The sequence below is a fragment of a genome, unplaced genomic scaffold, assembly GCF_019419815.1.
Source record: "Pyrus x bretschneideri cultivar Hongxiangsu unplaced genomic scaffold, Pyrus_bretschneideri_v1 Contig26, whole genome shotgun sequence".
NCBI lineage: Eukaryota > Viridiplantae > Streptophyta > Magnoliopsida > Rosales > Rosaceae > Pyrus > Pyrus x bretschneideri.
The window spans coordinates 4,210,797-4,281,630 of record NW_025999568.1 but is presented as its reverse complement, the minus strand read 5'-3'; the positions used below and the strand labels follow the sequence as shown (position 1 = coordinate 4,281,630).

The 70,834-nt window shown below is 36.5% G+C and overlaps 7 protein-coding genes and 2 long non-coding RNA genes across 12 annotated transcripts; 6 read left to right on the top strand and 3 right to left on the bottom strand.

Annotated features, from left to right (window-relative positions):
- The first annotated feature begins 1,974 nt into the window (after positions 1–1,974).
- LOC103936376 (pentatricopeptide repeat-containing protein At1g51965, mitochondrial) lies at positions 1,975–4,535 on the top strand. The gene is made up of 2 exons (XM_009346212.3): positions 1,975–2,819; positions 2,937–4,535. Exons 1-2 carry the CDS (start codon positions 2,043–2,045, stop codon positions 4,140–4,142), a joined length of 1,983 nt encoding a protein of 660 aa, XP_009344487.2. The 5' UTR covers positions 1,975–2,042; the 3' UTR covers positions 4,143–4,535.
- A 247-nt stretch (positions 4,536–4,782) lies between these two features.
- On the bottom strand, positions 4,783–7,257 carry LOC103936375 (30S ribosomal protein S9, mitochondrial). Its single transcript, XM_009346211.3, has 4 exons — positions 6,752–7,257; positions 5,894–6,334; positions 5,190–5,270; positions 4,783–5,066 (listed from the first exon to the last, which is right to left on the bottom strand). Exons 1-4 carry the CDS (start codon positions 7,212–7,214, stop codon positions 4,975–4,977), a joined length of 1,077 nt encoding a protein of 358 aa, XP_009344486.2. The 5' UTR covers positions 7,215–7,257; the 3' UTR covers positions 4,783–4,974.
- A 17,756-nt stretch (positions 7,258–25,013) lies between these two features.
- On the top strand, positions 25,014–27,821 carry LOC103936374 (acid phosphatase 1). The gene is made up of 3 exons (XM_009346210.3): positions 25,014–25,465; positions 26,797–27,006; positions 27,415–27,821. The coding sequence occupies exons 1-3, from the start codon at positions 25,029–25,031 to the stop codon at positions 27,590–27,592; spliced, it is 825 nt and encodes a 274-aa protein (XP_009344485.2). The 5' UTR covers positions 25,014–25,028; the 3' UTR covers positions 27,593–27,821.
- An 8,039-nt stretch (positions 27,822–35,860) lies between these two features.
- On the bottom strand, positions 35,861–38,023 carry LOC125478741. 2 transcript variants are annotated; one of them, XR_007259489.1, is made up of 3 exons: positions 37,767–38,023; positions 37,568–37,662; positions 35,861–37,140 (listed from the first exon to the last, which is right to left on the bottom strand). It is a non-coding gene; the product is annotated as an uncharacterized LOC125478741 (long non-coding RNA). The 2 variants fall into 2 exon arrangements; XR_007259488.1 differs by having other exon boundaries at positions 37,568–38,023.
- A 1,476-nt stretch (positions 38,024–39,499) lies between these two features.
- LOC103936373 (profilin) lies at positions 39,500–42,287 on the top strand. The gene is made up of 3 exons (XM_009346208.3): positions 39,500–39,734; positions 40,092–40,229; positions 41,842–42,287. Exons 1-3 carry the CDS (start codon positions 39,612–39,614, stop codon positions 41,974–41,976), a joined length of 396 nt encoding a protein of 131 aa, XP_009344483.1. The 5' UTR covers positions 39,500–39,611; the 3' UTR covers positions 41,977–42,287.
- Positions 42,288–48,340: 6,053 nt separating this feature from the next.
- LOC103936372 (protein OXIDATIVE STRESS 3 LIKE 2) lies at positions 48,341–50,142 on the top strand. 3 transcript variants are annotated; one of them, XM_048587117.1, is made up of 3 exons: positions 48,341–48,856; positions 49,052–49,345; positions 49,649–50,142. In XM_048587117.1, the coding sequence occupies exons 2-3, from the start codon at positions 49,056–49,058 to the stop codon at positions 49,947–49,949; spliced, it is 591 nt and encodes a 196-aa protein (XP_048443074.1). In that variant the 5' UTR covers positions 48,341–48,856; positions 49,052–49,055; the 3' UTR covers positions 49,950–50,142. The 3 variants fall into 3 exon arrangements, 2 of the variants coding, with proteins under 2 accessions (XP_048443074.1, XP_009344482.3); XM_009346207.3 differs by having other exon boundaries at positions 48,342–48,856; positions 49,066–49,345; XR_007259462.1 differs by lacking the exon at positions 48,341–48,856 and having other exon boundaries at positions 48,879–49,345; positions 49,635–50,142.
- Positions 50,143–53,462: 3,320 nt separating this feature from the next.
- Positions 53,463–55,445, top strand: LOC125478692. Its single transcript, XR_007259460.1, has 2 exons — positions 53,463–53,602; positions 53,893–55,445. It is a non-coding gene; the product is annotated as an uncharacterized LOC125478692 (long non-coding RNA).
- Positions 55,446–57,274: 1,829 nt separating this feature from the next.
- LOC108866334 lies at positions 57,275–59,380 on the top strand. The gene is made up of 2 exons (XM_018644776.2): positions 57,275–57,482; positions 57,724–59,380. The coding sequence occupies exon 2, from the start codon at positions 57,761–57,763 to the stop codon at positions 59,000–59,002; it is 1,242 nt and encodes a 413-aa protein (XP_018500292.2). The 5' UTR covers positions 57,275–57,482; positions 57,724–57,760; the 3' UTR covers positions 59,003–59,380.
- Positions 59,381–59,457: 77 nt separating this feature from the next.
- Positions 59,458–62,981, bottom strand: LOC103936371. The gene is made up of 3 exons (XM_009346206.3): positions 62,401–62,981; positions 59,828–62,259; positions 59,458–59,708 (listed from the first exon to the last, which is right to left on the bottom strand). Exons 1-3 carry the CDS (start codon positions 62,489–62,491, stop codon positions 59,628–59,630), a joined length of 2,604 nt encoding a protein of 867 aa, XP_009344481.3. The 5' UTR covers positions 62,492–62,981; the 3' UTR covers positions 59,458–59,627.
- Positions 62,982–70,834: the final 7,853 nt, after the last annotated feature.

Genomic DNA, 70,834 nt, shown 5'->3' with positions numbered 1-70,834 from the left:
TCTCTCTCATTTATCTTTATTATAACAATAAAGTGCTGAACCAAAAAAAAAAAAAAACAATAAAGTGACTTTTCATTATACCGATAAGGAAATTTTATTTGAACCCACATAACCTCTCTCTACACCCAATTTAAAATTTAAATGTAAATTATCTTTTTTACCTTATTGCATAATTACCATCAAGTACAAAATAAAATTAACAATAAAATTGAAATTTATCAGTCAACCCACTTAATAATCAAACCCCATCATCATATCAAACTTCCATCACACAGTCTTTATCCTACATTCATTCTAGCTAAAATACTAACACGCTTTCATAGAGTAAAACAAGCTCTTTTTGAACGATGGTGGTGATTTTAAAGTTTTGAGTCCTGCAATTAAAAGATGAATCGATATAATCTCAACAATAATCCTCTAATAAGGAGTTGGGCAATTTATAGCTAGCTCTAATTAAAATTAAGCTTGAACTTGACAAATGCAGGAGCAAGTATCGAATATTAGCAACACAAATATTTAAACTTGACTCAATTGTATATCAGAGTGACGAGTACTTCATCATATCCAATGAGTACAAATGGGTCATAGATTGGATTTCGATGGGAAAGACCGAAGAACACGAGGAAATTCATGTTTCCTTTTGATTCAAGCATCTGATTCTGAGGTTAATTATCGATTCAACAAAATTGGGATTAAGGTTAGAATTGATTTTGTATAAACAATGTGTCTTAGGATCACTTTGATTATTGGGTTTTAATTCTTATTTGTGGTGATTTTTGGGTGTGGCTATGAGGTAATTGCAGTGTACTCTTTCTACAATTAAGATTGTTTTTGCAATAGGATACAATGAGTTTGATAGTTATTAAGTTACTCATTTTGCAATTAAGATTGTTTTTGCAAGTAGAAGATATCAGAAGACTTAACAATGTTAAGTTGTGTTACAACATTAGGAAAGCCACAGAGGGGCCATAATCCTTATGAGTGCAAAAGATTTGAACTCCATTAAGCACGAGACAAATATGTGAGACATATTGCTCTATTTACACCTTGAATGAGTTGTAGAACATTGATTTTGAGTTTTTACTTTTGAATGGGTGTAAAAATAGATTTATATATTGAATTGGGTCTCCAAGAGTAATTTATAGCTAGCTCTTTTAAAACTCAAAAACAATTTTGAGTTTCCACATAGGGGCCACAATCTTAATGGCCTGTTTGGTACTCTACTTGAATTCAACTTTTTAAACTCAAGAAAAATTTTCAAGTTGTAGGCCTTAAAAACTTGTTTGATATGACTATTTTAAAAAACTGAACTCAAGACTAACTAAAAAAATATAATTTATTCTCTAAAAACATAAAAAATGAGTTTTTAAACTTAAACTTACTCATTTCTTTTCTCTCCCTCCTACCTGTCACTCCAAATCTATCTCTCTTTTCTTCTTTCTCTCTCCTCTTTTGTTTTTTTTTTTCACCTTTTTCCATCTCTTCTCCAATCCTCTCTCTTCACTCTATAGGTTCTTTCTCTCACTCTTCTTCCTCTCTACCTATCTCTCTTCTCTTTTTTTTTTCAATCATCTCTTAATTTCTTTCATCCTCTCTTCTTTCTCCCTCTCCTGCAACCCTTTTTTTTAGATCTTTTTGTCTAGTTTAAGATTTAAAAATTTTAAATTGCAAACCAATCAAATTTTTGAGTCTTAAAGAAAATTGTTTTCAAGAAATGTTCTTAAGAAACGTTTTGAGAAATGATAAAAAATTTCAAATATGATATCAAACAGGCCCTTAAGTTGTAAATTTAGGTTTAAAAAGATATTGATAGCTTAATTAAAAATAATAAGGTAAATTAAGCGTAAAAAAATATTATAGGAATCTGCACTACAACTTGATTAAAACAATGCTGTGGAATGCAGAAAAACCTCTCTGTGTACGACGTCGTTCGCTTATTTACAAAACACAGTTTAACCAGTACAAACCCAGTCCAAGTCTCTTACTAACGATAATATTCGAATACCAAATTAACAATAACCACCCCCGCCACTGCCGCCACCATGAAACCCCGCCACCACCTGAGACTCCTCCGCCTCACCAAACCCACGCCCTCAACCACCACGTGCCGCCACTATGCCACAAAGTACACCGCCAAAATAACCTCAACCTCCCCAACCGGCCTTTCGGTCTCGGCCGAGGTAACCCCGCCGCCGCCCCTCCCCACCGACATCCGCGGCTACGCTCTCCCGCGGCGCGACCTCGTCTGTAAAGCCACCCAAATCCTCCTCGGCCGCCAATCCCCATCCGCCATGTTATCAGACCCCTTCGCCGACCTCTCCGACTACCTCACCTCCCTCTCCCTCCACATCACCCCGTCCGAAGCCTCCGAAATCCTGAAATCGGTAACCTGCCCCGACCTCGCCGTGAAATTCTTCCGATTTTGCCCCTCGCTCTCATCTAATTTCCACCACGACGCCTTCACCTGCAATCGAATCCTCCTCATCCTCTCCAAGTCTACCTCCCCCGCCCGGTTCGACCTAGTCCGGTCGATCCTCCGCGACATGGACCGCTCCAGCATACGTGGCAACATCTCCACCGTCAACATCCTTGTCGGCCTGTTCGGCAGCACCGAAGACTTGGAAACCTGTATTGGGTTGGTGAAGAAATGGAATCTCAACATGAACAGCTACACTTACAAGTGCTTGCTTCAGGCCTTCCTGCGCTCTCGCGATTCCGGCAAAGCTTTCGATACTTACATCGACATGCGGCGGCGGGGTTACAAGCTCGACATTTTTGCCTACAACATGCTGATGGATGCATTGGCGAAAGACGAAAAGGTTTGAATTTTGATTGAATTGAATGCAATGTTACATTGTGGTTGCGCTCACATGTTCGAATTCGATGTGGGTTTTTGTGGGTTTCTGATTTTCTGATGTGCAGCAGAAATTTGGCAGGTTGAGGATGCACGCAAGGTGTTTGATGATATGAAGAAGAAGCATTGCGAGCCGGATGAGTTTACGTACACGATTATGATCAGAATGGTTGGGAAATTGGGTAAGGGCGATGAGTGTCTCGGGTTGTTTCAGGAGATGGTGAACAAGGGTTGCGCTCCGAATATGATGTTTTATAATACTATGATTCAGGCTCTTGCTCGGAGCAAGATGGTTGACGAGGCCATCATTGTGTTCTCGAAAATGGTACAGAACAATTGCCGGCCTAATGAATTTACGTACAGTGTGGTTTTGAATCTTTTGGTTGCAGAAGGGCAGCTGGGTAGGTTTGATGAGGTGGTGGGGATGTCGAAGAAGTACATGACGAAGTCGATATATGCATATCTTGTGAGGACATTGAGTAAATTGGGTCATGCCGGGGAAGCTCACAGGTTGTTCTGCAACATGTGGAGCTTCCATGACATGGGGGATCGGGATGCATATACTTCAATGTTGGAGAGTTTGTGCAGTGCAGGTAAAACTGCAGAGGCGGTTGACATGCTAAGTAACATTCATGAGAAAGGGATAACTACTGATACTATCATGTACAACACAGTTTTGGCAGCTCTTGGAAAGTTGAAGCAGATACCCCATCTTCACGAACTGTACGAAAAGATGAAACTTGATGGGCCTGAACCGGACATATTTACCTACAACATTATGATTTCGAGCTTTGGTAGAGCTGGGAAGGTTCATGAGGCTGTGACGATATTCGAACATCTCGAGAATAGTGATTGTAAACCGGATATTATCTCTTACAATTCGTTGATCAATTGCCTTGGGAAAAATGGTGATGTGGATGAAGCCCACATGAGGTTTAAGGAGATGCAAGAGAAGGGTTTTAGCCCTGATGTTGTCACCTACAGCACTCTGATCGAGTGCTTTGGCAAGACGGATAGGGTTGAAATGGCATGCAGGCTGTTTGACGACATGCTTGCTCAAGGCTGCTATCCGAATATAGTGACATACAACATCTTGCTTGATTGTCTTGAGAGGTGTGGGAGGACTGCTGAGGCAGTGGACCTATATGCGAAACTTAAGCAGCAAGGGTTGTCACCGGATTGGATTACATACGCAGTGCTTGAACGATTGCAGAGCGGTTCACATAGGAGAGTTAGGGTTCGTAGGCAGAGTCCGATCACAGGTTGGGTTGTGAGCCCTTTAAGGTGATGAATTGTGTAGATATACCAAATTTTGCATTATTGCTTCGTTGGAGCCAGTTTCCAGGTCCTCCCAAGGCCGAAGCATGCGGCTGCTGCTGCGACTACTCAAGAAACTTGCTTACCACGGAGCCATCACGACCAGGACCCGTTTCGTTCGCGGAATGAGTTACTTGGGCATGAAAATTCATGCTCATTCCTGTGAGATAGAAACTGCCTCACTCGAGTTTTCAACGAAAAATGATTCTCACTTGTGGAACATTACAAATTTAGTCACAGATTCACTAGTGTTGTTGAAAAACTCAATAATGATGTGGAAGCATGTCTTGTATTTCAGATTTGATGTCTCACTGTCTTGCAGAATTGAACTTTACGTGAACAATCAACTTGTATCGTTGCCTTCCGTAGTCCTCTTATTTCAGAAGCCGTCTCAATTTTAAATGAACTCTCTGAAATTCAACTCGTGTCTCAATGATGCTTTGGCTGCAAAGAAGAAAACTACAGCGTGTACTACTAAACGCGTTTACGTGCTGAAATGCGTTACTAAGTTGGACGGTAATCACTTCATAAGACAACTCAAATATTACCTAAGTTCGCAAATAAAACCAGTAAAAGTTACTAGTACAAAATGTCGACTGGAAGCAATGAAGGATCAGAAACAAATCAAATAGCTCCGGATGTTTTCTCACACCACAACATCTACAAAATTCTTCTACCACTCATCGTCTATCACAAGCTACACTTGAAATGCCATACGAGTTGATCTCAATAAGTTATTGCAGTAAATCATACTTTTAAGTTCCAAACAAAACTGCGCAGAAAACCAAGCTCGGCGTACTTGATCAACGCTTGACCCACTGGAAGCTCTTCCTTGCTTTGGCTTTTCCGGGTTTTTTCCTTTCCACCACACGCGAGTCCCTTGTCAAGAAACCAGCTGGAAACACAAACAAGTTGCTGGGTTAGCAAGAAAGGGGCAGATAGACATTGCAAGGTTAAGATCTGTTTCTCCTTATAAGCCAGACATAACCAGCGGACAAAGGGGAAGAGAAATATTTACATTCTTTGAGAGCAGGACGCAAGTCGGGTTCCCAATTTTGCAAGGCCCTGCTCACTCCTAATTGAATTGCTCCAACTTGACCTGGAAAAAACACCTTTTTAATTTTCCATATTTAACACAAACAAAAACGTTTGTGCAAAGAATCAACGTACCAAACATATAAAACGTTGTTCTTTAAAAAGGAGTTACTGTTAAGAGTAACAATTTGCACAAACAGTATTTTTGTACTCAACTACTATATAGGAAGAAGAGCCAGCATCAAAAAGCACGAAACAATCTTTAGAAATTACAATCAATTCGTATTTAATTTTGTCGAGATGTTGGCTTCGATTGTCTTCTCTTTTCCTCTGCTCTGTTTCAGTTTAATTATTTGATGTGAAATGAAAATCTAAGCACAATTAATTCACCCTAACAACCTAGGAAGAAATCACTCGCATTCATTTGACTTCATGAGAGCAGGGGAAGAAAAGCTTTACTAACATATGGAACTGGACAGAAATTTGTTTTCCATGAGAGTTTGGCAGTGTAGCTAGTAAGTAGCGAGACAAATTTTGTGGTTTTCTGGCATATAAAGCTATAGAATTGCAAGTTCAAGGATAATGGAGGGAAACAGCAGTTGAATTGAATCTCAAACAAGTCAATATCAAGGAAAACAGTTAACATATAAATCAAAATAAAGTGCGTAGCAACAAACTTAGGCTTACCTGTGGTGCCGCCTCCTTGAACAGTACAAGCGATGTCCCAAAGGCCCAATGTTTTTGTCTCAGAGAAAGGTCGGAGGAGAGCAGCACGATGATCAAGCATTGGAAAATAGGCGTCAAATTGTTTATCATTAATTGTGAATTTACCATTACCAGGTTGAATCCACACACGTGCTACACTGCATTTCCTTCTTCCTGTTCCATAAGCTCTCCCCTTGTCGTCTACTGTTCTCACTCTTGCTTTGGCAACTTCCTCCTGTTTCTGGCGCTCTATTTCAGCTCTTGAGGATTTTCTGGTATTTTTCTCGTAACGAATGTCTTCAATCTCTGATAGAGGGGGCAATCCCTTTATCCCTTGAAAATCCTTCAATGCAATCAAAGTGTCAAGCATTTCATCTGTGATTCCAGATGCAGCAATAAGGTCACCAAAGGCACGATTCGGACCTGCAGTTACCATACTGAATCAGTATAACACCTAAAGAGTCACCTAGCTGATAAATGAATCAGCAACTGCATTCAAAACAAAGTACTATTTGAACTATAAAACTTCGAGAAAGCTGAAGAAATAATCTTATCCCATGTAGAGTGCTTGCAGCTAAACCTAACAAGATATCTCATAATTTTAACTCCTCCTCCATTAATCAATAAGCAGTAGTGTAGTTCCCAAAAGCAAAAGCAGAACAATAGACACACCAATATTTTAATGAACTTGCAGACCTCCCAACAACGAAACATACAATTGGTTGGTGCCCAAATCAACCCAAAAGGATTTAGTACAGTACAAGTTGTTCCACTAAGCTATACACTTTCCTACTCTTAAGCATATCAATGTTATCCAGAAATTTACGAAAACGAAGTAACCTTTGAGAACAGCAGTAAGCTCCCGCTCCTCTTTCTCAAGCCTCTTAGCCTGTTCAGCCTTCTCAATCTCCTCTCTACTTGTCTCACTGTCAATGGCGGTAACAGTCTGTACACCCTCTCCAATATCGAACAAGTCACTCTTCTCCTCCTCTCCCAAGCCCCACAGCTCCTCGCCTGCTCTCCCCTTCAACCAATCGGAATCGGCCTCGCTGGACTCAACTTCTGCAATCCCGGAAACGTCCCCGGAGCTCTCGCCGAATAAAGGGTCGAACTTTCCATCGGTTTCCTGAGAAAGCCTCCAAACATCTGATTGGGAGGGACCCTGACCATCGTCACCGGAGAAGAACCTTGGAGTGAAAGTAGTCAAAAGGGGGTTTTGGGGTTGGGGGAAGGGATGGAACTTTGGGGAGATTAGGGTTAGGCGAGAGAAATGTGAGGGTTTGGGTAGAAGCCGAGAGAGCATGGTGATGAAGCAGAGGCTTGAAAAAGTATTTTAGAATTTTGATATGTAATCAGAACAAGTTGATATATATTATTTGGGCCAAATTTCTTGTCCTGTTTGTTTTTCCTTTTGGGTTAAGCCCGATCAGTTATGGGCTGATCAAGCCACGACACGTACATTTTTTTTCTTCAGTATTATTTATTTATTTATTTACTTTTTTGGTCTTGTGGATAGGTTGATTTTAATACAAGAAGTGATTTCCGTACATTATTTTATTTTGATTTTTCAATCCGAAAAACAGAAATAGACATGAGTGTATAGCAGGAGAAAATGGTGTGAAAGTAACTTTCTTTTATTACTACATCTATCGACTGAAATTGACTCAGCTAAATTATTTCTCCAAATTACCAACTTTACCATTCTACTATTAGTAAATTGCCCTATTGGATAAAACTGTCATCTTCAACTCAGTGCGTCTCATATTCAAATCTACTCCTTCTTTTTAATCCAACTTAGAGTAGTAATATCGATTGTAAAAAAAAAAGGATTAACTCTGCACTTGAGGTCTTGTGTTCAAGCTCGTTCTTTTGAACTAATCTCTAATCTCTAATATTAGAAAGTTAGCAGTCAATTTTGGTGTCTTAAGTTTCACCAAAATTTTAGGACAAAAACACCCCTGAAACAGAAAAATCCAAAACTAATCCAAATTAACACATCAAACACAACATGGGTAATTTTGTAAGAAAAGCATAACAAATAAAAGATTAAAAAAAAAAGGAAAAAAAGAAAATGAAACGTGCAAAACTTTGATGTCGTGGGACTCTAGAGAAAACCACAAACTGATGGAAAAGAAAACTGCCATGAACCACAACTCCACGTTGAACACTGAAGATTATGAGAAGTAGGGAAATCTTTCTTTGCTGTTCCTTCTGCTTAGAGAGGTTTGGAAGAAAAAAAAGTTCATCAATTTCCTTTTCGTTTTCACTTTCTTCCGTTTTCTAAAGGTTCATCGGGCCCTCGATCACTCACTACGACTAGATCTGGACGAAGAGTGGATAACACTTTTGTCCATTCTTTATTTATTTATTCTTTTATAGAGAACTAATCTCTTAGCTAAGGTTACGAGAAAAGCCTATGTAAATTCATTAGTTTGATTCGATTTGTGCGTTCAACATTAAATTCTTATTATTGGTTTGTTCAATTAAATTTTTAGGAGAAAATGGTATGTGAAAATAACTTTCCTTTTATAGAGAACTAATCTCTTAGCTAAGGTTAGGAGAAAAGCCTATGTAAATTCATTAGTTTGATTTGATTTGTGCGTTCAACATTAAATTCTTATTATTGGTTTGTTCAATTTAATTTTTAGGAGAAAATGGTGTGTGAAAATAACTTTCCTTTTATTACTACATCTAATGGCTGAAATTGACTGAGCTAAATATTTTTTCCTTAAATACCAACTTTGCCATTCTACAACTGGTGAACCGCCCTATTGGATAACACTTTTATCCTCAACTCATTGCGTCTCATGTTCAAGCATTCTTCTTCTTCTTCTTCTTAATATAACTTAGAGTAGTAATATCGCTTGTAAAAGAAAAATATATATTTTATCCTTTTAAAATTTAAAAATCAAATATGTAAGCATTCCGTCTATATGAATAAAAAACATGGTAAGATATATGGTAAAAAGAAGGATTAACTATGCACTTGAGGTCTTGTGTTCAAGCTCCTTCTTTCGAACTCATAAATTATTAAGGTTTTATTTATGGGTCATTTTGGTTCCAGTCCCTAATCAACCTTATTGTTAGACTGAAATCTTGTTTGTTTAAATATTTTGATCGAGATTCTTAGCATCAATTAAGAGATATCACTCATGCATTTATGCATTTAATGTTCCACAAATTATGAAATTTAAAAAATTCAAATAATATTTTTAAAATATAATAAATACTTAAAAATCAAATTTAGAGAAACATTGTTCTTCACAAAAATTATAGCAAAAATAATAATGTACCCACATAATTATTAACATATTTGAAAAAATAACTATGGATATATTTTAAAACATAAAATAAATACATATAATTAGCATGGGTACATTTAGCAAAATAAAAAATGGGTACAAATACAAATAAAAGTTTAAAAAATATAGGCACAAAAAGATTTAATATATGGATTCTATTGTAGGCCTGTTTGATAGAACTGTATTTAGGACTAGAGAGGGAAAAAGGCCGGCAACAAGAGAGAGAAGAGAGAGATTTAATTGTGAGATGTGTGTTGTATCACCCCATTATGCCTTTATTTATAGTAATAGGATAGGTTAAATCCTTACCCTTTTAGAATTACAACTCTAATAGGATATTAACTACTAAAGATAATATTCAAATATATCCCTAGATATACTAGGATTTACACAATCACATTCCTACTCTAAATGTGACTGCAACATTTCCCCTTAAGTGTGTAAATACTCAAACAAAACATCGAACCAGATCTTCAGCAGATAAGGTAGAACAGTTGATGAAGTCAGTGGCACAACGGGCGAATGCGAGTCTCAAATTTAAAGAAAGTATGCACTGGTAGTAAAACTCACAAAACCTCGCTATAGTAAAACCTAAGGTAAGTGAAAACCCATAGACTAAGGAGAAAAGTGAGACGTATGCATAATGTCTGAAACAAACATCAAATTGGATGAACGTAGTGAACTTAACGGAGTATGATCATCCCAAGATGGGTGCCTCATCAAAAAGAGTACATTAAGATCAAAGGAGTATGCTTCAGGATACTCCCTCTTGAGTTAGACATAACTTCCAAATAAGAGAACTATAAGCAATTCAACTCAAATAATTTAGGCATACCGATTCCTTGGACGAGCTTCTAAAAAGTAGACTTGGGCAATGACTTGGTAAAGAGATCGGCCAGGTTGTCCTGGGAACGGATTTGCTTGACTTCAATGTTCTGATGCTGTTGTTGTTGGTGAGAATAAAAGAATTTCAACGCTATGTGCTTGGTGTTGTTTCCTTTGATGTCTTCTTTAACTGCTCGATTATGCTTCAAGATACTCCCCCCTGAGTTAGACATAACTTCCAAATAAGAGAACTATAAGCAATTCAACTAAAATAATTTAGGCATACCAATTCCTTGGACAAGCTTCTAGGCAATGACTTGGTAAAGAGGTTGACCAGGTTGTCCTGGGAACGGATTTGCTTGACTTTAATGCTCTAATGCTGTTGTTGCTGGTGAGAATAAAAAAATTTCGGCTATGTGCTTGGTGTTGTTTCCTTTGATGTATTCTTTCTTTAATTGCTCGATACATGTTGCATTTTCGTCAAAGATTGTCGTAGGAAGGTCAAAGACGGTAGTAAGACCACTAGTGCTTCGAATATGTTTCATGAATGCTCTCAACCAAAAGCATTCACACGATGTTTCATGCAGGGCGAAGATCTTAGCATGGTTTGAAGAAGTCGCAACCAGCGTTTTCTTGGTAGACCTCCAAGATATAACGGTGTCTCTAACGGTAAATACATAGCCCGTTTGAGAACATGCCCTATGTGGGTCAGAAATATATCTAGCATGTGCGTAACCAACAATGCGGGAATCAACTTGAGAACCAAAGGGGGCGGCGACTCCTCTCGAGGATTCGTGGGTGTAGAACAAGCCCAAATCCGTCGTACCCTTGAGGTATCGAAAAATGTCTTTAACATCATTCCAGTGTTTGCGTGTGGATGCATTGCTGTATCTGGCCAAAAGTTTAACAACGAAGGATATGTTAGGTTTAGTGCAATGAGCCAAGTACAATAAAGCACCAATTACACTTAGGTATGGAACTTCAGGCTCCAAAATCTCTTCCTCATCTTCCTTAGAACAAAAGGGATCTCGTATAGCATCTAGAGTCTGAATGGCCATAGGATCCCCATTAAAACATCGCAACACCTTTTGGGTGTAGTTCGATTGATGTACTAGGATTCCATCTGAACAATGCTCGATGTTCAGGCTGAGAAAATATCGAGTTTTCCCAAGATCTTTCATCTCAAATTCCAATTTCAAGTGAACATCAATTTCCTCAAGCTTTGCGGGAGATCCGATGAGGTTCATGTCGTCGACATAAACTATAACGATCACAAATCCGGAATGTGACTTCTTTATGAACACATATGGCATCAGGCATAATGCCATACCTTGGCAGGCCTTGATTCTAGCATATGTTGTAAAAATAAACTCGAAATTGGATTATGAGAGAGACATACCCAGAATTAGGTTCGGTAGGTTCTAGCCGAAACTGGAGAGGCTTGTTCGGTAGGCCTTTGCCGAAGTAGAACAATACCGTTCAGTGCATCTTTGCCGAAGTAGAGCATGTTTTTCGATGCATCTCTACCAAAGCAGGGAATCACCATTCGATAGGCTTTAACCGAACTGGGTTGTGCCATTTAGTAGAATGCAGCTAAACTAGGTCTATACCATTCGGTAAACTCCAGCCGAAGCTGGCTTTATACATTTCTCTCTCGTTTGTGATAGTAATCTAATCCGAGAATTTGGTAAACTTCCACTCTCTACACTGCTGCCTCAGGAGCGAGTTTGAAACATGGAAGGACGGGAAAAGTATTCTCCAGTCAAAATTTGATAGGATTTATAAACTTCAGAATTGTACTCATTCATGGACGTAATCATGGTGTACTTCAAGCAATATTTTTCATGATTAGATGGTCCGTTGGAGCGAGCTAAAGAGCCATTGAATCCTCATTTAAGAGGTATTTCCGTTCGTAATGCTTCGAGTATAAGTCTTCGAATGAAGATCATGACGGAGGCTTATTCAGCTATTCCATGCCATTGTTGTCTTCAATGATTACTCAGCTTCTTGATAGTCAAGTGGAGATTCACGTCTTGTACCTACGTAAAGTGGTTTCGGTCAAGAAACGTCCAAATCAGTGAAATCGAACTTGTTACGCTTCAACAATCCACTAAATGGAGGGAACAAGAATATGATTGGTGCTATAGAAAATAAAATATCCATAAGCATCAAAGTTAGAACATTCAGGTTCTAAGACATGGTTTACATGAAAAAATCGGTTTTTCATAGATGTATTGTTTTATGAAAACTTCGGGTTTCAAAGGCACTAAATTCGAAACTACAGGTTTGAGTTTAGTTATGAACTTCCGGTTCATAAAATGAGGTACCTGTAAGAACACAATTTACGATATATAAAACTAAGTGTGGTGGATTTGGGTTGCTTCAGGAACTCAAGTGTGAGTGCTTCGGGACTACGAAGGGGAGTCAGTGGTTCAAAGAAAAGAAATAAAAATGTCCAAAAGTGGACTTCAGGCCAATAATTTTGGATGTCTTGTCAGATTAATGGACTGCTGGTCACTTTAATTAACTCAATAGATTTGGCCACACAGGCTCGATCATAGAAGCAAAAATAATATTTTTCTAGGCTCATTTATTATTTAATGTTGGCTGCAGGCCACACAAGAAGTCAGGCCTAAATTGGGCTCGGGTAGGCTATAATTAGCAGCCCAATAATATGCAAAGCAAGCTCCATGCTAGCTGTAATGTTACGGGTCGAGAAAATGAGTAGCCTAGCAACATTAGGCTGCTGGCTGTGTAACCCATGGCGGACTGGTATGCGGGCCGAAACAAAAGGAAGCCTTAGTGCGTTTGGTCTGTGAAAAAAGAAAAACAAAAAAACATCCCAGCCGTAGCTGGATGTGGACCGAACGAACATTAGGCCCAAAAGAGAAAAAGAAAAGGTCGGCTGGTTGGCCTGTGATAGGGCCCAACTCATGTAGGCCTGTTCTGAAAACAATCCCCGACAAGGCTAGGGGATTTAGCCGGAAAACATGGTAGATATGGCTATGACAGCTGTCAGTGGAGGCCGGTGTCGCAGAGGAAGACAGCTAGCAGCAAAGGTCATAGCGATAGCGCTAAGGGTGTCCAAGAACTCGAAGATTCAAATTGAATCTTCAAAATTTCCAACGAGTTCACATCTGGAATCTCGAGATTTTGTCGTCGAAGGCGACTGACGTCACCGAAGATGACCGCTGCAGGCCGTCGATGGTCTACAAAACGGTGCAGATAGTGGTGTGATTGGACTTTGGGCTTTGCAGACGGCGGCCCAATTTTGTAGTCTTCGTTCTTGAGGCTTGTTGCTAAGCACTGCAGGCTTCGCCCTGCGGCTTGGTTCAAATGGCGCTGCTTCAGGCCGCTGCTCAACAATACCTTTCCCTTTTTTTTCTTTTTCCAGATTTTTATTACTTAGGGTTTTCAAAACCCCAAAAAATAATTAAAAAAATCATGCTTCTATTTTATTTAGATTCTTTGACTCGCAAATTTCACATAATGAATTTATAATTGCGTTATGCATGAACATATGCATATATTGACAAATATGTGAACATATACAATATACATCGGAAGGAAAATATAAATGTAGGGGGTTTCATGCATCAAGGGGAAATTTTTCATGCTTCATGGTTGTTTCAAATATCTTAATTTATTTTAAAAGAACCTGATTGATAGAAAACAAGTAAGCCTTTGAATTTGTAGAAGATCCTTATCGGAAAGCCTGAATTGCATATCCAATGCGTTGTATCACATTCAACAAAAAACAAAAATTAAATTGAATCAATAGTATGTAGATTAATTAAAAATAATAAATTAATCATAAAAGAATGATTAAAGCGTAATACTCACATGATTGAAGAACAAACTCTCTTTAATACAGCGTCAAGAGTGTGCTAATAACATGTTGTAGACCTAATTTACTGAATCATATAAATGACAGAGAGAGGGGTGCGGCAATAGTAGAGAGAAAGAGAGAGGGGGTGCGGAAATAGTAGAGATAAAGAGAGAGTTGTGTAATTGTGAAGTGTTGTTCTATTTCACCCATTGTGCCTTTATTTATAGTAGTAAGGAAGGTTAATTCCTTACCCTAATAGGATTACAACTCTAATATGATAATATCTAATCTAAGAGATATGGTAGAATCCCATAAAGATATATTAGATATGTTAGGATTTACACAATCACATTCATAATCTAATAGGACTGCAACAAAATCACGTTAAAAACAAAAATATCAATAACTTAAAAATACCAAACACATTAAAAAATTATAATAATTAATTTACAAGTGTGAAAAAAATATGCAAATGCTCGTGATTGCATCCTCTATGCTTTGATGATGCATACATCGTTGTTTGAATTTCTAAAACCATACAAACCCTCATGAATAGTATTTTAAGGGAGTTCAAAATAAATAAAATTCATAATCATTAATGCACAAGTTTGAAAAAAGTGAAAGCATATATAAACGTTCATGATTGCATATCCTCTATGCTTAGCCAATAGTTCCATGGTCGTTTAGATTTTTAAAACCCTCCATAAACCTTAGATTTAAATTTAACCATCGATTGTTATTTATACTTTATTCTATTCATCAAATTTTATTTTTTCAATTTTTATTATTTTTATTGATTTAAAATATATTTTCTTTCACGGATAACGGTTAATATTACCTGATAATATTATCGGGGTAGATTTCAGGTCTGATCATATTACCCGTTTACTTTAACGGGTGTTACACAACATGACCTATATTGGCTATGTCACGAAACATGAACACGAAAAACATGACATGAATGCCAGATCTAGCTAACAGTACCATATATATACACTCCCTTTCTATTCCAATAGTAGTTTTTTTTTTTTTTTTTTAAATAAATAATTACAAACAATATTTTATACTAATTTACATTAATAATAAGGTTTGAACCCGATCGGGATACAGTGCGTTGAATAAAATGAAATTGAAGTAAAACACTGGAGTGGATGAATTGTTATGTTTTTTTATTAATAGTTGTACTTATTTGATTGTCATATTTTGTGTTTCATAATATATCAACCTCATATATACCTGTTACTTATGCATGTATAATTACAAACTTAGTGTGTGAGGCTACAATTTGAATATGTCCATATCATATTCTCATTCCAAAAACAACAAAAATAATATATCAAGAAAAACGTGGTTAAAATTGTCGATGTAGATTGCTACTACTGTGTGTGGTTGTTGAAAATCACTGTGTCTTGTTGCAAGATCCAATAATTGACTTGTGTTAATTAAGAAGTCTCTTAAGGTTGTTTTTAAGGAAAACTAATGAAAAAGACTTGAAAATTTTGAGTTTTAAGGAAAATGATAAAAATGTGTTGTAAGTGAATAACATGAAGATTGACATTTTAGAGTAAAAATATGGTTTTTTGTGAAAATAAATCGTACCTAAAGTGTTAGTTTCATTAAAACTCCATTTTTTTAAGGATGATGCTATTTAAACACTCATTTTTATTTATTACATACCTGACAATCTGATCGAATGAAATAAATAAAATAAAATTAACAAAAAAAAGTGTGCGAGATAAAATGAGATTGTAGATAGGATCGCGCTTATTTAATTATAATCTCTTCTTGTTAAAGATGTCCTCATATTTTGTTTTGTTTTTGTGCGTTCTTGCATTTTTTTTGTTTTGTTTTTGTTTTATTTTAATGACACGTGATGTAGTACTCCGTGTACTGGTCATATTGAAAAATCTCTTTATCTGCATGGTGCATTAGGCAGGGTATGAAAAATAAAACAAGGATAAAACAAATTTTAAAAATTTCTGAAACACAATTTGCTTTTATTCATATATATGTTTTAAATTGAAATCTATCATCAACTATGTTGATAATTGATCCTTATTATAACTTATACCACATAGAATAATTTATCATGTGATTTATGTTTTCAGTATCTATAAAAGTTTCTCTGACGTACAATAATGCTAAAACAAATCAGAAAAAGACCGAATACAATGTAACAATCCCCACCGGCCACGTATGGGAGATCCTTGAAATGAATTTTTTTGGGGAAAAATGTCGGCAAATGGATAAATCCAAATACCCTTTGTCCACAGGCATCCAATGTTTGCTGCATAATTAGTTCAATTCAATGTGGCAATTCCTTTATTTTTCATGCAATCATTAAATATTACGGGCACGTTTGAATGATGATTACAGGTTCAACTGTTCAAGCGATCGTAAATATATATGAATTAGCAAGAGATATGCTTAATGTTAATCCTTGAAAGAATTAAGAATTAAGAGAGATACCAATTACTAGAAATATATTCAACTCGATTAATATAAAACTAAATTCGACAAAGAAAAAGGATTAATGTAAGACTAAATATGGGAACGTGATAGGCGTGTCGTGTATATATAATATATACAGATAGAGAACCTTATCTTTTTATATGCGGCTTGTTATGCATGCATGTTATATAATTATGCAGATAATATCATCTCTTTTGACGTCTCTCCCTTCCATTTTAAGCTTTTTAATAGGGGAGATACTTTTTAAACACTTGTTTAGCCTTCCACACAACTTTGTTTAATTTAGACTATTGATTTCGTTTGACTTATACAATTTGATGATCATCAATAAAAAAGTGTATGTGAGAACCTAAAAAAAAAGGTGGGAAAATTACTTTCATTGTGTGATGGAATTCTATTGTTGTGCATCGATACCCTTCATTCTGTGATATAAAAGATGCTTTAATTTTAGGCTTTAATAAGCTCTTATCATTACCTTTCAATTATATAATACATAACTTTTTATGAGAAGTGGGAGAGGGTATTGATGTGATCTATATAAATACAAATGATAGTTTACACTAATTTATACTACGAGGAGGGGAAGATTTTGAACATGAAATGCAATGGATTGAAGAGAAAGATCATAGCCACCATAGTTGTGTTAAGAATATTCCACTTCCAATCTTTCTATTACAATGAAAAGAATTGAAATTAGTAAATTCCTACATCTATATTTATTTGGAAGTAATTCCCTCTTCATTTTTATTTTACTTTAGTTTTTCTTTGTGATGATGTATCTTATTGTATGCCAATTCTTTCTTTGTATTCTGAAAATATATGCAATATTTTTATTAATTTTCTACTAAATCTTTTACAATCATGCAACTCTTGCCACTTTTTTTGGGAGCATTTTTGCTCACCACTATAACTATAGCGTATGATCATTATACATATAATAATTTATCATGTGATATTTTACCTCTCTATAGTTTTCACATTAAATGTTACATTTAAAAGTTTTTTAAAAAAATTTACTAAGGTTAAATGAAAGAACAATTAATAAATAATTAGACGTATGATAAACATACACTAAAGTTTGGGGCGATAGCAAAAATGTAATGGCATTTGGGGAATTAAATAATTTACGAATTATTATTTTCAAAAAAGCATATGCCAACCAATTATTATTTTCCAAAAAGCATATGCCAACCGAGTAGGTCAAATAAAACATAAAACTTATAAGTCCATTGGCCTTTTGGACCTTTCTGTTTGGTTGATTTCAACTTTTCTTGCACGAGTAGGTCAAATAAAACATAAAACTGTATTTATTTTAACAAATAATATTATCTACATTAAAAGCGAAGAGATGAGTTTAGCTTCATAATGGGCTAACAATAATGTGGTTCAAACTCGTCTTTGGCGAAAATCAAACTTAAGACCTCTCACTTACAAGTGAAGAGGAATACCACTAAACCGTTGTACTAAGTAGCAAACAGAAAACGCCGTTAATGTTGTAACATTGATGTGAAAAATGTGAAATGTGGGAACAGTAATGAAAAAAGACTAACAAAAGATAAATTCTAAGAAAACTCTTTCAAAATGAGACTCTCTATGACTCTCTGTCACCTCATAATTTACCATCAAATATCGTGCGAACATTATAAAACATTGTGCAAAAAACATGAGATAGCAAAGAGTTCATAGAGAGTCCTACTTTTGAAAGGGCTCCTTAGCACTTTTTTTAACAAACAATATTATCTACATTAAGGGGGATGGGAGGTGGATTTAGCCTCATAATGGGCTAGCAATAATGTAGTTCAAATTCACCTTTGGCGAGAATCGAATCTAAGATCTCTCACTTACAAGTGAAGAGGAATACCACTAGACTGTAGTACTAAGTGGCAACTAGCTCATTAGCATTTATCTTCACTAATTTGAAAAACATAGGGCCCTACTCTCTAGGACCACGTGCGCCTATAAAGGCCAGCGTCTAGGACCACGAGCACATTTGAAAAATATTAAAAAAAAAAAAGAGCACATCACCCGCACATTTTAAGTTTATGGTAATTATAACAAAATTCCGTCAATTGGCAAGGTGGTGTGCCACACAATTACCATGACGAGGAATATACACTATTGAGCACTTAACAAACTTAGTCATCAACTCCCTAATATCAAAAGTAATAAAACCAAGACTTGAGTAATCTACAATTCCTCATTTGCAAGCTTCAACTACTTTCACCGAGTTCGTTTCAAACTGGACCAAAATACATCTAGCGTGAATAGCAAACTGCAACCTAGCTCTTATCGCCAATAGCTCCACCTATTTCACAAAGCATATCCCTTGGAACCTCCACACAACCGTTGCTCAAAACAAGCCTCCATCACCACGAAGTACTTCTCCTACGCCACCATCCTTGACCTCTAACTTTGCCGCACCATCTACATTTAATTTAAACCACCCTTCACTAAGTGTCATCCACCTATGTGGTTGTAGCTCCTTAACATGGCTAGGGCTGCAATTAGCCTCATAGAACTCCTGAAGCTAACGCAACGCCCGTTGTGTCGTAGCCAAGAGAATGGGAAGCAAGGAGTTAGAATTCGGTTGGGATTCTGTGAGTGAGGGAGTAGAGACAGAATCGAACAAAAAAGATTCATAGTAATGAAAATCGAACTCAAAAGCAACTTATGACATTTTTTTGATAAAATCCTCCTAGAAAGAGGAACTTGGCAGAGGTACCTCCAAAGGCTCAGCAAATTTCCCCTCCCAGACCAACCTATTATGCTCAACCCAAAGCGCCCATATCATCATTAATATTATATCAAGATCTACCCCCTTGATGTAGTATTCATATTTCATAGATGGGTTTTTATCACAAATGGTCCCTGTAATCGACCCTTACTATTAAGATGGTCATTGAAATTGAAAATCAATCAATAAAGTCTCTGAAAATAGGTGTTGTAAATCAATGTGGTCATTTCGTCACAATTCTGTTAAAAAATTCGTTAAGTGTTGATATGGCCTATAAACGGGTCCCATAAGATTTACGGGTTTTATCACAAATGGTTCCTGAAATTGACTCACACCATCAAGATGGTCCCTAGAATTGACCCACACCATCAAGATGGTCCCTAAAATTGAAATCGATGAATGTAATCCTTGAAAATAGGTGTTGCAAATCAATATGATCCTTCCACCACAATTCTGTAAATTTTTTGTTATGTGCTGATGTGAGTATAACAAGTAATTAAAAAAGTTGTCTAAATACTTTTTTACACAATAGATTTTTTTTTTTTTATAATAGGACCTACTCCGAAGAGAAGGCTTAACCAAGGCCTAAGATGGGGTTTGAAAAAGTTTTCAACCAACAATAGACGCACCTCGGTTATAACCTCATTATCTCAATGCAAAAATCCCCGTTCTTTGAGTCATCAGACTATAGGGAAGTGCCGAACAAGCTCTCCAAGATTAAAGTTGTGAGGATGTTGATCCCTTAAATGGTAACGGTCATGTCCAAGAAGTTGTTGCCAATCAGCCAAGTCGTCACCAAAGTTGATCTCTATCCAGGTTCAATTCGGTGGAGGGTGGCAAAGTGTGTAAAGTTAGATGTATTGAGATTTTATTTTAGAGAATAGACATCGAATGAGGTAGAGGAATGTGGACTGTGATTAGAGGTGATTGTAGGATTGAGCTTTTGGGTTTACAATTTTTTATTAACAATTAAGTTATTAAACCTATTTGTAATTTTTTTAATTTAATTAGGCTTGTGTGATCCAATTATGTGTCACATCAGCACATAACAGAATTTTTGACAGAATTGTGACGGAACGACTACATTGATTTGGGACACTTATTTGAGGGACTACATTGATTGATTTTCAAATTCAGGGACCACTTTGATGTCACAGGTCAAATTCAGGGATCATTTTGTTGTTGCGGGTCAATTTCAAGGACTATTTGTGAGAAAATAGGACATATGTGACCCATTTATGAGCCACATCAGCACTTAACATAATTTTTAATAGAATTTTAACGGAAGGGCTACATTGATTTGCGACACCTATTTTCAGGTATTACATTGATTGATTTTCAATTTCAGGGACCATCTTGATGGTGAGGGTCAATTTCAGGGACCATTTGTGATCAAAACCCTTTCATAGATAATACAATTAGTAGTATTCATCTTCACTTGTAAGTAACATATTTAAGTTCAAATTTCATAAATAGTGAGTTTAATACTAATTATTCTCCCATCTTTTAGTGTAAATTTATCTTTATATCATAAAAAAATAATTAAAAAAAAAACCGATCCTTATAATTAATTTCAAAAACAACTTACGGTCTTGTGCATCTGATGTCACATCCCTGCCCGGGCCCCCATCACATCTCGAGCTCGACTCCACCGTAGCATGATATTGTCCGCTTTGGGCCTCGACCACGCCCTCATGGTTTTGTTTCTAGGAACTCACGCAAGCAAAACTTCCCAGTGGGTCACCCATCCTGGGAATGTTCTGGCCCCTTTCTCGCGTAACTTTGGAGTTCTGATGGAACCCGAAGCCAGTGAGTTCCTAAAAGGCCTCGTGCTAGGTAGAGATGGGAATATACATATAAGGCTTACAAGATCCACTCCCCTGGGTGATGTGGGATGTTACATCTTAACCATTGTGATTCCTGAATTTTATTCGAATTGGAGTTTGATCCCAAAACAAGAAATTTATAAGTATTGAATTATAAAGTTGTCACAATCTAAAGCAATATTCCTTTTAGATGACACCAATTAAGTGGAAAAGTTCAAGCACTAATATTAATAGTTTTTGGGAAACTATTAATGACATCATTGTTAGCACATCGGTTGACTTCTCCAGGGGTTCTATCATGCTGAACCATATTAATAAAACACATATTGCCGTTATTCCCAAAGTTCCTAATCCTGAAAATACTAGCCAGTATCGCCCCATTAGCATTTGCAATAACTCTTACAAGATTCTATCTAAGAAACGTTCAAACAGATTGAAAACCATCCTCCTTGATCTTGTGTCTTATCACCAAAATGCCTTTGTCCTTAAGCGTCAAATACAAGATAATTTATTAATAGCCCATGAGGTTTTTCACTACCTGAAGTTAAAGAGGAAGGGAGGAAAGCATGAACTGGGCTTTAAACTTGATATCTACAAAGCGTATGACTAGGTGGAGCGGGATTTTTTGGAGGAAACAATGGTGAGGATAGGTTTTAATGGGGCATGGATTCGGTTAATCATGGGTTGTGTGACTACTATCTTTTTCTTGGTGGTGATCAATGGGAAACCAAGGAATTATTTTGTTCCTACAAGAGGTCTTAGGCAAGAAGACCCTTTATCACCCTACCTATTCCTCCTTATGAATGAAGTATTGTCCCAAAACATTGTTTGTGCTACTAATTGTGGTTTATTGCAGGGAGTCAAGATTAGTTGTAGCGGACCAATTATTTCCCACTTCTTGTTTGCCGAGGACTTTCTCTTTTTCATCTGAGCAAATGAGCTGAACTGCAGGATTCTTATGAACGTTTTAGAGAATTATTGTCATGCATCGGGGCAAAGAATTAATTACACAAAATCTTCCATCTTCCTCAGCCAAAATTGCTCTTTCGAAGTTACCTCATTGGTCTGCTCTTTGTTCAAAATTGCTTATTTCGAGGATCCTGGGCGTTACCTTGGCATCCCATCAATATGGGGGAGGTCTAAACGCGGTGCACTAATCTATGTCCAGGATAGGGTCTTTAGCAAAATACAAGGGTGGAAAGCTAAGACTCTAACAATGGCACGAAGATAAGTCATACTAAAATCTGTAGCACTAGTGATTCCTACGTATCCTATGTCATGTTTTAAGTTCCCTGTGGCCATTTGCAACTTTTTGAATGGAGCTTTGAGCAACTTTTGGTGGGGTGAATCCGAAACAGGGAATAAAATGCATCGAAAAGCTTGGAAGGATCTTTGTGTGGCCAAGGATTGGGGCATGTGTTTTAGAGATTTGGAACATTTCAACAATGCTCTTCTTGCCAAGCAATGCTGGAGGTTGTGGGAAAATCCTAATGCTTTCTGGGTTCGGGTTTTGAAAGCCCATTATTTTCCTAATGGGGATTTTCTTTTGGCTATTAGAGGAGCACGACCCTTATGGGCGTGGATCAGCTTGTTACATGGTCGGGAGATATAGCATGGTGGCTCCAAATGGCAGGTGGGTGATGGCACTAAGATAAGAATATGGCAAAACAACTGGCTAACTCGTTTGGAGCAATCATGCCCTACTCCCTCCATGATTGTCCCTGGACTATTCCAACCATGGTGGAGTCGTTGATTAACAAAGAGAAGAGAAAGGAGATTGTGCATATTCTATCAGCTCGTGATATTGAACTTATTTTGACCATACCCTTGCATAATATTAGTGAACCTGGCAGGTTGGTATGGCCTTGGAATTGAAATGGGCAATATTCGGTTTGAAGTGGTTATCATTGGGCAATGTCGAAGCATGCTAGCGACCCTCCTTGTATTAATATTCACCAATCCCACCACGTGGATCCGAAACTATGAAAGTTAATATGGAGTATGAAGGCAAAACCGAAAATCAACAACTTTCTATGGAGAGCTATTTCAAATGCCATTCTTACAAAACACAACCTCTTCTCTTGACACATTGGCATGGATCCTAGATGCTCATTTTGTGGTACGGAGGATGAAACCTTAGAACATATTGTTCTCAAGTGCTCGTGGGTGCACTATATGTGGTACGGCTCTCGCTTAAGTTATCACCCTAATAATCAAGCAATTACCTCTTTTGATATCTGGCTTCTATGCATGGCTACGATGGGATCTGCGTCTTTAAGGGATACTATCTGGTTATATATTGGGGTGATATACTGGGAGATATGGAAAGAACAATGTCATGCAGTTTTCATAAAGGTCGCTCCCAAACCCATCTTTGTCTTAGCAAGATGTAACAGTATGTACAATGACATAACAAATATACACACCAGGCTCCCATTAATTGTTAGTCAAGAGGATCATTCTATTCATAGGTGGATCCTTCTAGTGGACCCGAATGTAAAGGTTTGGAACTCTTCCACAATGGAAGCTGGAGTGGAGTTGTTATTCGAAATTCTAGCAGTGAACTCATTTGCGGTGAGTCCAATTTCTTGAAGAGAGCTTCGGTTGAAGAGTTTGAAGCTGAAGAAGTATTAACAGGGATGAAACTAGCTTCAACAAAAAAACTTCCAGCATGTTATGATTGAGAATGATTCTATGGTGGTCATAGAAGCCTTTAATTGTCCTTCTCACACCAAAATATGGAGATTTTACCCCATTATCGCTGAGATTCGACGATTGGCTTCTCATTTTTCATTAGTAACTTAGACTTGGATGGCAAGGTCCTCCAATTGAGTAGCTCATTTGGCGGTTGCACTTGCCAACTCTGATGTGGTAAAAACTAACACACAAATTAAACCCTATAAATTATGCAATCGTAGTACAAGTAAGTAGGGATTGTTCTATTCCGGTGATTAGAAGGGATGCTAATCAACAAAAATTAAACTTATAAAACTGAAAACTAAGTTAAAGTAACAACAAAACAATGACTGGGGAGATTTTGGACGAATTTAATTAGAACAAAAGTAAATGGCAGCAAGTAAATTAAGTTGTGAATGAAATATGGATGAAATGATAGCTAAAGGATTATTCTCCACACATGAAACATATGCATACATATCGATTTCCAGTTATTCTTCCTGTAAACCATGAATGACAATGCTCCAAATTAACTGTGAACAAAACTAATTAATTCTCAGATTTGCCTAAGTTCATTGAATTAGACTCAGCGACGCAACCAAATTATTCTTCTCAAGTTCCCTAACTATAAAAAGCATGATAGAGATACATCTCAAAGATCATTAAGTTATGTGAAAATCATAAGCATTGACAAAGCAAAGCATTCGTAACTATTGAAAGCATGATACTCCTACCAAGAATTTACTTAACTCAATCATGACTAGTGACTTTTACTACTTACAAATATAAGTTCATAACGATTAGGTGAAATTCCCTTATATTCTAGCATCAAATCCTTGCATGCAAACTAAGTATGCATCCTTAATAAACATACAAGAATAGGTTCTCTATAAAGCATATAAGTAAATCGCATTCATGTCTTACGAAACAATAACTGGATGTAATGAATTTATATAAAACATATGATCATGGCTTCAAATTCACCTCTAGCTAAAAATAAACTTAGCTACACATGTTCATCATAACTGGAAAACAATCTAAAATAAATATTGAAACTTAAAACAAAGATAGAAAGAACTTTGAAAATTCCAGCAACTTCAATGGATGAATGGTAGGGCATGGCACACTCTAAAAAATGCAGGAATTATATATATATATATATAGGGAGGGAATGGCTGAATCTAAGAAGGAAAATGTTATGGTGTTTTGAATTATTTTAGGACTCTAAGAATCAGGTAGAGAGTGTTGAATTGTGATTAGGATTCCTCCTTGCAGCTGGAGATAAGATAAGATAAGGTTGGATAAGATAGGATAAGAGAACAAGTACAAGTGGAGTCATAGAAGACTCTGTATTGTACACCAGCATAACTAAGGGGCACCCACGTAATTATCCCAAAACCAAAGGTCAATGTCTTGATTAAACCCTATTTAAAGAAGGAAACTTATCAATCTAATGCAACGAAGTCTCCACTCACTAAAACCCGCACGTACCATGGAAAGATTGCCAGGAGTATTACTCTTCTTTCTTGCCATATTTTTCTCAACAACTCAAGCTTATGAGCCACTTAGAAACCACCATATCCATCTCCTCAGGCCGAAATCTGGGGCGGGTGGCAGCAGCGTTCCCGGTGTGTCTTGCCTGAGTTGGCGTTTGGGGGTGGAAGTTAGGAACATTATCAACTGGAAGACTGTTCCGGCACAATGTGAAAGCTACGTTGGGCACTACATGCTTGGGCACCAGTACAGGAAGGACTCAAAAGCGGTCACTGATGTGGCTTGGCTCTATGCTAAGAGCCTCAATCTTACAAAGGATGGCAAGAACGTTTGGGTCTTTGATATAGATGAGACTACACTCTCTAATCTACCGTATTATGCTCGTCATGGATTCGGGTAAGTTGCTAATTGAGTAAATATTACCAAAATCGTGATATTAATTTTCTTTCACGCAAGCAATTTCTTTAACGTTATATAATAATTCATCAAAATTTTTCTTAAGAAAATGTTAATTATGTTCAATAATTGTAATATTTGTGGATAAATTGGTCGGACTCATTGGCCGGCTTGACTTCTTTGTCCTTAACATATTCATTTGGATTATTCGCACCGTTCAAATATGAGGGAATGAAAGAGAAGGAAAAAACAAAAAAGAGAGAATTCTACTTTTTTTATTTTTAGATCGGGGATTAATATACGAAAACCCACGAGTGTACGCTGCTTAACATTGTAAATTAATTATGGAGTTCTTTATTTCTATTTTTTGGTTCGTTTATCATTTTTATACTGCATACATTCAAATTGTCAAATATTAAATTATAATACAAAATTTCAACAAAAACTTGTAGTAACCAATGATATATTATATTTATCGCCTTCATGACATTTTTCACTATTTTATTAATGTTGAAATAAACAATAATAAGGACCCTTCACGGGTTTTGCATTTTTATTTTCTATAAGGGGTACCCCAGGATTGCAAAATGCTTGTTTGACAGATAAACGAATAATGAAGTTTATATAACGCAAATCGTTTGATTAATAAAAGAATAATAGTGTATGAAACTCAGCGGAAAACAATCATACTTATATATCTTAGTACGGATTTGACTACCACTCATTTTCTCATTTCTCATAACAATTAACTGCTTAACTCACTAACGCTAGAACTTTATTAAAAAATACTGTATAAAACTCACTTATATGTTAATAATGTGACCAATAATGTGGTACCTAAGCTCTTAGTTAGTCTAACTAACGAATTTTTTTTTATTGTGACAGGAACACGAGTGGTACACCATGTGTTTTTATATAAGTAGTGGAAAATTTTATTTTTTAAGTTATTAACTTTTTAACACACATATTCCACCATTTGTATAGTAATACGTGATGTACCACCTCGTGTGCTGGTCACACTGAAAAATCTCTTCTAACTAACAAATATATTTAAAAGATTTTATTAAATATAAAGCATGAGGATGCACATGACCCAACGCATAATAGAAAATTAAAGTAGCAATAAATCAAAGAAGTTGATCATCCAAATGGAAATTTTGCTAAAAAGCAAAACAATAATTGAGAAATCTTAGAAATACAATCTTTTTAGATAATGTAGATTATTGGCAAATCGCATTAAGAATTAATTAATGAAGAAGTTTGTTGTTGTTTGGTAGGGTTTAATAAGCACTCATAGTTTAAACAGCATTTTTGGGAATTAATATTTTCAGGACGGAGGTATACAATTCCACTTCATTCGATGAATGGGTGTTGGAAGGCACAGCCCCAGCTTTGCCCGAGAGTCTTCAGCTGTACAAGAAATTGTTGAAACTTGGAGTCAAGGTCGTGTTCATAACAGGTAGAGGAGAAGATCAGAGAAGTGTCACAACCACCAATCTCAAAAATGTCGGATATCGCACTTGGGAGAAGCTTGTCTTAAAGTAAGCATCTACCAACGACTCAACTTAATACTTGAGAATAGTGGTTCAACCCTAATTTTTTCTATTTCCGCGTTTATACATCTTGACCTACTTTAACCCTATATCAGTATATCTTGCCTATTTTTTAACTTTTCTTGGAAAAAATCAACCTAAATGTATTTGTCGTCCTCCAAATGGTCCCTAGCAAACATACATTTTTGTTGCTTTATTGCAGTTTCGAGAAGGGCTAGTGTTAGAAATCAAGCGCTCTTCTGACCCTCCTTATCCGGATTCGAGGATTCCCTACCTCATATTCTAATTCCTCCATCATAACCCTACCTATCTATTGACAAATGGTTAATAGCAAAACTACATTTTATTGTAGTGTTTTTATTGCTGTCTAAATTGAAGTAACATTTTTGGTTGCAGGGGATCAGCTTATTCTGGGAAGACATCGTACGTGTATAAATCGGCAGAGAGGGAGAAGCTTGAGAAGAGTGGATTCAGAATAATTGGGAACATAGGCGATCAATGGAGCGATATATTGGGGACAAGTGTCGGCAACCGGACCTTCAAGTTGCCTGATCCACTCTACTACATCAGTTGATCACTGGTTTTTTGCTTTTCTGCAAGTGTTGAATAACTGATTGAGGTTTAAATTGAGAAAATAAAGGGGAAAAATGTCAATGTGCTGGATAAATGGTACTATAAGTGAAATTTGACCAAATGTAAGCACTTTTTTTTTTTTCCTTTGAAGAGAAAATGTAAGCGCTTTTGGTTTACTTGATGTAAGTGAGATTGATTATATTGTTAGAAACGCATTTAATTGTCATGAAGCGCACTTAATTTTCTAGAAGTAATCTCAAATGGAACTTTAAAATGAACAACTGGAAAGCAAATCATGCTAAAACTAAAAAATTAGCCTACATTGAAGGATGTAAAAGAGACAAAAAAAAAAAAAAAAAAAAAAAAAAGACAAATCACCAATTAATTAAACAGTTGCAATTAACCTTTACTATCCTTAGTACAAAGAAAAGTTAATTACAAAATATACCTATGAAGTAAATACAATCTTTCAATTTTTATACATTAGTGCCTAAAGTATTAAAATGTTAACATTATAAGTGACCGATGCATCTCATCGTTGACACGAATAAATTATTAATGTGCAGAGCCCATTTCTAGAATATAAACCCAATCATACCACAATGCAACTCAATTTTGGTTTGACACAAGTCGCACTCCTAAAGTAAGACCCGCTCTGATTTAAGAGCAATTCCACCCCTAAAGACTTTGCACTAGCACCCAGCTCTTTTATCCACTCAAGTAAACAGTAATAGACCCTAGTAATAGGCTAAAGCATCTCCACCCCTAACAAAAAATAGCCTAGTCAATTTTATTAAAATATTATTAATTTTTATTATAAAATAATAATTTGGTTTTTTAATTTCTGACTTCTTTTCTCTGACTCCCCTACTCCCGTCTTCTTCTTCTTATTCTTCCCACTTTTCCCACTTTTTTTCTTATCTCTGTACACCATCTTCTTCTTCTTCTTGTTCTTCCTTTTTTTCTCTTTTCTGTACACCATGCCGTCGAATCTACCCTATTCTGAACATGGACACCCACCATCCTAGACCTGCGCACACCGTAAACCCCCAAAAATCAACACCTACATATTCAAAAATTCATCGAAAATATACAAAACGGAAAAAAAATTCCAGTTGCAGGAAGATCCGAGTTAATCTATTGATCGACGACGATCTGAGTTGCAGGAAGATCACGATTTGGAAGGGGGACATGGTGTTGAATATATGGATTTATCAGGGGAAAGGGGTTGATGGGGTTCCAGGGATCAGGATGAGGTTCCAGGAGTCGGATGTGGTTCCAGATGAGAGAGACTGTAGCCATGACATTAGTAAGGCGTCAGATGAGCCGTCTCCTTCCTCTGTCAATTTTAGGTCGGCCTGTGGACTAGCTTGGGCTGGGTACCAGTCTATTCCATGGGCTGGAGTGGATTGGCTGAGTCTTAGCTTGTTTTTTCCACTAGGTGCCGGCCTCTTTTGCTTCCGGTGGAAGTGCTCTAAGGTTAAACACAGTTTAAGACTTGAGCTTCTTGTTGGACCTAAATTGAGCAAGCAAACATATTCAACCTTCTCTTCTATTGAGAGTCTCTCTCCAATTGAGAGCTATTCTCACCGCCTATGTGAGTTTACAGATTCGAAAAATCAGTCAGCTGCCAGCCCTTGCTTTGGCAAAGGTTGGTGGCAACCCCAGTTTCCTTTCGATTTCCTTTCTTAGTGTGTTTATCAGCCTAATTTTCCTCCTATTCTTCTACCAAATTTTCTCCGACTCCAAACCTCAATTCCTTCGTCATAGATCGGAAAGCCCCCAATTCCGACTTTCCTTCTACTATTCTCCGCACTATTTGTTCAATTACATGTCTCCAAACAATTCATTTTCTTCCCTTCCATTATGGCTTTCCCATCCCCTTGTTTCCTCTATCCTACATCCTTTCCCCTAATTCCATTGGATCCATCACCTTTTGACCCACATGCACTGTGTTTTGTCGAAGATCTATAGGAGGGTGTGTAGAGCTTTGGGGATCCTGGTGATGGATTGGAAGTTTTCCTTGTAATGTTTTGGAGGTCCATATTTTGCTTTGTACTTCCTTTGTGATTGGGCATTCGTTTTGTATATGTGTTAGTAAGCAATGAATGTTGCCTTTGACCAACAAAAATAAATATAAAAATTGAGCAAGAAAACAAAAACAAGGATACAAGTGTGGTTTGATATTTTTTCTAAAAGTGGATTGTACACCTACCATGTATGCAAATAACAAAGGCCTATATGGTAAATAAAAGAGGGATAAATTACACAAAACTACCTTAACTATAAGTCGAACCACAATTTCATACCTCATGTTTTAAAAATTACAATGTCATACCTCATCTTACGAATTTGTTGCAATGTTAGACCTCCGTTAGTTTTTCTGTTAATTTTTCTGTTCAATGCTGACGTGGCTTGAGATGGAGCCCACTTCTTGGCCCAATTGAATTAAAAAGTTTAAAATAAAATCATTTAAATATTTTTATAAAAAAATGTAACCCACCCCACAAACTCATCAACCTCGTCCTTCTTCCCTAGTCCACCGATCTTCGCCCAACCCTCCTTCCTTCACCACCAAAACCAAAACCCACTCCCCCACCGCCGCCCTCACCCGCCAATCACCACCCTCTCTCTTTGCTGCTCTTCAACCCAAATTATTCACTACTTATTATTTTACCATTTCATTCCCCAATTTTGTAATTTAGTCAAACAAATCAAATCCCGAAATTTCACAAACTGGGTGTACTCTGTTGCTACGCCCTTTTGACACCTCTGCCACCGCCACCAGCAAATCCCCGTGCATCTATCTTTTTCTTTCCCTTCTGTTTCGAACATTTGGTGGCGTGTTCGTCAATCTTTGCTCATATAATCAGGCCAACATTGTCTTGGGCAACGACACTGGGGACATCTTGGGCAACGGCAACAATCTTCCTAATCTTCCTAGACTACCAACGCCAACAACACTTAATTTATTAAATTATATATATATATATATATATATATATATATATATATTGAATTGGTTGAATAAAAATTTTCAGTAAAATCAACGAGAAACAAACTTGTTTGTCGGATTCGGGTTTAGATTCGAATTCAGAGCTACATCTTTGGCAACGACACTAGGGATTGATCGTTGTTGTAGGGCTTTGGAGATCTTGAAATCGACAGAGGTGGCTGTGCTGGAGCTAGGGTCGAAGGGACATCGGGTTCAATCGGGTTTCTGGGGTCGGGTTTTGGGTCCAGAAGAGGAGGCGGGGACTATTTGGGATTGGAGGTAAGAGAGGAGTTCGTTTTGGGTGGTGCATTGAGACTCCATTCGAGCTGGGTGGTCCAGGGAGAGAGGGTGGTGATTGGCGGGTGAAGGCGGCAGTTGGGGAGGGGCTCTGGTTTTGTTTGTGAAGGAAGGAAAGTTGGGGGAGACGGGTGGACTGGGGGAAGAAAGGTGAGAGTGGGTCCCACAGTTTTTTAGAAAATATTTTAATGATTTAATTTTTTTTTTAATATTAATTAACTTTTTAATCCAATTGGCCAAGGGAGTGGGCCCCACCTCAACCCAATTTAACAAAGAAATTAATAGAAAAAAATAAAGGAGATCTGACATTACAACAAATTCGTAAGATGAGGTATGATATTTGAATTTTTTTTTTTTTGAATAAACGATATTGTTGCAATGTGCTAGCAATAATGTGATTCAAATTCATCTTCGACGAGAATCAAATCTAAGACCTCTCATTTGCAAGTGAAGAGAAATATCACTAGACCATAATACTAAGTGGCTGTAATTTTAAAACATGAGATATAAGATTGTGGTTCGACCTATAATTAAAATAGTTTTGTGTAATTACCATAAAACAGTGATTTCAATTGTTAAAGATTTGAAAATTGTAAATGACTCGATCTCTTTTTGAAAATTACATAAAGTCTTGACAAGTTAAATCACGTGGGTCTCACATGACCATGAATATAGGCCGGGCATTGTTCCGGTTGGATTGGTTTCACACAAAAATTGCGATCAAACCAATGACATTATACTAGTTTGGTTCCGTCCGTATTTAACAAAAATCCATTTAGAAATCAAATTAAGGTTCAGCCGTTTGATTCGAATGGTGTGGGCGTAAATCCATTAATTTTTCTTTTGCCTTTTTTTACAATATTGTTAGCCAAAATCCAACATGTCGTCAATCTTCAAAATTTCACTAACATTAAATTCAACATTCTTATCTGGTTATCAACCAATAAAAAGACTACACACTTCTTCAACATTTTTATTTGGTTGTTAACCAGTAAGAGGATACATCTAAAATAAAAACTCAAAAATTTATTATACGATTCCATTCGATTTTCAACCATTTGATTATTCTTAAGAAACACTTAATTGTACCAATGGCTTCTGAATGTTACTTCTAGTTTAATTTTGGTCTCTAAACTCTCATATTAGTTTTTTTAGTTTTCAAACTCTACAATGTGTTGTACTATTGGTCATTTTCATTAACGCCATCTTTTTTCTCTTTTTTTATTTAAATTTAGGAGTATATTAGGAACTTTATCCCACATCACTAAAAATGAAAAAAAAAATCTAATAAACCAGAATTTATTAGATTTTATTTTTTTGTGTAAGAAAATTGAATACATAACCATTTTCTCCGTAGCTTAATATGATTTGTTAGTTATTTAAGTTCAACCATAGTTCGATCTCCTTTGAAATTGCATTGCCTAATATTTACATGTTAAAGTCCAACCATTTTCATTTTGTATTTTTATAGTTCAAATTTCATTTGTTTGAAGTTTTAGATATTAACTAGATAGTGATATCCGTGCGTTGTTGCGGGATTATAAATTAGATGGATAATTATATTTTTAACATTGCAGTATATAAATTTTAATTAATAACTGTGTGCAAAGAAGCAACTTGTCATGATATAGTGAATATTTGCTAAACTATGCCATGAGATCGTCTTACGGGGGATGAAAAGAAATTTATGCAAACAATTAGAAATCATATAGCTGTAAATGCCAAGTCATGTGATGGTTAAAAATTATGTAAATTGTTTTATGTATCAAGAAATGAAAAGCATATGTAAAGTGAATAGTTACTTGAGCTGAGAGTTTAGATAATGATTTTAAGAGTGGCAAAAGTTTTGTTGGATTGTGCTGGTTGCAAAACATGTCTTCTTTTTGCACACAGAGAAGTTTCAAATGTATGTTAAGATTATTAGGCTAATTCAAATTTATAACATTTGAGGCAGAAAATTAGAAATTGAAATAGATATTCACTTGTTAACACTCGAAAAACTGCAAGCCAGTGGCTCCAAGATAAAAAAAAACTACATAAACCCAAATCAACTAAGTTCCAAAACAACTAAATATGCAAACAACATAATAGTTTGTGTAGTGATCTAGTTTTTTATTTTGTAATTAAATTTAATCTCAAATTTTGGCCCAACAATGGAACCATCAGAGATTGTGCAACAATAGTTTAGTAAACACCATAAGAGAATGGGGATAAATTGAATACTAATACATACACATCTATCTGTATAGTAAAACTAAAAGAAACTAAATGTGACGACTCGTCCCAAAGTATTATATATATTTCCTCCCTTAAGGTGTAAAGTGACAATATTGCCCTCGTTGGCTTAGTGACGTGGATGTACATATACAGTTTTAAATCAATTTTCTCGCTAACGTAATTAAATCGTACTTGACATCACGAGCGCGTTGACGCGAGTTAGGGCTGAATAATGGGTAGGATTATATTTTAGGGTTGACTATACTTTGTCCACTAATCACCTTAACTCCTACTTTATGGGGCCCAATCAGACTTTGGGTTTGTTTTATTTTTCTTTTGGGCCAACTGAAACCTAACTCTCTCCTTCTTTCTCATGGCAACCCAATCAGAGCTTATTATCATTTTCTTCGGGCCAATCCCGTACACACACACACACACATGTACGTATACCCTTACCCTCTCACCTCTTCTCGATCATTCTTATTTGTCTGTACACCCAAGAGCACACCCACACTCAAACTATACCAAAACTTCACGGATCGAACTTGAGATTTCCACTTTCACACTTATCTCGAGCTTTAGAATCTCATGATACCATTCGTTAGATGAGTTGACATGTTTTAACTCGAGGAGCCATAACCTCCGTCGAGGTGTCTTTTTGCTCCGACGTGATCGTGACCTTTTCCCAAGATTTTAAGGCTCAAGGAGGTTCCTAATCGACTCTATAGGGACCTTAGGCTAGTTTTGGAGTAGTTGGATGTCGGGACACGCAAGTTCAAAGGATTCCAGTTGTGGTCGGTTTTTCCGACCTTTTTTCGTTGGGTTTTGGACTCTTAATAGGTACGATCGTGTTCTACTCTTCAAGACCTTCAAATCCATATAAATTTCATAGATTTTGGTTGAGAATTGAAATAGATATTAAGTTTTAAATTTTTTCCAAAAACCGGCAAGTACAGACAGTGATGCATGGTGGTTCCGGTGAAGTCCACAAGAGAAGAATGAGAATATTCCGTTAACTGTAACGGAATATTCTAACGGCGTCAAGTAACACCGTTAGTCTTTAACGGAATATTCTGCTATTTTAACAAATATTCCTTAACGCTATTAGGGATTCCTTCAGTGTGCCAGGTATGTGCTTGCGTGTGGCCGTGCCTTGGTCGGGGCGTGAGGTGCTTGTGACTTCAAAAAAATTTCTAAAAATATGGGGGTGTTCGTGTTGTCGAGTAGATCATGTTGGTATATTCAAACACCCCATTTGAGTAACGTATGAGGAATGAATCCTAGGTTTTGTTCATGTGCTATCGAATTAAAGTTAATTAGTTATTTTGCATATAGGTGAGACGTACCTTGAAGACGAGCGTGGACAAGCAAAGCTAGGGGGCTATGATCCTGCTACCTATCAGTGAGTGGGCATTTGCTTTATATATATATGTTATGGTTTCCAGAACGTTTTTCTTAAATGATGTATGCCTTGAATGCCATGTCGTAAATGAGTTGCATTTTGAGTATTGCATTGTTATACCTGCGAATTAAATTGTGTGATGCTACATAGACTCATGTAAGCTTCAGGTGAGTATGATGTGATTGAATGGATTGTATTACATTGGTATGCATATATTTATTTAGAGCTCATCAGGGCTGTACCCGGGTATATGCTCCCTCTTGGGCTAGGGCCAACCTTCACATGATCGTTCACCTCCCACACCGCATGCTCACCTTGGATTCAAGTTTGGTGCCAACATGTCGTACATACCACAATAAGTGGTTCCGACTTGTAGATGACCCGCAATTTATCGCACAGCCTTCACGTGATCGTAGCACTTAAGCGTACATATTTATACCCAGCCTGTTGTACAGGTCACATAGGTAATCTCCAACTCATGTGCTAGCCTTGGCTAATGAGCTATAGTTCCAGTTATGCAGGTCACATTAGGTGACTCTAGCTGGCATGTTATTTTATATTGATTCTACACATGGCTTACATGATTTAGAGCTGAAATGTTATGACATGGCGTATTTTGGGTTTCACTGCCCTTGTGCATTGTTATATATATATATATATTCAGTATTATTCTCTGGAAACTATACGGGTTTTACAGTGATGGGTTACTATGTTCAGAAAAGATAAATGCGTTTCAAACGCTTTGTTTTTGCCCACTCATCCTTCTGTTTTGCACCCCTCCAGGTTCTAGGTAGTTGATCATCTTTGGTGGCTCATGAGGACTTCCCGGCGGTTCTAACATTTCCATAAATAACTGTGGGGATTTTCTCCCTGGTTTGTATAATTAGTACTTGTTCAGTTTGACTGCACTTGTGATACCTATACTCTAAAATGTTTGTAGCTTGACTGGGTTACTTCCTCACACTTAGTATTATCTTTAGTATAGCTAAGTTTTAGTTGGTTTTTATTTATTCGCATTTTCTTATTATCGTATGCACTTCTCTTGCACACTTGGCTATATCACCCTTACATGACGGCCAACACGTCTCAACTTTGGTCGGGGTGTGTCACTAAACATGTAACATAATTTCTTACATACGTAAAGAAATTAAACCCTAATATCTTAGTAGAAAACAATTTCTTACGTGTTTCAATATATCCAGAAAATGGTTCTTACATGTTTCAATATATCTAGAAAAATGATTTTTTTTCCTTACAAATATGACATGGACACCTGCAACTCCCCTATAGAAATAAAAAAACAACTTGAAAAATTAAAGGGAAATGATTAGACCCAATACTCTCTGATGAATTCCAGCAAATTGAATTGGGGTTCAGATAAATTGGCAGGAATAAAAATAATACCTTCAAATACATGAACAAAAGATATTAGAACAACAAAAAAATCATGAGAATTCAACTTCGCATTAAACTTTGGATCCCAAAACAAAATGAATTATCCCTTCTCTATTTCATTAGCTAGCCACCACTCTCAAAATTCCTCAATCCCTTATATCTCACAAAGATGAACACATGCATGTCCATTTCAGCTCTTAAAACCGAAAGTGATGTTAGGGTTTCTTAGTTTCTTAACCAAATCCACCAATTTGAATCAAATCTCTGCAACACATATGTGCAGCTATCAATGGTTCTTCTTTCGCGTCTTCTTTAGAAGAATAAAACCAACTGTACAAAGGGTAAAATTGCTCCTCAATACCATTTGGCATTTGCATCCAAAATATTGAAGAAACGAACTTAATGATTATGCAATGCAAGTGTGATATGGTTGACTGGTGCTTGATGTGAAGGACATTCAACCATGTTTTAAGATGCAATTTGGACCAAGAAATGAGAATGACGAATAGATGCTATGATGAGCGAGATTATATAACTGCTGAAATTTTGGATTGAAGGAAATATAGTACTTACATAGAGAAAAAGGTTCACCTTGAACACTCCATGTGCAGTGAATGAGAAACTCACTAAGAAAGTTCCAAAGAAAAGATTAAATGGCATGAACTCAATGCTTTTTGTTTTGATAACCAAATTCTAAAAAAAAAAAAAAATGGCATGAGTGAGAACAAATTCAACCATCTAAGAACAATCTAAATGAGGATCATTCGACACGAAGTTATGATGACAATCAATGGCAAACATACATGAAAATTAGTGAAGCAGTACTCAAGTATCCAACGAATAATTACCTCCCATGGTAGTCCAAAAACTTAGGCTGACAATGACAATGGACACCAATAGAACAAAAACTGCAATTAATTAACAATGTCAACATCCTTATCTGCAATAAACATTTTAAAGAACAACAAATAGTCAATAATGCAGAGTTGTAAAAGGTACCTTAATAAGAAGAGATGCATGTAGATTACCTTAAGAGCTCTTTTAGAGTAAGAAATGAAAATGCTCAAGTAGGCTAATTGGAAAGCAGTCCAACTGAATTGATTGTAGTCCTAGTATAATGCTACTCTTCACTATAGGCATTCCATACTAGCAACATATCAAGCAATTCAAAAGTCCATATATGCAAGGCATTCAACAAAATTATTTTGTTGACTTGTCCATGACAAATTTGTTAAATGTTCACCTGGAATTAGAACATCAAAGATTCAACAATCAGCATGGAAGTGAAAAATATTGAATATTAATTCAGTCCAGGAACTAAAAATTTCATAAATGGCTCTTAAATATTGAACCCTAAAAATTCAAACATCAAAGATAACATATCTGAACAATGAAAGATCAAGTCAATTACGCACTCGAGGTTACTACAACATGACGCACAACCACTTTGCATCACTCATAGAGAAATACAAAATTTTAACAAAACCCCATTAGTCAAAATTGAAAATTTCATAAAAATCAAGAAAGAAACACAAATTTACTGATAAAATTCAAGAATTTTAGTCAATTACAAAACACAAAAATCCAAATTTCATAAGAAATCAAGAAAAAAATAATTAAAATTACTGGTAGAAATCAATAATTGTTTTTTTTTTCTTTTCTAAATATACCTTGTGAGAATTGCAGCACAACTTTGTGAGATAAAAAGGAGGCAACTTCGGAATCAGAAGTATCAACTTTGGCCATGACGAACTAATCCTTAGAACTTCAGAAACCCAAATAAAAAAAAATCAAATTTTCATTCTAGAGAAGTAAAATTATAGCAGAAATCAATTATATGTATCTACATAACTGTATACATAGATATACCTGTAGAAGAAACAAAGCAGATGATCGACTAAGAGGAGAAAGGTTGGTTTGAAGCTGCTATGAAAAAATTCATCAATGGGATCAAACTACCTTTCTAAAAATGAAACAGTCCTTACAAAATTCAAGGCTCGAAAATAAAATAAAATACAAATTCAAAAGAACTAAAAAATCCAACATTTCTTAAAAAAACTATTCAGTAAAGGACCCAAAAATCATGCCGTCAAACAAATATGAGAAAAAAAAAGAAGAAATAAGTTAAAGCTAAAAATTACTTACCCACAAACCCAAACCACATCCCTAAACATTACGCATCGCAAAACCCTAGAAATCACCAAAATTGAAAACCTGCGCCACTGGGATCGTTCACACGGTGAGGAACTCCAATCACTCTCACCGATATTCACACCAATCATGACTTTTATCTTTCATTGGAAAAAAAGATCAATATCATTAGTGTATTGTGTTATAGATATCCTCTACAGTTAAAAGTGCATAAACTATAACTAACTAATCATCAGATAAAACTGATTGAAATATGATTTTGAAGGAAGATAATAGGCATATTTTGGAGAACAAAGAGCTCCTAATTGGCAAACTAAATTATTTTATTATGATATTTTTGGTTGGTTAAATGCTAACATGTATGTAGTAGAATTAGCTACTTCAGCATTCTAGACCATATAGATTGAACGGAAGAAAGAGAGAAATAGAGAATTGCAAATAAAATTCTAGAGAGGGTGAAAGGACTCACTCTGAATTCAAAGCCGTTTGAAGAATTTTCTTCAAATCGGGACAGGATTTGTGTCAGGTCGTCATCGCTGACAAAGAGAGTACGAAATCTTCGATATTGAGACCTTACAAAATCTTGGCGTCGGGGACGTCATTGACAGAGTGCATCTCGACCTCGAATTGGAGCTAGTGACCACTAGAGAGTTCGATGTTCTATTTGGCCAAGAATTTGGAGCTTCAGAGAGAAAGATATGCAGGAAAGTTAAAGTAGATGGAGTTGACGAAGGGTAGCTAAATTAGAGTTGAACGATAATAGCAAATGGAGAACGAGGGGTTTCTAGGAGAGAGATTTCTAGTGATCGTGCTTTCTGGAAGCGACTGGAGATCGAAGAGCCTTTTCGTCCCCCTTCCCTCTCCAAGATGGCCAACACGTGCACAATAGGCGAATACTGCTTTGTTGGTTTACTCTTAATGAACAATGTTTTTGTGTTGGGGTTTAGTATAGGTATAATTTATAAATTTTCATTTGTTAGCGTCTTCTATTGTTTTTTTGAAGATATAAGTTGAAGTTCCTATTATACCTCTAGATTTAATGGGAAAAAGATAGCGTTAGAGAAAAAGACCAATGATGCAATGCAACACATTATTAAGTTTAAGGGCTAAAAAAACTAATTTGAGAGTCTAGAAACTAAAATTAAACTCGAAGTAAAATTTATGACTATTGTTACAATTAAGCTCCTAAAAAAATAATAATAAACCAGTCAGCGTGATTCGGTTCAGCCGGGTTGGTCCATACCAAATTGATGGACGGCCCCACTCTATGCAGTGGCAGGACGTTTAAGGCACTCAACCGATCACGTTCTTATCCAACGCCTGAAAAGAGATCACCGACCCAACACCAACGTGGTTATGTTTATACCAAGATTTAGTGGGCCCCACCAAAGTTCCCCCTCCTCATCTCTTTCAAGTTTCAAGTTTCAGGCCAACTCCGTGTGTGTTATGTTATATATACCTCCCTCCTTCAAACCAGGAGTAGGAGCGCAGAAGAAAATTCGCAAAATTTTACAAGATCAAAGTTAATTCGAGGAATTTCGACGATCACGATTGAATCAGAAAATGTCGTGGCAGGCGTACGTCGACGATCACTTGATGTGCGACATCGACGGCCACCATCTGACAGCCGCGGCCATCCTCGGCCACGACGGTAGTGTGTGGGCCCAGAGCTCCACCTTCCCCAAGGTTCTCTCTCATTCTTCAACTTTCTCTCTTTCCGATTACTCTTCATTGTCATTTTATTATTTGATCTGTGCTCTGTTTGTTTCCTCGGAAAACTTCAATTTTCTCGGAAATTGAAGTAATTGGATTGCAGATGCGGGACTTGTGAACCTAATGGATACTGATTTCAACATTTCAATTCAGATTCTGATAGGAATCGATTTTTGTTTTTTTTTTTTTGTTTTCTTAGTGATGATCGGTAGGGTTTGTGAATTGTGATTGATATTTTCTGTTTGGTTGCTGAGAAAATGTTATCCGTTGTGGTAGTTAGTGAGTGACGGAGACTAATATTGGTTTGCTTATTTTATTATTTATGTGCAGTTTAAGCCGGAAGAGATTACGGCGATAATGAAAGATTTTGATGAGCCAGGGTCTCTTGCCCCAACTGGATTACACCTTGGTGGGACAAAGTACATGGTTATTCAGGGCGAGGGTGGAGCTGTGATTCGTGGCAAGAAGGTTTGTTATTTTGCTCTTCTCCTTCATCATGCACTAATTGGTCATTGATGTCATTGCTTTGAATTCTTTTGGTGTAATTCGGGTTAGGTGTGTGTGTTTCGAATGAAAACAATGTTTTCGAGAAAATTCCTTTTCGAAAGTGTTTTTCTTGATTAGGGTTTCAGTCCATGACTAACACAATGTCTGCAAAAGGTTTTAGGTCTTTGTTTCCTAATAGTAATAATGATAATGAACAAGTAAACAATTTTGGGCAGAAATGAAATGACTAAGAAAATGCTCGTGTGTATATTATCCAATATAACTTCTTAAAAATATGACATCCTTGATCAATCAAGGCCTTAGAAGATAGCAATTGTGCATGAGACGAGAGTATATTGTTCGGTTTCTAATGGAACATTTACTAAATTATTCGCGATATAAGTAGAAGAATTTACATGAAAAACCCTACATTTTCAAGAATTCGCTTCTTTAGATTAGGCTTGCATTTCTCAAATGACAAGTGAAAAAGAAATGGGGTCATTTTATGTTCATGTGATGGATCTGGCGGTGAATTGTAAAGGAATTAATTCACTCATGAACAGCTTACTGTTGTTTTGCTCAATCCCATGGCTTCTTAATCTTCACATGTGAGCTTTTAGGCAGAGTAAAAAAAAAAAAAAAAAAAAAAAAAAAAAAAAAAAAAAAAACCCCAAACTCTAGCGTCATGGGTCTCAATTTGTGTATTTTAGATTATACAATTACATATCAAAAATCATGTTATAGATACTCGATGATATTTTTATATTATAATTGTTCCCCAAATGAGCCTAATTCTCAGGCTGGTTTGAGTTTGGATCTAGACTCCTGTAAAAGTAGTGGCTGAGCTTGAGTTTGCTAGCAGGCAAGACTCAATTTATGTTCTAATAATAGCCATTTGTAATTGAAGATGTGGACGGTTTATTTGATAGTTTATGAAAGAAAGGTTTTTTCTGGTCATTATTTGAGAATAGAGGATTATTAGCCTAAATTGCTCATAAGGGTTTGCAATGAAAGCTGTAAAGCAGTATACGTGCGCCCGTGTCATAAGTAGTGGTCCTCATGGTTGTTTCAGCTTTTTGACTTATAAAATTGTTCACCACCGATTCCATCTGTTGAAGTTTCTTCATGTTGCAGTCAATATTCTGCCTTCTCATCTGTTGCTAATTTTAGAGCTTTAGATAATGGTATGTCCTTAAAAGAATAATAATAGAGCTTCAAGAGTCCCACAGGTGGACCGCTTAAATATTCCTCTTTTGTGTATTCAGATTTCCTTTTGGGTTCTTTGTTATAAATTTTAATTAGTCCCTCTCGATAATAGTCTCACATAGCTAAAGTACGCAACCACATGGTTGTCTAATTGCATATGATTTATCTGCTGTAAAGTTTAGTACCAAACTCTTCCCAACAAGAGGATGCCCCTCATGATTATGGGGTCCATAACTTTGCGGAAGGAGCTACGTACACTTGCAACCACCGAAGCTAATTTAAACCGAATTGCCTTTTTCATGTGCCTTTATGATGTATTTCTTGCTGTCTATGCAAATTGTGTCTGGTCTATGTGTTAATGACATGCTGGATTTGATTTCCTCTGCAGGGCTCTGGTGGCGTAACTGTGAAGAAAACCGGCCAAGCTCTGGTTTTCGGTATATACGAGGAGCCCTTGACTCCAGGACAATGTAATATGATTGTGGAGAGGTTGGGAGACTACCTGATTGATCAAGGCCTATAACTCATATCACCGTCATGATTTTCATACACTGAAGTTGTCTTTTTCGACTTGCATATACTTGCTGGTTATATGGTTTGAACTGGCACTGTTGGTGGTGTTACTGAAAATAACCGTGCGCAGACGGATGCATTGCCTTTTGGTGTTCAAGGATTTGTTCATTTCCCCGATTTTTCGTGTGTTTCTGAATGTGTGTATTTATTCGCTCAGCTCATTGTTTGCTCCTAAGTTCTGAGTATCCTTGGATTTCACCTTATTACGATGTGGTAAAAATTATTTGTTCAATTCCGAAGAAGAAATGTTGTTGTATAATATATCGATGGCTGAAAATCTAGTGTATTACAACACTGTAAACCGTAACCAACTATTGGGTGGAAGTTGGACAAAAACGAGCCTTCCATGGCTGGAGAATAACTTGTCAATGCCGAACTCCTCTTGGCAGGCCCAGTGCTCCAAGTGCTCGACAAACGGCCGCAATGAATTTATACGGTAGTTGATCTATATGTTTGATCTATGTCATGCATTGCCGAGTCTAATAGGGTAAGTTTGTAACTAAACACGGTTTTAAAGTGATTGGTTGTATGAACGGTTGAGTTTGGTCCTGAACTCACAGGGCGCACCTTATCCACCATGGGAAGGTAGCAAATAACAAATAAGAGAAAAGAAAAAAAAAATTAAAGCTAGTTTATGGTAAAACTACTACTTTCATTATGATTCGGATTGGTCGTAAATAACAATCAGTATAGCTTATCCAATTAAGATTTTGATGAATTTTAAAAGATTTTAGAAATATAGGAGTATTGAAATAAGATTTTAAATGAATCTGCCAAACTCTAGTGGTATTCAATCTTGATTTCAAAAAGCATGTCCAAATCTGGTGGTATTCAATCTCGAATTTTTTAAAATGTTTCAGAATCTGGTTGTATTCAAAATTCAATGAATTTGTAGGAATTTAGGAGTTGAAGGGTTCTGGTGGATTCTAGAGTGGAAAATATAAATACCAAAAGCCCTCACAAATCATGCCTTTACCCTTAAGATTTCTTCGTGATTCCTCCCTCTACAGAATATGAGCATACCTGGATATGAACGAAATCTTCTTCTAAGCAAACATGTAAAGGTAACACGCCAAGAAATTTACAAAATTCTTTTTCAATTTTTTTGTCTTCTCTATATGGCCAAATCTTTATCTCATTTCTCTTTAAGAAAGACAACCAGTAATCAACAATTTTCTTGTCTTCTCATGGTCAATTTTGTTTATTATTTGTTTTAGGGAACCTTGAAATCTCGATTCAACTTAATTGAATTCTAAGCATCAATTTCTTTGGGTGTTCTTTTTTTTTTTTTTTTTTTTGTTCAATTTCCTTTCTTGATCTTGATATCTCATAATCACCCCATATATGTTGTACTTGCCAACACCACTCCCCTTCATCACCGTAGAAATCTTCTTTTTTTGGTATCCTCGTTGTGACTTTTGGCATCTTCTGTGAATGCTATAAAGCATAACAAAATTCATATAAAATTCCTTTTAAATCCACGTGATGTCTATGTGAATCCAATAAAATTCATGAGTCTATATGAATCTATTAAAATTCATAGACTCCATACGAGTCATAATTTCATTAGAATTCATCAAATTCTCAATTGAATACTATCACCTCTAAAGTTGACTACTTCTCCCAAGTTCTTAAAATATGATATTGATGGGACGTTGAAGGTACAAAATATGGGTAAAGGGGGAGGGAGGTAATGGTTGGGTAGGCCACGGCTGCAAGGAAGTACTAATTGTGAATTGATGTGAGAAGGTTCGTTTGCCCATCAAGTCGAATCTATAATTCTTCTATACTATATATCAAAATAAAAATGGCTTTTGGCATCATAGAATGTTACTCATTGTCTTCATACGGAAATCTTACAAGGATTTAATTTCTCACGTGCACACACAACACACGAATGTGAACTCATCATTAGTACAAATATAAACTTGTTGAGGGCAGCTGTAGGAAATTGTCGAGTAGTGTTGAAGACTATCAAATATAGGGATCAAATACAAATATACATAGAGATCTAAAGCTGTTGAGATCATCAGCAACTCATGATCTCATGCTGGCTACACCACTAAACACACCCCATGTTAATGTGAGATAACCATACACCCCAATAATCATTTTCTTCAAGCTCTCAATATTACACTACTCTCACCCTCCATTGTAAAATAATCTAAACCATAACCACTAAATGTAAACAATGCCACCCCAACTATAATTTTCAGAGAAAACAAGAAGGGGGTTATACTTAGGGTATAACAATATTAAATTATTTTATTACGTGTTATAACATGAATGAATTTTACATATTAACTTAAAATTAAGGGAGACTTTGGATATGGTCCCTAGCCACTAACATTCTTTGACTAAAACCTTAATTGTATTCAATTTTTTTTTTTTTATCAAAGTCCCTTGACTTTGTACACCTCATTATTGCTATTGATATGTATCTCATATGTTTGATATTAATTACTTGACATATTATGGGATTTAAAATCACATATTATATGGCATATAAATTAAAAACAATTACTCAAAAATTTTGATTGAATAAATAGATAAAAAAAAAAGGTAACAGTATAACTTTGAAATAATAAATGTCCACTGAATGTACTCATAGTGTTCAAAAAAATTAAAAAAAGGGGTACATTTTATTATAGAATATGTATACATTATAAATAAAAAATAAATTGATTTTACATTAAAAAATGGATATATTTTACATAAAAAAAAATGGTACATTTACAACAAAAAAAAGGGTGTATTTTACATATAAAAAGTGGTACATTTATAAAGATAAATGGGTGCATTATAAATTAAATTATGAGTATAAATAAAAATTTTTAAAATATGGGCACAAAATGAAATTAATATATGGGTACAAACTAAAACTAAAAAGTCGACAAAAAAAAAAAAACTAAAACTAAAAAGAAAATTGGTACAAGTTAAAAAATGGTTGCAAATTAAAAATGGTAAAAACAAAAATAGAAATATATGATACAAAGTTTAAACATAAATATAAATATACCAAATATAATGTGTGACATCCCGTCCCGGGATTATTAAAACGCACGTGTGAAATTACATTATTGCCCCTAGTTCGTTTTTGTCACGTTTTTGGTTGTTTTGTGTGGTGTGGCTTGTGTTGGACCACACACACACACTATCACACTCTCCCTCTCCCTCTGTCTCTGTCCCGTGTCTCTCTCTCTCTCTCCCTTCCCGTTCACCTTAATACGTACGGACAAACCCACAACCCACCAAATCCTCACAGATCGAAGAAACTAAGGACATCTTCGAACTCGTGAAGCTCGTGCGAGTGCAACCATACCATTTTCAGGTAGGAACTCTAACGTTTTCACGTCGATTCGACAATGGCAGTTTTGAGCACTATTCATGCAAACTTAATCTAGCATGTTTTTGGATTTTTGAAGCTCACAGGTGTCTTAGTGAGGTCCCAAGGAGCCTCGGAGTGCTTCGTTGGACGAATTTGGACGTCGGGATCGTCCTGCTCGAAGTTGGCCGGTTTTGATTGTTTGCACAGGTAAGATCGCGTAAGTTTTAGCCCTTGAAACTTGTTGGGACATGTTCTACTAGTTTAGGGCTTCATTTTGGCGTTAAAATCATGAAAAACGGTTGAGAAATGTGCGAGAAAACTCTAGTTGCAGGTTTTCCCAGTTTCCGGCGCCGGCGACGTCGTCGGAGTTTGAATGAAGAAGGTGACGGAATATTCCGTCAATTCTGACGGAATATTCCTGACGCCGTTAACGGAATATTCCTAACGGCGTTAGTTGACGCCGTCAGTGTGCGCCGCATGTGCCTGCGCGTGGGGGCGCGTGCGGCGGAGGAAAATTTTTCTAAAAATATGGTTGTGATCCTGAGGTTGTGTAGAGCACGTTGGTATATTCATTTGTCCATTTTGAGCAATGTATGAGAAGTTATTACGAGAAATTGGTTATGTGCTTTAAAGTTAACGTTTTTATAGCTATTTCGCATATAGGTGACACGTACCCCGAGGACGAGCGTGCACACGCGAGGCAGGGGGTCTACGACCCTTCCACATACCAGTGAGTGGGCTTTTGTTTTCCGTATATACCTATATACATTTATATTCCCAGAAATTGTTTGAAAAGGGGTTATTTACGTTATGCCATGCACTTTATTATTATCGTTTATGCATAACGGCATGCATTAGTAGAGGCTTACATATACATATGCATATTGGGTGCAGTGGACGCACAGGTAAGTGCCAGGTAAGCGTTATTCACGTTTATGTTTCAGTAGTGGTTTGAGATAGTTAGAGAGCTCATAACCTGCACCCCCGGTGTTAGTGCTCCCGCCCGTGGCCAGGGCACAGTCCTTCACGTGATGTTCACCTCCCGCACCTTATGCTCACCTTGGACTCAAGGTAGGTGCACATGCCTGTCGTACAGACCACTTTAGGTGGTTCCGACTCGTAGGTGACCCACGATTATTCGCCCAGTCTTCACGTGATCGTAGCACTTATTTACACCCAGGCCTGTCGTACAGACCACTTTAGGTGGTTCCGACTCGTGGGCAGGTTTAGATATTGAGATTGAGATTTGAGCTCTAGATGCAGCCGTACAGGTCACGTTAGGTGACTCCGGCTGCCAGATTACATGATATTGATTTGATTTATACCTGGGCACTTGCATATCATTATGAGATTTCGGCATGGCATATTATTTGAGCATGTTTGGCATATGTATTATGTGTTTATATTTTCTGGGAAGTATACAGGTTTTACGGTGAGGGGTTAGAAAGTATTTTATAAATGGTTTTCGAAAGCTTTGTTTTTGCCCACTCACACTTTTGTTTTGCGCCCCTCCAGGTTCTAGTTGAGTAGCAGTTCCGATGGTTTCCCAGAGGGCTTGTTCGGCACTTCTGACAGACACCTATCATTGTAGGGTCACCTTCGGGTGAACTATTGTCGCAATTTCTTTTGGACTGCTGTAGACCTGCTCTGAATTGTGTTTCACTTACGCTAGCACTTATTTAGTACTTTATATGCTAGTTTTTAATTTATTCGTACTTTTATATTACTACTTTATTGGCTTCCGCACGTGCACATGGCTACGTCACCTTCGTGTGACGGCCAGCACGCTCCGATCACGGTCGGGGTGTGTCATAATGTTTCTAACACTAAATGAATATGTATTAAAAATAAAATTTAATTATGTTGGTATGTAAATAATTTATAACTGAAATAATGACATTCATTAAAAACTAGGGACCTTGATCAAAAAGTAAAAAGAAATATGATTTTAATCAATGCAATAGAAGAAATAGGAATGAGAACCTAATTAATTTCTCCTAAATTTAAACTAGTAAAAGAAAACAAATTAACAAAGAATTGTCAACGAATTTATATGAGAACCCTCTAATTATTAACTATATATTTGGGTGTCTCTATGATCATGAACAACAACAAAATCTCATTTGTTATAAATATGTAAAAGTTAGAGAGATAATATTTACTAGTGACTGGAGCAAAGTAGGTGTAAAATATCACACTATAACTATAACACAAGGGAATGAGTAATAAAAGTAGGAGGAATAGATACTGATGTTATTTATCTTTCATTTCTTTCTCTCTTCTATATCTGTTGTGCTCTATTTATAGAGCAACTCCGTACTATTACATGTTGAAAATTTACAACACACCTTTTGAAAAATGATCTCCTTCATTTCCAAGTCCACATATCAACACTGCCAATGTTTTCATTCATCTGCCAATGTTGCAAATCCAATCTATGTGGGTATTGAAAAAATCTACCAAAGTTTTCAATATTACCGTGGACATTCATTAACCCACTAGCATATTCAACATCATTAGGTTTTTGACTCCATTATGATTTTTTTTTTTTTTGGTAAAAACTCCATTATGATTCTTGATAAGGAAGTAGGTTAAGGTCATATGTTGGAGCAAGTCCATCCCTATCCAAACTATATACGTGTCGTAATGTTGGTACATCTAGAACAACCTTCATTTTTGACCCACCCTTAGAAGTTAGAACCAATGAGAAAATTAGACACTCTGGTCCAATGCATGGTGACTCAGTAACGTACGTGGGTGGGTGGGTAGCTTAAAGGATGTAGAGCTTATCCTCTTTTGTTCGTACCATATAACATAAGTCAAAAATTTCAAACCATGTGTGAGAAGATAAGAATCTTTGGATAAGGCAACGTATGAAAAGGAAACAACCAAGGCAATGCATAACTTCAATAAGCAAGTTTTTTAATTTTATTAAAAAAAAAAATTTGGGAGACAGGTGGAGTGCATGGATTCTTGGATGGTGTCTAGATTAGCTAGTGGTCAATATTTGTACCCATAATTAAAAATAAGAAAAATTATCAATTGCATCTTCCATTTATTTTTGAACAATATTTGCATTCATGTCTCATACATTGCGAATAACGTATTTTCATCGTATAAATTTTTGTATAATCAAAATAGTTCAATTTTTTAATCTTCATTTAATTATTTTCTGCAAAATTTAAATTAGAGATCGTTTAGTTATTTGAATGTTTCAAATAAATATATAGACTAGGGTTCATGAATATATTATTTGGTACTCACACTGCCTATTTGTTCCACATATCTGGATGCATAAACAATATTTGATCTGAAATTTTTTTTGTAGAAATAATTTTCAAATGTAGAATAAGAATTTTGATTATAAAATATATATGGTGAAGATATGTTAATTGCAAGGGTTTGAAGTATTATCCTTTCTAGTTTTTAGAATTTAAAGCCAGTGTATGTGTTGCCTCCTTACCTAAAACTCATAGAATTTCCATGTAATCACCTGTCATAGGTATGCACTTTTATAGGAAGCAAGCAATCTAATCCACTCTTTATGAAAATGTGTTATATATTCTTTTGTATGCATATATATGCGTGCCAATCAGCTCAAACTTAATAATTACATTTACATGAAACTTCCTTGAAAATATTATCCACAACTTTCTTTTGTTGTTCTTCTTCTTCTCCTTCTCTTTTCTTCCTCAAGATCTATGGTTGCAGGTGGTGAAGAACAAATGCTTCAAGGTCCATGCTCGATCACAAAATATGACAACTACAGAAAAAGGGAAGATAGCTGGATGATCGTGAATGAAGATGATGGTCATGATGATATGTACGACACCACATCCTCGACGTCGATTTCGAATAGATCATCGACGTCTTCATCGGACTTAGTAGATTATGCAGCATCATCATCAACATCATCATCGTGTTCTTCTTCCTTGCATTCGCATGGATCGTTGTTCGACTTGTCAGATCTCATGTCTCACCTACCCATCAAGTAAGAATAAAGAAAAAGAAAACCCATTTCATCAATATAATATATTTCTAATTTCTTTTCCATTAATTTATAACCACGATATGTGGAATTAGGTTTTGGATGTTGGATAGTTTTTCCATTTTCCACACAATACATGAAAGAATAAATATCTAACTAAGAAGCATAAATAATATATAGCTTAGACTAGTCGATCATGGAAGTGTGCTGGTTTTGTTACGCCCAAACTCAAATCCTGTGTCTCATAAATAAAAATAGTTTAGAATATCGTATTGATAGAAATTTTAATTAGCATGATATGTGCAGGAAAGGACTTTCAAAGTACTTTGAAGGCAAGTGCCAATCCTTTACATCTTTCTCAAAGGTCAAGAGCGTTGAAGATCTTGTAAAGAAAGAGTTACCATATAATCAAAGAAAGGCACTAAAAGCAAGCAAGAGCTATGGCGGTGGCTTGGGTTCTTATCGACCGTACACACTTCCGAAGGCCGCCATTTCTAAGAGTAACAAGGCATCGACTACCTCATCTTTTCCGAGCAGATCAAGAAGCAACTCTTTTGGTAATAATAATGCTACAATCCCCCCAATTCCAATAAGAAAGAAGTTTTAACGTATCGTACGTGCGCCGGTCTGCATGTAAAGTTGTAAACTACACAATGTAATGTATACTTGTTAATATTTCTTTTTTTTTTTTTTTTTTTACCTTGGGTGGAAGTATATACTAGTTAATATTTTGAACCTCCTGAAGTTGATCTAGCTACTGGCTTTTACACAGACAAAACGGATATTATATTTGTTCTTCAGATGCGTATATTTCTGCAACTTTTAATTAACATCTAGAATTTAGAAATATAGGCATAGATTCCATGCCTGATTTGAAAAAGAGGAAAGAAGGTTGGGTTAAATCTTAGAAAACTCGACTTGTATAAATAGACATGACAATGGAGCGGTGCGGATTGAGTTTGCTTGCCCTCCTATCTAGGACATCCCCTATATATTTGCCCCAAAAACTTTTTTTGGTGTGTTCCATTAGTTGATAATTTAACAGGATATTATTAATTGTCAGTGGTACTACAGTTTAATTATATATTTCTTCATTTATAAGTGAGAGTCTCAAGTTTAGTTTAAATTTATATCAAGTTCAACACCTAATTATTATGACTGACCGTTGTGTAACTTAGTACATATAATTTCTCTCATAAAACTAGTACATAGTTGTATAATAACCAACTTATTGGTAAGTGGATCCTTTAAAGACATCAAATATACTCATCAATATTTGATTACCATGACCCCTTTGAAGAAGGATAATATATACTTCCCAACGAGAGAACGTACATATCTCACATCTTACAATTTGTATTTGGAGATTGCAAACTCTAAATGGAGTTGGTCTAAACGGCTAACTACCGTTCAATATTAATCCAACGTTGGATGAGAATAAGTGTTTATTTAAATTTCGTTGTTCTACTTTCTCCATTGTTACGAAATTAGATAACAAAATTAGCCTCATTGAGTCTCAAATTTTAGTGCTAGCAAGTATACGAATCGGATGATAGTATAGCTTGAAAGCACAAATATCGTCCCACAAAGATCAAATTTATTCTAAAGTCTTACTAATTAAATTGAAACAAATTGTAATTGAGAAGCTTTAACGGAAAAGAGAGAAAAGTTGAATTAAACTAAAAATGAAGTACGACTTGAAAATAAAATGCATGAAATAATGAAATTAAAAACATAAGAAAAATGAGACATAGGGCATCCAAATTCACTGTAACTCTAAGATCCCACATCGCCCAGGGGAGTGATCCTTATATGTATATTCCCATCCCAACCTAGCACGAGGTCTTTTGGGAGCTCACCGGCTTCGGGTTCCATTGGAACTCCGAAGTTAAGTGAGTGGCGCACGAGAGTACTCCCATGATGGGTGACCCACTGGGAAGTTCTCATGTGAGTTTCCAAAAACAAAACCGTGAGGGCGCGGTCAAGGCCCAAAGCAGTATCGTGCTACGGTGGGGTCGAGCTCGGGATGTGGTGGGGGCCCGGGGCGGGATGTGACAGTAACCATTTCTATTGAATTCCCTTAATAGTTATGCTCAAGTAGTTCTCCAATATTGATGATTGATTTTCCCCAAATTATTCAACGGCCATGGTTGCATCAAAAGTATCCTTACATGTTAACCCTCTATGGCATCTAGATGGATTTAAACAAGTGAGAACTCATTAAACTCTATGGAAATTATTGGAAAATTACATAAACCCTAATTGCATGGCATCTACAAATAGCTGTTTATGGCACCAATTGCAAGAAGCTAAACCCAAGTTAAGTCTGACATCTACTCTAACTTGCATCAAATCAACTTAACTTAAACCTAGATGGTGATCAAGCATCTAAATGAAAATCATGCGCATTACAAATAGCAAAAGATACTCAATATGGAATAAAAGCTTGATAATAACAATGCCACAAGGCAATTAAGTATTCATGATTAGAATACATCTTAGCCCTAGCAAAGAAAAAACTCCAATGTAACTCTTCCGCTTTGCCCTTCCTTGCCGCAGCCCCTATGTAGACTTGTGCGTTTTTTCTAGTTGTTGGCTGACTCACTCAAGAGGAGAATGAATCTCCTTATATTAACACCCACGGCAAGCATTGGAAATACCAAGAAGAAATGGTCAAAAAAATGACCACTAATCCTTGCTCTAATGGACCCTTAAGTCCTTATCAAACAAAATGAAAAATAAACAAAAATAATAAAAACTAATAATTATGTTTCTCCTAAAAGTCATTGAATAGCATCCTATGTCCATTTGATCTCCAAAACTGCTATGTTTCCGCTTCTTATTGTAATGCATATGTCTTGACACAGTTATTTAGGCTCTTGCTCCATTGGAATTACTTTAAGACACCCGAAAAGCTCGTTTTCCACTTCTTTTTCATGTAACTTCGGTATTGAATGCCTATAAAATAAATAGATTTTAGTGCATTTAACCCATTCATATAAACAAAACCCAAAGGAAATATATGATAATAATATATGAAAATACGACCACATCATCTTTCACAGTTGAATTAAGATTAAACAATCAGATGACCACAATTTTTTATTTTTAATTTTTTATTTTTCCAAAAAGGGAGACAAGTGGTGGCAAGTCACGATTATTCACCCATTCCAAGAGTCGGAAAGACCACAATTTTTTTTTTGAATTCTAGGGTCTAGGAGAACAATACAATTACTTCTTATTATAATCCTTTGATAATTTTAATTGGGAGCAACTCCCAAAAAATCAGTATGAACTTCTCCCCAGTCTTATTTATCTCCTAAATTTCTTCATGAAAGAGAGCGCAAAATCAATATTTTGCAGTGTCAATAATATTATTATTTTAATCTTCTAATTATGCTAATATAAACAAATAAATAAATAAAGGCAAAAGCCAAGATTTGCCTTCTTAAGTTTAATCTCTCATTTTTCGAATTCGATACCAAATTAGGTTGCTTATTGTGTGGCTTAGCCGAACTCCCTCTTCCCTTAGTGTAAAAATATCGATGTACTAAAAAAAAGTTTAATCTCTCATTTTCTTTTATTCAAGCGATATGAAAATTATTAACCAAATCTAAAATACAGGAGAGGAACCACTTAATACTACGGTCTAATGATATTCCTCTTCACTTGTAAGTGAGATGTCAAAATTTGAAGCACATTATTGCTAGCCCATTGTGACGCTAAACCCACTCCATTCCCCATAGTGTAAATAATATCATTTCTTAAAAATAAAAATAAAAAAGTTTTAACGAAACACTCCAGATACTATTCACTTTTAATGAAAATGACATTTTTACTCTAAAAAGTCACTCATGGAACACTTACAACATCTTTTTTTGTCTTTTTTATTAAAACTCAAAGTTTTAAAGTTTTTTAATTAGTTTTCCTATAAAAAAAACACACAATAGAAGAATATAAATTTGGGTGTAGAGTAGAGCGGGAATCATTCTGCTTTAGCCTAAATCCATGTGTCATTCCTATATTGGGCCTCTTTAACTATTAGCCCACACATGGCCCAAAAGCCCAAAACATGACAGGCACTTCTAGACGATTTATTACTTGAGTTGGTTGGGTTACGAGCCTCCACACTTCAGTCCCTAAATCACAGAGAAAACAATTCGGCATGGAGTGATTCCAATTTCCACCATTTTCCTTATTTTTCCTGCGATTTCTGTTTGGGTGCTTAGCAAGATCATCCTGTACACTCTTCTTCACCAGGTAAAACACTAAATTTCCAGCTTTTTCCATTCATATTTTTAGTATACTTTCCAGAACCCTAAATAGCAAACCTTAAACCCTAATTCTTCTCTGAAAAAACCCCATTTTCCGCTTTTAGGGTTCGGAAATTCATCGAGTCAATGTAGTTTCTTATATATTCTGATTTAGTTTCATGTTTTATTTTCTGATTCAGTTTTAGTTTAGTTTCTATAAATACACACACGCACACACACACACACGCTTATTGTATGTGTTGGAATTTGAAACCCTAATTGTATATTGATATATAGTGAGAGGAAGCAGTCGATTATTATACACAAAGCGAAATGGCATTGATGAAAATTGGCATCAACGATCTCCCTAACTTCGCATTGGTTGAAATACTTTGTTGACTTCCTAGTGGTAAATTTCTTTCTCAATGCAAGTTTGTGTGCAAGCGTTGGTTCACTCTCATGTCCACCCCTAATTTAATGGACCGCCTTTTGCTTCTCCGAACTGGAAATGGAAAGAAAATGCTGGTGGTACGCACTTTGATAGACTGCAATGGGGAGGAATTCCTAACAGAGTTCAGTCTCCGTCATCTGAAGGGTTAACTCCTATGTTGAAAAGGCTCCAGAATTTCTACGTGCTGAAAAAAGGGCCAGTTGTGGTAGTTACTTACGATGATTTAATTTTGTGCACTGATGGCTGGTATTATCACAATGATTACTACATATGCAATCCGTGCACCATGGAATGGGTTGCTCTTTCTCCACCCCCTACTCACTGCTTCAACATCATGCCAGTGCGAATCATCTGCGACAGGCCACCTAACCATAAGGAAGATGTTTCAAAAAAAAAAAAACTATAAGGAAGACAATCGGAATGGGCATTTTATGCAGCTTAATGATCAGTATAGGTGCAGGGTTGTGAGAATTCTTCCTCCTAATGATGAATTTAACTTTCACCCCGATGGATATTCCAACGATTTCAACGTGGAGATTTTCTCTTCGGAGACTGGAAAATGGAGAGAGTTAGTTGTCTCTTCCCCACAAGGAATTTATTATGATACGCTCGACAATATGGGCTTTGCGTACAATGGAGTGTTATATTGGTCAGGTCACCGTGATGGCTGTTTTCTGGTTCTTGGGTTGTATCCCTTCACTGATTTATGAATGTAGTTTCACTGTATTTGATGTGCCTGTACATGAGAAATTTGTAGTTGAGTGCCCAACAGTGAGTGGAGGGTTGGTGCGGATGAGTGACTATGACAGAGTTACTAGAACCTTGTTTGTTTGGAATTTGAAAGAACAAGATGTTGATTCTATAGTCGAGGGAGATAGCAAATTGTGTTTAAGTAAACAGGAGGTTTATTCCCTAGACCGAAAAATGTGTCCGGATGATGCTGAAGTTGTTCAGAGGCTACCTTTCGACCCAAACAATGAGGATATTTTTTATCTACTGGTGGATGGTGATATTATCTTGTGCAAGATTCGTACAAGAAAGTGGTCAAAGATAGTTGAAAAGATTGCACTCAATGCCCCATTTTACTTCTACCCGTTCGTGCTCCCATGGTGGCCAACACCAGTTCCCAGATTACCACTCCATGCCCCGCCGTGGTGGAGGAGCTAGCAGCTCACCAGCATATGGGACGCATCAAAAGTACTAAACTCTTCTTTATTAAAGTTGGACTATTTAGCTTTGATATATTTTCAGCTAGCAGTAGCTGTGGACTAGTCTTAGTTTGCTGCAGTGACGTGTTTCTTTTTATTACATTTACTTGATCTACTGTGGCTTCCATCTTACGTTTCCGGGTTTGCTGTGAATTTCAATTTATTCTATATTATATGCGCCGGTTATTTACTAAAGCGGAAGTTTCCCATCTATATCAATGTATTAAAAGGCGGAGGCGTAGGCAAGGCGTTCCATGGATCGCAACGTTTAGGTGTAAGGCGAAGATTAATGGGACCTTAAATAATAGGTGTTTGCTGAGAAAAACAGGAGAAACAGGGGACTCTTGTGGGCTTTAAAAATAAAAGAAAAACAGACTTGGCCAAAACACGTCATTTTGGGCCGTCTTTAAAAAAAAAAATTTCCTCTTCGTCTTCCTGATCGTCTTCCTCATGAGGACGCCGCACACCCTACAACCCTAAACCTAGATGACATAGCCTTCAACTTCGATTTACCTAGACAACAGAGCCATTCGACTTTGATTTCGGATCGCAGATGGATCTAGAAATGCTCGCCAACCGCCTTTAAGCGTGCCTCAGCCACCTAGGCTCGCCTTGACCACGCGTAGGCGAGTTTTCATCCACTCCCACTGGGCAGAGGTGTTATCACTCCTGCCCCACCTCAAAGACGCCTAGGTGCACGTCGAGGCGTGTCTTTTAAAACGCTGATCTATATGCACTATGTTTGGTGGGATAGGACTTGCTATATTGGTCATGATGTGTTTTGTACTATGCTTGGTTGGATTGGACTTGCTATTGGTTGTGTTCTGTTTTGGCTTCGATTTTGTTTCCGATTTCTGGTTTCTGGTGCTTATTGAGCTGTAGAGCAGCTCATGGTTTCCTTTGGTTTTTGGTTTGTTTAGCTGCTCTGGTTATGGCCCTCTTGTGGCCCTTGCAATTCATTTTTTTGTCTTCATGATCTTCTAGAAATCAGAGTGCAATTGAGGCTTTCGTAGTTAAGCGCCCGTGTCGTATTTTGTTTTAATTTTTTTTTTTAGCCGAAGGTATAGAATATCATAGGTAGTCAATGGAAGGAAAGAGTGGAGGAGGAAGGATGGAGAAATGGAGAATCCATGAAACCAAATTTTGAAAGAAAAAGCATTTCAACTAGGTTTCGGTTTTTAATTTTGGCTCCACTTACATTTTCTTCCACCTCCATCCCTTCTCTCATTCTTCTCCAATACACCCGTCTTTCTAAAATGATAGAAACAAGATGGTTACCAAACGACCCTTAAGGCGTTAATTGCCGATCCATTTCTTTTATATTCTTTTTAGGTTGGAACTTATCTACTAATTTGGTTGGGTGTGGTTAGCTTCTGCAAAAACTGTCTATAAACTTTGAAAAATATTCAACTTGCGCTCGCATTTATTGCTCTCCTCTTCCCTCTCCGTACACGACACCAACAAGCCTAAATAATGCTCCTTTTCCCGTCGGTCCTTGGACGTCGATTAGGATTGTCGACGACTGGCGTGTGAAAGCGATCGCAAAGTTTGTAGTTTCCAAGTATAACAAGACGGTTCATAATACTAATTATAACTGGGTTTGGAACGGGAAGTAAGTTTTTGAGGTTGTTTTCGACGGTAACGATGTTTGAGCAAACACAGTAGTGGGAGTATTTTTGGGGGATGACAAGACTTACTAAAGATGGGGGTGACATTTTAAATCCTAACAAATTTTGAATTCATGCCGGGTACTATTTTAATTAAGGAACGTGTTATTTATGATCCGGTTTCATCCTAACTCATTATGCTTGATTTGTTTTCAACCGTTCAACTTTGATCCAACGGCTCACATCCCGTTCACATGCACAGTCCGCACTTTAGAAACCACGATGTTTTAAGTAATCTAATCTAAACAACGTAGACAAGAGTATCTGGATTGGAATGCATAGGGAAACAAAGCCTTCTATTAAACTATGAGCCCACATTCCCAAGTAATTATCCAATCAATTCACATAAGGCCCAACAACCCAAATCAAGACACGCAGACGCAGTTACCTGTTGACGGTTTATTTACTTTTGAGTGTCGGTAACATTTTACCCTTCCCGAACTCCACTCTCAGAATCCGTAGCGAAAACAATTTGGCGATCGTGGGACTTTATAATCCTCTTTCTTTATATTTCTTGCGATTTTGCTCAACAAAATCATCCTGTTCAATCTTACTGACCAGGTAAAACCCTAAATTTACAGCTTTCTGTTTAATCCCAGTAGAAATTCTCCACCTTAAATCCCAATTTCTAAATTTACGGTTCATAAATCCATCGAGTTACAGCAGTTTCCTACATATTTTGATTTAATTACATGTTTTATTTTCTGATTCTGCGTATGGTTAATTTATTGCTCAATTTATTGTATTGAAATTTGAAACCCTAATTGTATAACTCTGATTGTATGTATATGTTGTTGTATAGTGAGGGAAGCAGTAGATCGTTATCAGCAAGAGAAAATATGTCGACATTGATGAACATTAGTATTAATAATCTCCCTGAGTCCGTATTGGTTGAAATTCTTTGTCGACTTCCTTGCGCTAATTTCATTTTTCAATGCAAGTGCGTGTGCAAGCGTTGGTTCACTCTCATCTCCAGCCGTTATTTTGTTAACCGCTTTTTGCGTCTGCAAATTGATAACAAAATGCCGGTGGTATGCACTTTGATAAACCACAATGGGGAGGAATTCCTTAACAGAATTCAGCCCTCGTCGGAAGTGATACCTCATATGTTGAAAAGGCTCCAGAGTTTGCACGGTTTGAGTAAAGAGCCAGTTGTGGTAGCCACTTACAATGACTTGATTTTGTGCTCTAATGGCTTGTTTGATCAAACTGAATACTACATATGCAATCCATACACCACGCAATGGGTTGCTCTTCCTCGCCCCCGTTGGGGACGCGACACCATAGGCACCATGCCAGTGGGACTCATCTGCGACAGTCCTTACTATAAGGAGGACGATCAGAATGACATTGTGGAGCTTAACGATAACTATAGGTACAAGGTTGTGAGAATTCTTCACCCTAATGATGAATTTAACTTTGATCCTGATGGATATTTCTACAACTTCAAGGTGGAGATTTTCTCTTCAGAGACAGGCAAATGGAGAGAGTTAGTTGTATCATCCCCACAAGGAATTATATATGACACTCTCGATTATATGGCCTTTGTGTACAATGGAGTTTGTTACTGGTCGGGTCACCGTGATGGCTGTTTTCTGGTTCTTGGTTTGGATCCGTTTGCTGACCAGGAATGTAGTTTCACTGTATTTGATTACCCTGAAGACGAGAATTTTGTAGTGGAGTGCCCAAGCGTATCTCGAGGGGTTGTGCGGATGAGTGACTTTCACAGAGATACCAGAACTTTGTATGTTTGGGATTTGAAAGAAAAAGATGATGATTCTGTGGCTGAGGGCGGTAGCAAATTGTGTTTGAGTAAACAGGAGGTTTATTCCTTAGATCAAGAAATGTGTCCGGATGATGCACAAGTCGTTCAGAGGTTAAATTTCGACCCTAATGACAAGGACATTTTTTATCTAGAGGTGGATGGAGATATCATCATGTGCAACATTCGTACAAGAAAGTGGTCAAAGATTGTGGAAAACACTACACTCGATCGACCTTTGTGGTTCTACTTGTTCGCCCTCCCATGGTGGCCAACACCAATTCCTAGCCTACCACGGCCGGCCTCAGCTAGAGAATAGCGGAGGAACTATGAGGACTATTAAAGTACTAGACTCTTACTTTCAGCTAGCAGTGCACTCGTAGTAGTTTTCCGCGAGGCAACTTGTTTCTTTCAAGAAGTGATGTGTGACCGGCTCACTGTGAATTTCAGTTATTCCATATTATCCGCACTGGTTATTGTTTGCAGGAATGTGAACATCAGTTAAATCTGTGAATCTTGTTGCTTTGTGCTTGTAGAAATTTAGTTTTAGTGCTGCTATTGGTCATGTTCTTCTGCTTTGGCTTTGCTTTTTATTAGTTTGTTATGAATTTGTGGAGCCTTTTTTGGCTTTGCAGTACTTGTGGGGTTCTATACGCTCTTGAAGCGTTTTTGTATAAAACTTATAGTTGTCGGTGTCTTTTAAATGATTTTTATAATTTTGTGGCGTTTAGGAGGAGATATGCTGAAATATTGATGCAAATAAAAACATAGAAATGCAAATGAAGAAGAACCAAATGCTAAAAGAACATATCAGATTCTCTCTCTATACCAACTAGCATCACACAGCTCAAATGCTCCAGACACTCTTCAGTGGAAGAATACTGAACTACAAAACAACCTAGCTGCTGCGTGTTGGGTCAGAAAATGGATTTCCGCCCGGAAATTCATGGAGACGTGACCGTTCGGTTACGAAGTCTGCTTGATCGCCTCAGCGGAGTTGTAACTTCTCCGTCTTTACCACCCGCCTAAATCGACACAGAAAAAGAACAAGAAGAAATAATTAATTTTCATGATGCGAATAAATTAGTTTCAAACACACATCTTTAATTTAAGCAAAAATTTTCTGCAACCGAAAAGTTCTCACCTTTTTCTTCATGGCCATCTGAGGCGTACTAAAGCTTCCGTAGGAATGGGAATCCATGGACGAAAACTCTGACTCCGACGGCTGCACTTGAAAAGAAATTGACTGAGCTCTGCTCCCCAACTTTTTTGAAGAAACAGAATAGTTGTTTTCTTCACTTTCTGTCATCTTATTTTTCATATCACAGGTCCTTAGAGAGCTGCTGACCTCTCCGACCACAAGCTCGCTGAGCAATTCAACTGTCGGTGCCTTGCTATGGAAATACTCCCCGGAAGCTGCCCCGGTTGAGTGCTTGGAAGACAGAGACATCCTTCTGAAAGATGAGTAAACATGCTCAATGCTGTCGTCTCCCCTACTAGGTAATGCCAAGTTGTATCTCTCTGCTGTCACAGGCTCATAATATGGCTTTGAGGGCGGAGAAGAACTGTTCCCGTTGATTTTCTTCTGCTCTATTACCAGAGGTTTAGCAGAAGGACTTGCCATCACACGAGAATCCCTTTTAGTAGCATTCCTTCGCTTAAAGCGAAACACCGACACCAAAGAGGCAACAGAGGCAACAGTCACAGAAAATACGGAAACCCCAATAGCAGCTGCGTAAAATGTTTTCGATTTCATGAAATTGATCAGCTCCTCCCTCCAGTTCCCTTCTGCTTTTAAATCGGAAGCCTCATCAAAGCTTATATCATCGTTATCCATGGTCTCTGGTATAACAGGTTCAGCTGCCATGTTGGTTGAAGACTCTTCTGCTCCCTCCATTATTTTCTCAACTATTCCATCATTTTGCTCCGCTGCAACCTCTCCTTTTTCGAAAGCATTTGAAACATCAGACACTAAATTCTGATGATCAAAATCATCAGACACGGATGGTCCAACACCCTGAAACTCAGAATTCTCAACTATGTCACCAGAAATATCTTCAATATCTTCAGGTTGTGGCATCACCACTACTTCACCCAAGCCATGAATTCCTCCTTCCTTTTCTTCTTCAATTTCTTCAGCTTGTGGCTTCACCACTTCTCTCATCTCATCAGCAAGTTCAACATCTCCCAAGTTCTCATCTTCAACCTTCGCTTCATCCTCAATATCTTCATCAATTTGCATCTCTTCTCCTTGAACGATAACCTCCTCGGTCCCCATTTCAATAGCTCCTTTAATTACTTCCACAAAGCCCGTATGTCTTTCTTCTTTTTGATCCCAAAGATTACCTCTACTTTCAAGTTTCTTCAACAAAGCAGCTTCAATTGTAGAGTTCTGAATGCTGCAATACGCATCTTCCATGCCTTCAAAGTGTGTTTGATGGTTCATTGGAGACATATATGAGGCAAAGAGAACTATAGCCAACAAAAGAAGCAAACTTTTTAATACCCCCTTCAATTTCCCGATCTTCTCTTCCTCAACCTCCTCATATTCCTCCTCATCACTCCCCTCAACTTCTGCATCACCTGCTTCAATGTCTTCATCACTCAACTCAATTCCCTCATCTTCTTGCTTAAGAGTCCCATCCGGATGAGGCAAAGCCAAAGAACCAGGACTTGTAACAGCACCAACTTCCTCATCAGTGGCTTTCTGGTAATCAAAAGAACGACTATCATTCAACTCAATTTCTTCATCTTCTTGCTTAAGAGAGCCATCCGGATGAGGCAAGGCCAAAGAACCAGGACTTGTAAAAGCACCAACTTCCTCATCAGTAGCTTTCTGGTGATCAAAAGAACCACTATCACTCAACTCAACTTCTTCATCTTCTTGCTTAAGAGACCCATCTGGACGAGGTGAAGCCAAAGAACTAGGACTTGTGACAGCGCCAACTTCCTCACCAGTGGCTTTCTGGTAATCAAAAGAACCACTTGTACTGGTGCTGAACCCAACGCCATTTTCTAGGCCAAGAAACAACTCTTGCCGCCTGTTGGGCTTGTAGCGGAGGAACTGAGGCCTCGGAGAAAGGTAATTGGTTACCGGGTCATATGGCCTTGAAACCAAATCATCGGAAAGAGCCTCATCAGCATCATGGGATTGAAAACTTGGAGGGGATTTTGGCAAGGCTTGAGACAAAGAATGATTAACATTATCAATAGCTATATGGGATTTTTCAACATGGGTATTCGAAAAATCTGGTTCGGAGGCCTCCTTTCTTTCCCCTAAGATGTTCTTTCTTGAAGCAAGGGCCCTGCTTTTGGAAGCTGCAGATATGGATATGGTTGGTGACATGTTGTTCTTTGTCGTTGGTTTCTTGGGGCTCTGCGATTTTTCAACATGGATATTTGAAAAATCGGGTTGGGAGGCGTCGTTTCTTTCCCTTAAGATGTTCTTTCTTGAAGCAGTGGCATTAGATTTGGAAGCTGCAGATATGGTTGGTGACATGTAGTTCTTTGTCAGAGGTTTCTTGGGGCTCTGCTGATTGGAGTTGCCCACTTGCTGATAATATTGATCGTTTTCGTCTGCATATTCATGAAAAACACAAGTCTTGATAATGAAAAAAAACTAAAACATCTAAACAATCAGAAGACTTCAAATGCTTCGTTTCGGATTCGGAGAAAACAGGAATTAGATATGGAGAGAGAGAGGGAGAGAGAGAGTACCAGATGCAGAGGGCTTTGGGGTTAGAGGACGCTTTGGGGGTGTCGATGAAGGAATCCTCCTCCATTCCTTATCAGAAGATTTTACCTCCATTTCTTGCACTTTGTTTTTCTGGGTAAAAACTTTGAATTGATTGAGAATATGTGCATAATTTCTGGGGCTCGAAAGATGATATCCACAATGTACCAAAGTAGAGCGTTGGAGATGCGATATGACCGTTGGATGAAAGGTAGAGCGCTGGAGATGCGGCGATATGGCCGTTAGAGATTATAATATATAAATACAGAATCCACATTTTGAATTTTTGACCGGTGGAATGCCTGCTTTGCAACGGTACCAAAGTACTGTATATCGTATCTGACGTGGATGATAAAAAATCTTACCTATTTCTTTTTTCCTTTTTTAGATCGTTTACTTATTTCTTTTTCTTTTCGTTTTAACACTTATTATTAACTGTATTTTTTTCATTGTCGATTGTACACAAGTACCACTTGAACTTGCAAGCATATGCGCCAATATCACTTAATTTTTCAAACTATTATCAAGGGAATTATCGGACTGGGACTATACGAACCACCAATTTTGGCGCCATATTGACTTATGCAGTGTTATTTTGGAGCCAATTTGATTCTAGCCAATCCATGACGTTAATTGACAAAAAATTCATTATAGGTGACATGTTTTAACAACAAAATTAAGGGAGATTTCATGAAAAGAGTTTGGGCTAATTTTATCTTAACAAAAAACTATGCTATAACTTTATTTAATGAAAAAAAACTTAAATTTTAATAAAGAGGACAAAGGAACTTAAATTTTAATGAAAATGACACAATTTTAATATAAAAATTAAAAAAAAAAAAAACTGACGCACTGGATCTGCACGTCCATTACAGACACTGTTTATGGAACTGAACATTACTACACTATTTATCAAACTTAACGGTACCACACTATTTATGAAACTGAACGGTACTATACTATTTATGAAATTGAACACTACTTATGAAACTGAATGGTACTATATTATTTATGAAACAGAACAGTACTACACTATTTATTGGTCCAGATTCATAAATAGTGCATTGTTCTTGGTTCACTTTTATAAATGGTGCCTAGTTATTGGGTCTAGTTTTATAAATAGTGTATAGTAATTAATATATTTTCATAAATAGTGTCTCATTCTTGGTCCAGTTTCATAAATAGTGTCTAGTTCTTGGTCCACTTTCAAATATAGTGCCTAGTTCTTGGTCATATGTCATAAATGGTGTTTAGTTCTTGGTCCAGTTTCATAAATAGTGTATAATAGTTGGTACAATTTCATACACAGTGTCTCTTTCTTGGTCAATTTCATAATTAGTGTCTATTTCCTTATCCAGTTTCATAAATGGTGTTTCTTGTTTGCTCCATTTTTTCGTTCAATTTTAAAAATAGTGTCTTATCCGGTTTCGCTGCATGCCTTGAGTAACAACCACCTTCATGGTGGTGATGATGGTGGTGATGCCCATACCCATGCCCATGGTTTTCTTCATATCCCAAATAAAATCCATTAGACCATATAACCTGCGAACAGAAACAACCACAAGCAACACCTCACTCGGCATAACTTGCATACCGATTCACCCAAAGAAAAATAGCACCATGGTTTTTTGTGTGAATATAATAGAAACTTGAAACGAAAACAAAGAACCCAGATATGCAATCATCAAGGAGAAAGAAGAATCATACATTCGCTTCTTTCTTAAGAAACTTTTGTTTGTATAAAATCCCGTAAGGCATGCACTCTGGAAAAGTATTGTGCAACACACTCAAAATCCACGTCTACAGTCTATGGAACACGATAAATTTAGTTAAAGATAAAATTATTTGTACCAATGGTTCTCACATATCTTGGAACCATTCATTCACTCATCCGTCCCGTGCTTCCACAGTAATGGTAGTGAATATTCTTCCACAGCCAAAGCAACAATTATTCCAACAAATTTCACTGTTCATCAATAGTGAAAGCCAGTCATCATTCAAAGCCATCATTCATCAATAGTGAAAGCAAGTCTTCCAAGGCCTTTTCCAAAGTCTTTGAGAAGTAGACTACGGAGGAAAAGAGAAAAAGTTTGGATTTTCCACAATTTCTCAATCAAAAGTTTCTTTGAGTTCACATTGTGCCCAAAGAAATCAAAAATTGTAAACACTTTTCATTTTTAGAATGTCAATGATGCCTGCGTGCACCAACATCCTTTTCATTAGTCATTTTCTTATTTGCTGACTCAATCGTCAGTACATCAATTGTAAGTTCCAATGTAAGTTTTGCAATAAAACTTATTTTCAAATTATATTTGAATCATTATTTTTAATTCATTATTTTCATTATGAAGAATATTTTCATAACAACTGATTTTGAATGACATAAAATTCTTATTCACAGTCAATTCGTTGAATACCTCAAGTTCAAGGTAAGCACTGATCAATCATTTGTTCAATTATTTTTATTCATCTATAACAGTTGGTTCCAAACTGAAAGATGAACAAATGTGTTGATTATAAAGATGATAACTCAATTACCACTCACTTGGCTCTGATACCAGATGGGGCGGAACTAATGATAATAATCACTCACTTGACTGAGGTTATGTTTAGAACACGCCTTACTGTTTGTGAGAGTAAACAATCCTACTTAGAATGAATTGTTAAAACAAGAAAAAACAATCAATGCTTTACAACACCCAGATGAATCTCAACCAGAAACAATTTCTACAATATGGGATTCAAAAGGAGAGAGTGAAACAAATTCCATTAGAAAAGTAGAAGAAGCTTTTCAAAATCTTGAACTAAAACGAATCACAAACAAAAGACTTCACCAACTCTTACCAAAAATTGGTATCCGAGGCCAACACCTTCGGACATTCAATTTGAGGAAAGAAACATCCAAAACCAATTCTCAGTCTCAGTTGATAAACTCTATGAATGGAACATAGATGGATTGTCAGAATAAGAACTTTTGAATAAATTACAACACATCTCCATGGTTGCTAATAATTATATTACCAATCATAACCTCAGTCAAACTCAAGTTGTCGACCTTTTGGTCACTGGATTTACAAGAATGCTTCATTCCTGGTGGGAAAAACATCTCACTGAACAATCAAGAAATGAAATTAAAAATGCAGTCAAAAGAGACGAAGATGGAACACCCATCTTTGATGGGCATATAGGACGCGGAGTCCCAAATGCAGTCAACACATTACTTTTCACCATTATAGAGCATTTCATAGGGACACCCAGTAATGTCACCTTCAGAATTCATGATCAACTTAGTAATTTAAGATGTCCAACCCTAAGCGATTTTAGATGGTACAAAGATATCTTCATGTCTAGAGTCATGCTTAGAGAGGATAGTAATCAACCGTTTTGGAAAGAAAAATTCATTAATGGATTACCAAATTTATTTGCCCATAAAATTAGAAATGTTTTAGTCAATGAAGAAGGTATCATACCATATCATACACTTACTTATGGAAATATTATTAATATTATCCAGAAATAATGATTGAAAATGTGTATTGATATGAAAATTACAAAACAAGTCAACAAAGACAAGTCAATAGCCAAGTACGAATTAGGAACATTTTGTGAACAATACAGATTACCTCTTATTGCTCCATCCAACAAAAAGAAAAAATCAGAAGCCTACAATAGGTATCCAAATAAATACCCAAATAGGTATTCCAGTAGAAGACATCCCAAATATAACAAATTCAAAAATAAGAATTTTGAAACAAATAAATTTTATGAGAAACCCAGGTCCAGCAAATAGAAGAGAAAACCCTCAGGAAAATTCCACTTCAAAAACCAAGAACAAAAAGGGAATTGCTACAAGTGTGGTAAATTCAGTCATTATGCAAATAAATGTAGAGTCAAGAAAACAATCAACCAGTTGAAAATCTCTGAGGAAGAGAAAACCCAGTTAATCCAAGTCTTAGAATTAAGAGACACGGACCATAGTCAATCTGAAGATGATTTAAGTTCTAATTCGTCTTCTTCCAATAATTCTTCAAGTAGTCTTTCATCCCCCGACATTAAAATAAGATGCACTTATACTTGTTGTAAAAAGATTTCAGTCCTCAATAAACAAGAAGAACAAGAAGTTCTTCTTATCGAGTTAATTGGCAAAGTAGATGACCCTGAATTAAAATCATTTTATTTAAAGAAACTTAAGCAGTTAGTCTCCCATGAAGAAGCAAGTACTAGTCAACCCCAAGTGGCCCCAAAAATCTGTCTTAGCACAACCCTGGAAAAGTTTAACAAGACTAAGTAAGAAATTACGGTTAAAGATCTACAAAGAGAAGTCAACAAAATTAAGGAAGAAATTAAGTCCTTAAAATCAGAAAACATAGAAATTCGCTCACATCTCAGTAGTATCCAAACACAAGCACTCATTGGCAATAATGATGAAGAACACAATAGTTCTTCCTCCGATCAAGAGTCAGAACCAAATCCATAGAAAATTCAATAAAAAACCTAGTTTTAGGATTACTACAAAAAATTAGGATCCAATAATGGTATTCTAAAATAAAAAAATAATAAATGAAGATTTCCAGTTAGAAACAATTGTCTTAATTGACTCAGGTGTAGACTTTGTATTCAAGAAGGTTTAGTTCCCACTAAGTATTTTCATAAATCAACAAAAATCCTTAGTGCTGCAAATCAGTCACCAATGCAGTTAAAATATGAAATCTCAAAAGACCATGTTTGTCTAAACAATGTTTGCTTTAAAACTCCATTTGTTTTGATAAAAAATATTTCAGACCCAGTCATTCTAGGTCTCCCCTTCATAGCTCTTCTATATCCTTTTAAGGTACACCATAATCGTATAACCACCAGAATATTAGGACAAAAAATCACATTTGAATTCTGTACGGAAACAAATCTCAAAAAATTAAGACAATTACAAAAAGATAGCATCTAAAAAATCATCAATTTAGTTACCAAAAAATCACAACAAATTAATTTCTTAAAAGAAGAAATTAATTACAAAAGAATTGAAGAACAATTAACAAACAAATCTTTGTTACAAAGCATTGACAATTTTCAAAAGAAACTTGTTAATGAAATTTGTTCAGATATTTCCAATGCCTTTGGGCATAGAAAACAACATATTGTCAAACTTCCTTACAATAAGGAATTTAATGAAAAGAAAATATCAACAAAAGTCAGACCAATCCAAATGAGTCAAGAAGTTATGGAATTCTGCAAAAAAGAAATCCAAGAACTTCTCAATAAAGGAATCATTAGGAAAAGCAAATCACCCTGGTCTTGTCCTACTTTTTATGTCCAGAAAAATGCTAAATTAGAAAGGGGAACTCCCAGATTAGTCATTAATTACAAACCTCTTAATGAAGTCTTAGAATGGATACGGTATCCAATTCCCAACAAAAGAGATTTAATTAAGAGACTTAGTCAAGCTGTAATCTTCTCAAAATTTGACATGAAGTTTGGATTTTGGCAAATCCAAATTCATGAAGGTGATAAATACAAAACAACATTTGTCACTCATTTTGGTCATTATGAATGGAATGTAATGTCATTCGGTCTTAAGAATGCACCCAATGAGTTTCAGAATATCATGAATGAAATATTTAATCAATACAGCCATTTCTCAAACAATCAATTTCTTCCGGATCTCCTGAACAAATTGTTCGTTTCCATTCAGAAGTATGGAATCCAGCACAAAGTAATTATAATACTATTAAAAAAGAAATATTATCTATAGTATTATGCATTAGCAAATTTTAAGATGATTTATTAAATCAAAAGTTTTTAATCAGAGTCGATTGCAAATCTGTAAAACATGTTTTACAAAAAAATGTTCAAAACAAATAGGGTAGAGTACAAAAAACTACCTCAACTATTGGTGTCACGACACTTTCATACCTCATCTTTTAAAATTGACAATGTCATACCTCATCTTTAGAATTTGGTCCAATGTTACACCTTCCGGTACTTGGCCGTTTACTTTTCAGTTAAATGATGACATGACTTGATTCAGGGCCCACTTTCTATTAAAAAATTAATAAAATATTTTTAAAAACTAAAAAAATTTTATTTGATAGGAGAAGGAGAAGGAGGAAGAAGAAGAAGAGGAAGAAAAAAAAAAATCCAACCCAACCCAGTTCCCCCCCCCCCCAACAAAAAAAAAAAAAAAAACCCCCTGCAATCCAAAAAGAAGAAGAAGAAGAAGAAGAAGAATAAGAAGAAAAGAAAAACAAATAAAAAACAACCCAGTTCGTCCCCCCCCTCAACCCAACCCCCTGCCAACCCCAAATCCACCACTCTCATCCATTCTCCACATCCTCTTCCGCACCCATCCTCCACCTTCTCTGCGCACCCATCTTCCTGCTGACGGGATATGGGTTTTTTTTTTTTTTTTTTTTTTTTTTTCTTTTCTGGGTTGTAGGAGGGAGAAGAGGGGGTGGGGAGGGGGTAAGACAAACTGAGGGTGGGTGCGGGGGGAAGACAAATTGGATTTTATTTTATTTTTTTTGGGGGAGGGGGGGTTGCAGGTGGGGGGAAGAAGATGAAGATGGGGAGAAGAGAGAGGAGGGGGAAGGGTGAGGGACGAACTGAGGCTGTTTTCTTTTTTTTTTTTAATTTTTTTATTATTTTAATATTAAAAAAAATTAAATAATTTTTATTAGTTTTTAATAATATTTTAATGATTTTTTAATAGAAAGTGGGCCCCGAATCAAGCCACGTCAGCATTTAACTAAAAAGTAAACGGCCAAGTAACGAAAGTATAACATTGTACCAAATTCTAAAGATGAGGTATGACATTGTCAATTTTAAAAGATGAGGTATGAAAGTGTCGTGACACCAATAATTGAGGTAGTTTTTTGTACTTTACCCAAACAAATAACAATGACCCATAAGGAGCAAATTTAGAAATCTTGATAAAAAGGAACCTTCATATCCACGACAAAGGTATGGTTGAATTTGATGAAAGGTTTTTATTACAAATGATCCCTGAGATTGATCAAACTCATCATTTTGGTCCCTCACTTTCAAAATCAATCAATGTCATCCCTAACATTCACTACCGCACATCAACTTTGTCATTCCGTTAAGATTTTATCCCCTATTCTGTTAGTTTGTATGTGGGACCTACAAATCCAATGAAATGGCGACACGTGGATCACACAAAATAAGAGTTTTTATCGCAAATGGTTACTGACATTGATCCAACTCCTCATTTTGGTCCTTGGGTTTCAAAAATCAATAAATTTAGTCCCTGACTTTCAATATCACACATCAATTTAATCATTCCGTTAAAGTTTCGTCAATATTTTTTATCCCACTAATCCAATCATATGGTGCCACATAGATTAACTATAAGAAACTATTTTTTTTAAGATTTAAAACTAAAAGTAAAATAAGAAACTAAAAACTAAAACTAAAAGAAGAAAAAAAAAGTCATCATCGTCTTCATCAGGGTATGCTCAAAAGGAAAAGGAAGGCACCATGACACCACTAAAGTGCTTGGCCTCCTGAACTCACTCCACATTCTCTCTAGTTGGTTATAATCCTAAATACTATCAAATTTGAATTGAATTTGCATTCGAATGTATTGAATTTAGATTGAATTTTTTTTTCCAATTGGGGTTGTGGGATGCGAGAAAAATGTCAGCGCAGAATACTCTTGTTTTGGTTCACTCTTAAAAAAAATAGTTTCTTATAGTTAATCCACATTGAGTGAATTGATTTTAAAAGAGTGAATTGACAAAAATACCTTTAGAGGCAAGGATGTTGACATTTGTTGACCAGCGTATTGTGAGTGTATGAAATATTCTTTTAGGGTATCCTCGTAGTGCTCGTCACTATGAACACGTAGGCACAAGAAGAATCAAATTCGGAGCTACGATGGAGATTTTACAGACTTACCTGTCGTAAAGGATGTTTTAGTAATTTCACGTTTACTGGAGGTAATTTTATTTTTTTTTTTCTTTTTGGCATTGGGCTGTGTACCACGTAGGTCCCATGCCCCACTCCTCTCCCTCACCCTTGTGTCTCTCCTTCTTTTCCCCATTTTCGGGGAACACTCTTTCTCTCTTTTCTCACTACCTCTTCCCACACCTTTCCATTTCATCTTTCCCAGCTTTCTCCCTCTGCAACATTTATCAGTCGTGAGGCTGAGATCGCCACCACCAACCTACACACCTTGTCCCCCTCCTCGATTTAAATTAGAAAATAAAAAACTAAGCTCTGATATCGAACCCACGTTGTACACCCAAGCCTAGTTTTGGTGGGTTAATTTTCCGACGATGGTGAGTCTTGAAAACAACTTAAAACTTAGTGGATCGTGTTTTGGTATATAATTCTAGCTTTTCTAAGGTTTTTTGTGGGGGGTTTTGGTACAAAAACGGTGCAGAGGGAAATTCCCCAGTTTCC

Coding starts and splice junctions, on each gene's coding strand:
- LOC103936375 (XM_009346211.3), bottom strand. CDS start 7,214: ATGCTCTCTCGGCTTCTACCCAAACCCTCACATTTCTCTCGCCTAACC. Junction 6,335..6,751: donor GCTTACTGCTGTTCTCAAAG/GTTACTTCGTTT, acceptor TGGTAACTGCAG/GTCCGAATCGTGCCTTTGGT. Junction 5,067..5,189: donor GCGTCCTGCTCTCAAAGAAT/GTAAATATTTCT, acceptor TTGTGTTTCCAG/CTGGTTTCTTGACAAGGGAC.
- LOC103936374 (XM_009346210.3), top strand. CDS start 25,029: ATGCAACGAAGTCTCCACTCACTAAAACCCGCACGTACCATGGAAAGA. Junction 25,466..26,796: donor TATGCTCGTCATGGATTCGG/GTAAGTTGCTAA, acceptor TAATATTTTCAG/GACGGAGGTATACAATTCCA. Junction 27,007..27,414: donor TGGGAGAAGCTTGTCTTAAA/GTAAGCATCTAC, acceptor TTTTGGTTGCAG/GGGATCAGCTTATTCTGGGA.
- LOC108866334 (XM_018644776.2), top strand. CDS start 57,761: ATGTCGACATTGATGAACATTAGTATTAATAATCTCCCTGAGTCCGTA.
- LOC103936372 (XM_048587117.1), top strand. CDS start 49,056: ATGGTTGCAGGTGGTGAAGAACAAATGCTTCAAGGTCCATGCTCGATC. Junction 49,346..49,648: donor ATGTCTCACCTACCCATCAA/GTAAGAATAAAG, acceptor TGATATGTGCAG/GAAAGGACTTTCAAAGTACT.
- LOC103936376 (XM_009346212.3), top strand. CDS start 2,043: ATGAAACCCCGCCACCACCTGAGACTCCTCCGCCTCACCAAACCCACG. Junction 2,820..2,936: donor CATTGGCGAAAGACGAAAAG/GTTTGAATTTTG, acceptor GAAATTTGGCAG/GTTGAGGATGCACGCAAGGT.
- LOC103936373 (XM_009346208.3), top strand. CDS start 39,612: ATGTCGTGGCAGGCGTACGTCGACGATCACTTGATGTGCGACATCGAC. Junction 39,735..40,091: donor AGAGCTCCACCTTCCCCAAG/GTTCTCTCTCAT, acceptor ATTTATGTGCAG/TTTAAGCCGGAAGAGATTAC. Junction 40,230..41,841: donor CTGTGATTCGTGGCAAGAAG/GTTTGTTATTTT, acceptor TTTCCTCTGCAG/GGCTCTGGTGGCGTAACTGT.
- LOC103936371 (XM_009346206.3), bottom strand. CDS start 62,491: ATGGAGGTAAAATCTTCTGATAAGGAATGGAGGAGGATTCCTTCATCG. Junction 62,260..62,400: donor CCCAAAGCCCTCTGCATCTG/GTACTCTCTCTC, acceptor ATGAATATGCAG/ACGAAAACGATCAATATTAT. Junction 59,709..59,827: donor AGATGGCCATGAAGAAAAAG/GTGAGAACTTTT, acceptor GTGTCGATTTAG/GCGGGTGGTAAAGACGGAGA.